The sequence below is a fragment of the Mauremys mutica genome, chromosome 13, assembly GCF_020497125.1.
Source record: "Mauremys mutica isolate MM-2020 ecotype Southern chromosome 13, ASM2049712v1, whole genome shotgun sequence".
Lineage (NCBI taxonomy): Eukaryota > Metazoa > Chordata > Testudines > Geoemydidae > Mauremys > Mauremys mutica.
Genome location: NC_059084.1, coordinates 35,629,078 through 35,701,166, shown reverse-complemented (window position 1 = coordinate 35,701,166; position 72,089 = coordinate 35,629,078). Strand labels below are relative to the sequence as shown.

Sequence of the window (72,089 nt, the reverse complement as noted above, 5' to 3'; positions counted from 1 at the left end):
AAAACTTTTTTTCTTTGGGGGAGGGGAGAGGTTTAAAAATGCAGATAAGACACAATAACACAGAAACATTTAGCAAATTCATGTCAGTTTCACTGAACTGTTAATCTTGAAAAGAAAAGAAACAAAAAGAAAAGAAAAAAGAAAAACTTGGAAAAAATCAAAATCTTTCATTCTGACATGTCCAAAATGAAAGATTTTGATTTTTTGGGTCAACATGAATTTTTGTTTTGGAAATTCCTTCAATTAAGAAAAAAATAAGAAATGTACAAAAATGCTTGAAATCAAAACAAAACATTTTATTTCAGGTCAAACAAAACATTTTGTTCAACACAACACATTTTCTTTTCATTTTGCAAATAATATTGTTATCAGGTTAGCTGGAATTTTTTTTCTTGATTTAGAGCCATCAGCAAATATAAAATCTATTATTTGCACCACTGTATTTCTAACCGTCAGAAGCAGTTCTGCAGATCAGATCATGGTGGGTTTTGTTTGTTTGTTTGTTTAGGTTTTTTATCATTATTATTATTATTTTATTTATTACAAATTCAGTGCTTCTTATTTTTTTACCCACAAGGTTTTCGAAACATTTTACTAAGACCAAGCAAATCATTTTACACCTGCGAACAACAAGACAACTGATGCTAATGATTTTCATTTGCTGGTCACTGGAGATAGATTTCAGCCAGCAACAATCAGTGGGACCAGATGAACAAGCATGTGAAGCCAGAAGAACTGAATCTTCTCTGTCCTTGTTCTGTGCCTTTGGATTGAACTTGCTGGGACTGAATGCTGGGGAAATTGTTGCACCATCCAGTGGCTGGACATTTGCTCCCTGTTTGGGTGGAAATGAGCAAGTGTTCAAAGATCAATGGCACATTCTCTAGCTACTGGCCGCAGTTTAGCAAAGCAGCAAACAGATCAGATGGAGAAAATCTTTAGCAACATTTAGTTCCTCACACTGCTATAATTTTAATTGAGAATAAGGAAATGGCCGGCAGAGAGGAGCACAAAGGACAAAAAAGATGTAGTTACACTGGAGAGCTTTCTTGTGCAAGCAGAGTCAGAATGAGTTCTCCCCTGACATCTGGTGGTGAGGTGTGGAAAAGGACTCCCAGGGCTGATCTTGTTTGCATGGGCACACCCACCATGCCTAGCATGATGGGACTGCTTTCCCAAATAGTCATTTTGTCTGCTGTGGGATCCCCAGTCTCTTTGTTATTGGGACAGGAGAAATAAAGTATTGTTATCCTGGTTTTGTGAATAAAGGACAATAGAACTGTTCTTGGCATTTTATGATGGAGGGACTCACACTCAACTAAGTAGCACTCACTAGGCAAGGACATGGGTTCCAAAGCCCAGGGAATTGAGTGGTTGGGGACAGGTATGTGTACACAGCAGGGTGGGTGACTTGTGGGGTTCCTAAATGCCACTTTGATCCTTTGCCTTTCAATAGTGTAATAACAGAACTAATTTTTTATTTTATTAGGAGTTCTGTTTTATGCTGCACAGCTGAAATCACTGGTTCCAAAGTCTAAGCCTTAGACCTACCTTGGGCTGTGATTCTGAGTATGACAGCAGTGAGGCTTCTCTACTAACAGTTGAAATCACTAAAGAGCTGAAGCTACTAAGAGCTGAAATCATTGAGAATTGTGTAAGTGGGGGTGGGGGTGCTGAAGACATGGTGAGTGGCTAGCAGGATGGCTGGCCGAGAGGTGGATCATGTAAGGTGCCCTCATACCTTCCCCCCCCCTTCGGCTCAGGCTGGGAGGTAAACTCTGCAGATGAACTTCTGAACTCTGAGGCTGCACTGGTCAAGGACAGAAACTGTGGGTGGAGGTGACCGTTGGGTTTCTGGACTTCAGACACTTGAGCAGAAAAGGACACTGCTAAACTTACTTGGGGGGTGGGTCTTTTGCTCATGATTTGTGTTATGAATCCTGTTTGTGGTGTTTCCCCAACATAATGCCACATTGTTTCCCTCCTTAATTAAGAGGCTTTTGCTACAGTCAGACTCTGTGCTGGCAAAAGGGGAAGTACTGCCTCCTAGAGGTGCCCGGGGTGGGGTATGTAATTGTCCTAGGTCACTGGGTGGGGGCTCGAGCCAGTTTTGCATTGTGTTATTGAAACGGAACCTCTAGATACTGAACACGGCCTTTGTTGCTGCCAACTATGATGGGCAGAAGGGTTACACTTTGCTTTCCTTCTATTTATGCATTGTTCCCATCAGCAGAGATCTGTCATCATATAAAATCCCAAATATGCAATTTTCACATTTGGGATTGTGAATCTGCATTGTTCCTTCAGGCAGGTGCAGCGCTTGGCTGTCTGTGTCTACCCGGGCAGCTCTTTGCCTGTCCCCGTTGATGTTAAGTCCCATAAAGTTTCCCCTCTCTGAGTCATGCTTGACAGCGGGATTCTTGGTGCCAGACGCTGGTGAATGTTCCTTCTGCTACCCACTGAGACACTGACCCAGGCAGACACTCTGGCTTTATTACAGAGATTCCCATCTGCTTTTCTGGCTAATTTGGAATAAAAAAGGAGTTGTTGATCTGGCTGATGATTCTTGGCATTTGTTACGAAGATGTTCTGTGTAACATCTCGGATTTTTCAAAGGCATTTAGATAGCTGCCTGTGTCTTGGTGAGTCCCAAATGATATTGCAAAGAACCCATCCCTCAAGATATTGCCACTGTACACCGAAGTAAGAATTCATCATTAACAAGTGATTATTAATAGCAAATTAATAAGCATTATATAGAAGATTAATATTATGGTGATGGGCACAATATATGAATCTATATAGAATAGAACAATGACATTATTATTATTATTAGTCATCCCATCACCCTGGCCTCTGTTCACCTGACTATGGTGTGAGACCTTCAAGTTCTCAGTGAAAGGAATCAAAACCTTCTCTTCTGTGCTTCACAGGCCAGAAAGCAAGGAAACATAGATACTCAGACCTCACAGTTATCTATGCAGGTTTGGGACACAGAACCGCTAGTGAGAAACACCTGCTCCAGCCCCCTGTGGTCTCCTCTCCTCCAGTCCAGTGCTCCAGATATTTTATTAATAGTAACACCACTGAGCTCTTCTATAGCACTTGGAAACAGTAGATCTCAAAGTGTTTTATAAAGGAGGTCTCTGTCATCACCCTCATTTTAAAGGTGGGGAAACTGAGGCACAGAGCGAGGTAGTACCTTGCCCATCATCACCCAGCAGGCCAGAGGCAGAGTTGGGAGCAGGACTCAGGTCTCCTGAATGCTAGTCTAGTGCTCTAGTTACTAGGCCACATTCGCTTCCGTAGCAACAGTGGCAAAATGAAGAAGTCTGGGATAATACATGGACCTTGTGGTGCCCTGAAGCTGATTAAACCTAGATATTAATGGACCAGGAGCACCAGGGAGTGATAGGTTGACTGGCTCTGTGTGTCACTGGTGCTCTTCCAAATCTTCTACTTCTACTTCTGGATTGACTCCAATCCCTAGTAATTGCTGGAGGATTCTCTGCACTTTGAAGTCTTTAAACCATGATTTGAGGACTTCAGTGGCTCAGACATAAGTTAGGGGTTTGTTACAGGAGTGAATGGGTGTGATTCTGTGGCCTGCATTGTGCAGGAGGTTGGACTAGATGATCATAATGGTCCCTTCTGATCTTAAAGTCTATGATTCTTAATTGTGGCAGATCAGCAGCTTCATACCCTCATGTACTTCTTCCTGGGGAACTTGTCTTTCCTGGAGACCTACTACACCTCAGTCAAGGCCCCCAGATTGCTGGCTGGGTTCCTGGCAGAGGACAGGACAGTTATTTTTCCTCAGTGCTTTGGCTTGCATAGAGTGCTTCCTCCTTGCAGTCATGGCTTATGCAACCCTTTCAGCTATACAGTTATGATGAGTCTCAGAGTCTGCCTTCAGCTGGCATCTGCCTCCTGGATAACTGGTTTCTCAGCCACTGCTTTAGTAGCGGGGATGGTTCTCCAGCTAAGCTTCTGTGGCCCCAATGAAATTAATAATTTCTTCTGGTAGAAATGATCATTCTGGTCTCCTGCTCCCTGGTATCCGTGGTCCCTTTCCTCCTCATTGTTGTGTCTTACATTCTTATCCTCTCAGCCGTCCTGCAAATTGCCTCCTCTGGCAGGAGTTGGACGGGGGGAGGGATAGCTCAGTGGTTTGAGCATTGGCCTACTAAGCCCAAGGTTGTGAGTTCAATCCTTAAGGAGGCCACTTAGGGATCTGGGGCAAAAATTGGTCATGCTAGTGAAGGTAGGGGGCTGGACTCAATGACTTTCCAAGGTCCCTTCCAGTTCTAGGCAATTGGTATGTCTCCAATTATTGCCTTTTCCACCTGCACCTCTCACCTGCTGGTGGTTTATAAAACCATGACTGGGTGGAGAAAGTGCATAAGGAAGTGTTATTTACCCATTCACATAACACAAGATCCAAGAGTCACCTAATTAAATTAATAGGCAGCAAGTTTAAAACAAACAAACAGAAGTATTTCTTCACACAACATACAGTCAACCTGTGGAACTCATTGCATGAGGATGTTGTGAAGGCCAAAAGTATAACTTGGTTCAAAAAAAGAATTAGATCAATTCATGGAGGATGCTGATGGAAAACAAGACTTACTGTGTTTTGAAACTCTTACTACCATTAACCAATAGCATGCAAATCATATAGATAACAAGTTGGGGCAGAAAAAATCATGCAAAAAATAGCCAGCTGTGGTAAAGCAGCAGATTATGACACTAATTGCACCAGCAAGTGCTTAACCGCAATGTTGGTGCATGTCCAAAATCTTAACTATAAAGGTAACAAGAGCAAGGAAACCATAGGGAGAGAGAAAATACTGCTTGAGAACTGCGAGCAAAACATTCTCCCCAGAAGACCCGCAGACTGGCCATTGGAAGTGAGACGCTGCCAATTCAGCATCACCTCTGATTGTATGTAATTGCGATTCGTGGTGCTTCTAGCTAACTGCAATAGGGATTTTTGTGTTAATAAAAGATGTTATGTGTTTGAACTGTGACCACCCTACTATAGTGAAACTCTTGGAAGGGTAACAAAGGATATGTCCATCAGTGGCTATTAACCAAGATGGTCAGGGATGCAACCCCAAGCTCTGAGTGTCCATAAACCTCTGTTTGCCAGAAGCTGGGAATGGATGACAGGGGATGGATCACTCAATGATTGCCTGTTCTGTTCCTTCCCTCTGAAGCATCGGGCATTGGCCTCTGTCGGCAGACAGGATACTGGACTGGATGAACCATTGGTCTGACCCAAATAATTTGAATATCTGTTCAAATCTTCTTTTGGCTCACTACACCTGCAACAGGTGTCAGGCTTGGAGGGAGGAGCTAACAGGGGAAAGCCCAGCTCAACTGGGAGCTCAAAGTGGGGTGCAGATCTCCAGCTCTCACTCTGTGAAAGATATCTAGCTGGGAGCAGGACCTGACTATAGATGGGTTCTGGCCAGACCCTCCCTGGGAGAGGTGGGAATGACATGGGCAGAACTGGCCTAAGGGAAAATAGCACCCTGAGTGAACTTGTACTTTGGTGTCCCTGGCCCCTACAGACACCACCTCATCGCCCTTGGCCCCCATGGACTCCCCTGGCTCCCTACCCCCCATCAACTATGGGCCCCACTTCCTCCCCCCAGTGCTTAATTTGTATTGGAAGGAGTGCTGGGGCTCAGCCCCCGCACAAATTAAGCACTAGCTGGGCAGTTGGAGAGCGGCAGCTGATGGCCAGATGCCCAGCTCTGAGGCAAAACTGCTGTCGGCAGCAGCAGCATCACAAAAGTAAGGGTGGCATGGTATATGGTGTATTGCCACCCTTACTTCTGTGCTGCAGCTCATGGTGCCTGGCGCTTGGCCTGCTGCTCAAGGCAGGCTCCGCACTGTCACACAGGGACTGCATCTTGCTGGCAGATGCCAGGGCCATCCCTCAGCCTTCTGGCCTCTTCTGGCTCACCAGAGGCACCATTTCAGATTTTAAGGGGAGAGGCAATTTTAACCATGAATCCAGGGGCTACTTAGGCACCTGAAAACTCTAGCTGTTTTTTTTTTTCAGAAAATAACTTAGAAATTAGCTGAAAGGAGCATTTATTTTAAGTTTATTTTTTGTAAATTTAGAACAATCAGGAGATAATATAGGAAGATATTCCCAATCCCAAACCTGGAGGTGTTAGTTCTGGAACTTTATCACAGAGCTCGTAAATACAAGTTTGATACTTTGTACACTATCTTTAGTAGACACATAAAATAAATGAAATCTGCTTACTTTTTCTAACAGATACATTCTTTGTTACTGCCATGATCTACTCTACATTAGTCAATTGTTTTTTACTCCACTAAAAATGTATTTACTTAATTTTAACATACACAATTTTCTCTTTTATTAAGATCAGAAATTTATTTTTCTAATTATTTTGGCATTTATATTTATCAATCACAATCATGTACATGACCCGCTAACATTTGACTCCATCATTACTATTACTATTAGACTTGGAACCACATTTATTTTCATATCAATGTTATGCTATTTTACAGATATAACTAAAAATACAATTTGAAAATAAGGGACGTTAATCTGCACAGTGTTGAAAGTATTGTGTTTAGCTATTCTTTTTTAAACTGACAGTGCTAAGGTGAGTACAAGCTAAAGTTATTTTCTAAAGGATATTGTTATTTGATTGTACCTCTTTAAATAATGAATGACAAAGTACAATATGGTGATAAAAGTAAAAATGATAATTACTCCAGCCAGGACAGAATTAAATTTAAGCATAAGAGAGAAACAAAATTATGAAATGCACAGATCAGTCAAAAAACTAAAATAATAGTACTGTAATCCTTAATGAACTTTGAAAGAATAAAATTACAGAGAATATATGTGCATTGCACATTTCATAGAATCACAGAATCATAGGGTTAGAAGGGACAACAAGGGTTATCTAATCTAAGTCCCTGCCAAGAAGCAGGATTTGTTGTGTCTAAACCATCCAAGAGAGATGGCTATCCTGCCTTTCTTTGAAAATGTCCAGCAAAGAAATTTCCATAACCTCCCTAGGTAGTCTGTTCTTACAGATAGGAAGCTTTTCCTGAGATTTAATCTAAACCTGCTGTGCTGTAGTTTGAACCTATTGCCTCTTCTCCTGCCCTCTGTGGCAAAAGAGAATAACTTTTCTCCATCTTTTTTTATGGCAGCCTTTCAATTATCTGAAGACCATTATAATACCTCCCTTAATTCCCTCTTTTCCTAACTAAACACACTCAGCTCCTTCAGCCTTTGCTTATAGGGCTTGTATTCCATCCCTTTGATCTTCCTCATTGCTCACCTCTGGATCCTTTCCAGTTTCTCTAAATCCTTTCTATACGTTTGTGACCAAAATGGGACACAGTATGCCAGCTGAGGTCTAGCCAGCGCCAACTAGAGTGTTACTATTGCCTCCTATGGCTTGCATGTTATGCCTCTGTTAATGCAATCTAAAATTGCATTTGCTATTTTTGTAATAGCATCACATTCCTGACTCATGTTGAGGTTGTGATCCACCACAACTCCCACATCCTTCTCAGCAGTGCTGCTGCCAACTCAGTGATCCCCCATTCTGTATTTGTGCATTTGGTTTTTATTCCCTAATTATAGCATCTTAAATCTGTCTTTGTTGAATTTCAATTTGTTCGTCTATAGTCCAGTTCTCCAATTTATCAAGATCCCTCTGAATTGCAGCTCTATCCTCCAAAGTGTTGGCAATCCCCTCCCCCAAGCTTTGTGTTATCTGCAAACTTGATCAGTGTGCTCTCTATATCAACATCCACTTTATTAATAAAGATGTTAAACAACACTGGACCCAGAACAGATCCCCGTGGAACCTCACTGAGTCCTCCCTCCAATCTGACATCATTCCATTAATAGTTACTCTTTGTTTGTGGTTGTTTAAGCAATTATGTATCCACTTAATGGTAGGTCCACCGAGCCCACATGTCTCCAGCTTACTTATCTGAATGTCATGTGGGACTTTGTCAAAAGCCTTGCTGAAGTCCAGATATGTTATATCCACTGCATTTCCCCATCGACCAAATCAGTTACCCTGTCAAGGAAGGAAATCAAGCTGGTTTGCCATGACTGGTTCTTGGTAAATTCATGCTGGCTGCTGGTGCTCACCCCTTCATCCTCCAGGTATTCACAAATTGAATGTTTTATACATTGCTCTAGGAACATCCCAGCTACAGAGGTCAGTGTGACCAGTCTATAGTTCCACAGCTCCTCCTTTTTCCCTTTTTTAAAGATGGGCACTACGTTAGCCCTTCTCCAGTCTTCTGGGACCTTTCTTGTCATCCATGAGTTTGTAAATATTTTTGCCAGTGGCTCTGAGATTTCTTCAGCTAATTCCTTTAGAATAGCATCCAGCCCCGCTGATTTAAATTCATTCAGATTGGTCACAAAATCTGTGATGTGATCTTTACTAACCTCAATCTGTATCACTTCCCCTTTATTGTCTATGGGAACTTGGCTAGTCATCTGGTCACATGTTATTTTTTGTGAGAAGACTGAAGCAAAGTAGGCATTGAGCAACTCTGCCTTCCTCTCATCTCCTATTACCAGCTCACCACCTCCATTGAGCAGAGGACGAACGGCGTCCTTGATCTTTCTTTTTTGTCTGACATATTTGAAGAACCCTTTCCTGTAATCTCCAACATTCCTTGCCAGCTGTAACTTGTTCTTGGCCTTGGCTTTCCTGATTTTGTCCTACACACTCGTGCTATTCCCATGTATACTTCCTTGGTGACATGCCTCTTCTTCCATTTCTGGTATGTATCCCTCTGGGGTTTTAGATAGCTGAAAAGCTCTTATTCAGCCACATTGACCTCCTGTGGCTCTTCTTATCTTTCCTCTCTGTCAGAATAGCTTGATGCTGAGCCTCTAGTATTACATTTTTTTAGGAACTGCCAGCCCCCCTTGATTCCTTTTCTTCACAGTTGGTCCTTCCATGGGACTTTGCCTACAGTTTCTCTGAGTTGGTTGAAATCTGCCTTTCTGAATTCCAGTGTAATTGTTTTGCTCTTCTCATGCCCCCCTTTTCATAGGATCTTGAATTCTATCAGATCATGATCCGTTCCTCCCAAGTTCCCAACCACCTTCACGTTCGCAACTGATTCATCCCTGTTGGTCAAAACCAGATTCAAAATGGATGACACCTTAGTTGTTTCCTCAACTCTCTGAATCAGAAAGCTGTTCCCTCCACACACTAAGAATTTGCAGGATGTATTATGTTTTGTTACAATAGTCTTCCAACACATCTCAGGGAAGTTAAAATCCCCCATTAATACTAGCTTGTGTTTTAGGTAATCTTATTACCTGCCTGTGGAATGACTCATCCACTTCCTCTTTCTGATTTGGTGGTCTGTAATAGACCCGCACCCTCACATTGGTACTGCTGTTTTCCCCTGTTATCCTCACCCAGAGACTCTCAGTAGGTCTGTTGCTCACTTTTCCTTGGACCTCAGAGCAAGTGTAGACATTCTTGATGTACAGTGAAACACCTCCTCCTTTTCCCCCATACCTGTCCTTTCAGAATAAGCTATATCCCTCAGTTTTGACAGGAAGTACCATGAATAACAACAGCAACAACAATAACAATATGTGTGTGTATGCGTGCATGTGTTTACATGTGAAAGAGAGAGAGAGAGAGTGTATTTGGGGAGTGTGTATTGGAGGAGTGTATGTGAGAGAGTGTGTGTGTTGGGGGAGTGTGTGAGGGAGACTGTGTGTTTGTGTTTGAAAGAGAAAGAGAGAGAGTGTATGTTGTGTGTGTGTGTGTGTGTGTGCAAGAGAGAGAGTGTGTGTTGGGGGAGTGTGTGAAAAAAAGAGTGTGTGTGTGAGAGTGAATTGGGGGAATGTGTGTGTGTGAGAGAGAGAGGGAGAGAGAGAGGGAGAGAGAGAGAGAAAGAATGTGTCTTGGGGTAGTGTGTGAGGGAGACTGTGTGTGTGTGTGTGTGTGTGTGTGTGTGTGTGTATGAGAGAGAGAGAGAGAGATAGAATATGTGTTGGGGGAATGTGTTTGTGTGTGAGAAAGAGAGTGTATGTGAAAGAGTGTGTGAGAGACAGTGTGTGTGTATGTGCAGCAGGCGATGCTAAATAAAACCCTTCTGTCTTTTGCACATGATCAGGGACCCAGCATTGGGTTGTCACAAGCCCAGGGGCAACCCGGACACAGGTGCCATTGAAATAACCCAGCCTTCATTTATGGAGATCATTTACTCATGTACATTGTTATGGTTCAGGGCTAAATGCCCCTTGGAGCCCTCAGTCTCCCTGAGGTCCTGTTGTTCACCTCTCTGGGGTAGAACCCCACGTGGTTTCCAGTCTTTCCTATCACAAACTTTTGAAGCTAATTTAAGCATGTTTTTACATTTTAAAAAAATGATGTTTACTTAATTTCCATCACTAAATAACTATCATCTGTGATATACAACGTACAGGAAGATTTTAGTAATGTTTTGTCTAAGTGTCTTGCAGAGTAAGAACCCCCCCCCTGTAAAAATAGCTTACAGGAATGTGAATTGTGAAGAAATAAGTTCCTGGGGAATAGCAATATTAGACAAAGAAGGGGTTTTACAATAATAAAATGTACAAAGGCCTGTTATAGCTTTCAAAGTGGCTAAAGGAGCTCTTTAAAAAATAGCGTTACTTTGTTTTTTTAAAGTTTTTCCTAATCAAATTGCCCAGAATACAGAAAAGATAACCCATGCACAACTGCTCTGCCTGAAATTAAGACAGTTTTAAAAAACAGGGTACAATTCAAAACTCCACAATTGAGAGATTTTACAATAAAAATATATTTTATTTAAAGAGATAAAAGCCCCAGCTGGAGTATAACTCAAGTCAGGCCTCGAGCTAGTGCTGCAGTGAAGGGTGTGTCTGCAGCTCATATAGGGTAGGTGTACACTACAGCCAGGATCGACTCTTTGAGATCAATCCACCGGTGGTCGATTTAGCGGGTTTAGTGAAAACACGCCAAATCGACAGCAGATTGCTTTCTGGTCGACTCCTGTACTCTACCCCTGAAGAGAAGACTAAGGTAAATCAACGGGAGAGTTTTTCCCGTCGACCCCTGGTGGTGTAGACCCACGGCAACTCCACCTAAGGTATATCGACTCCAGCTATGTTATTCACCATCATGGCTGACATTCCAACCATCTCCTGGGACCCCAAGATCTGCTATGACTCTCTTAGGCCTTCATTGTCCTGATCCTGACAGCTGTCCTGATTTGACAAGGTCAAAGAGAGGGAAATCAACAACATTGCCACCTCCACCGGCTTTAGTTAAGTTCTGAACAGCACTTGACATGTGTGACTTGGTTTCCTGCTCTCATTCCTTCTCTTTGTGCGTCCTTTTCCTTCCCCACCTTCTTTCTTCTCTTTCCTATCTCTCTCTTTTTGCCATTGATTGAATGTTAGTCTGGGTTAGCTGTCCAGGACTGGCTCTTTTACAACACTGCTGTAAACCCATGAGCAGAGAGGCAGATACAATGTTGATCTTAAACTTCCCAACACTGGTTCAAGTTTGCCAGGTCTCAGAGTTAGAGCTGGCTGAAAAATTTCATGTGATTTTTTTTTTTAACCAAAAAATACAGATTCAGGTCAACTAAAACAATTTGCAAGTTCAGGAAAAAAAAAAGAAAATTGAAAATATTGAAATGGTTCATTTTGGCAATTCCTAAGTGAAATATTTCGACTTTTTGTTTCAGAAAGACATTTTGTTTAGGAATTTCTCTCAATTTTGAAATTATTTTTTTCCATTATTTTTTGTTTCATTTAAAAATTTGAAAAAAGTTGAATTCAGATTAACTCAAGACAAATTTTGGTTTAGATTTATAAGTTCAGACACGTGAACAAAAACATTATTCACACAGTTTTGTTTACTGTGGCTTTTCAGACCATATGCTGTGTATGTATTTCTTCATTAGTGAAGCTGCAAATGAAAGTCAACACCATAGACAGAAGCTGCATTTTCTCTGGCTGATGTTCTTTTTTCTCCCCTTTTGTGTGTTTGGAGCGAGATCAAACTTTAACAACAGCAGATACAATGACAGCGCAGGCCATCAGAACTAAGTTTTTTCCTCCTTTCCCTAAGAAGGACAGTTATTACCATCTTTAATTACAATATTTAATATCTTCCTTCGAGGAGAGGCTGAGGGAACTGGGCTTGTTTAGTCTGCAGCAGAGAAGAGTGAGGGGGGATTGGATACCAGCCTTCAATTACCTGAAGGGGGGTTCCAAAGAGGTTGGAGTTTGATTATTCTTAGTGGTGGCAGATGACAGAATAAGGAATAATGGTCTCAAGTTGCAGTGGGGGAGGTCTAGGTTGGATATTAGGAAACACTATTTCACTAGGAGGGTGGTAAATCACTAGAATGGGTTACCTAGGGAGGTGGTGGAATCTCCATCCTCAGAGGTTTATAAGGCCTGTCTTGACAAAGCCCTTGCTGGGATGATTTAGTTGGTGTTGGTCCTGGTTTGAGCAAGGGATTGGACTAGATGACCTCCTGAGGTCTCTTCCAACCCTAATCTTCTATGATTCTTTAAATAACTGTCAGACAGAAAGGTTTCTATTTAAAATCTCCACAGCCAAAGAGAAAAGGAACAAAGAATGTTATTAAACTAAAGGTCTTAGTATTTTATATTTTAAATGCACATTGCTTTCTTTTTCTTCTTCTGTACCTTTTATAAATGGTTCTAATAATTCTTAATGGTGTGTTTGCCATGGGACTAACCAGGCTGAGATCTCTGTACTCAAAACCTCATACCATGTTTAGCTATTTAGTGTCATGCAGCAACAGGATCATGTGAACAACTATTACTCTCTTGTGCCATTTATTCCAAAGGACATTTGTTTCTGAACTGTCCTATTAAGTGTGTCTAACTTAGTTTGTTGCACCACACCTGCAGGGTGATCAGGGATTCCTGTACACAGGGTAGTGTACCTAGTCATGCACTAAGAGGGGAAGAATTGCACAAGATTCCACACCAAACAAGGGAAGGGCAAGGTACCCAAGATAGGAGGAGTGTGCTTTCAGAGGATGACAAATGTCACTACCTCGTTGCGGCCTATCTTCATCTTGAAAGAAGTTCCATGTGAGCCACCTCTCACTATCCATGCTAGTTATCTGCCCTCATCTTTGCAAACACATCCCATGCCATCCAGCTTGTGTGTAACTTTCTGCAGCACTGTAAGCTGGGCGGAGGGAGAAAATTCTGTATGGCAGAAGATTTACATACTTCACAATGAGGAACAAACCTAGAACATTTCAAAATATTCCAAGGGAGGGAATGGAGCCTCGCTCAGGAGCAGTCTGCCAGGAGGGCTGCTCCAAACCTGCGTACTCTCAGAATCTTGGATCCCCTGCTCCGGGGGGAATCTGCATGGTAGGGTGCCAAGAACCTGGGCCACTGAGGAGTGGTGATCCAGGACTTCCAGGCTCTCAGCTCCCTTTTTTCCAACCAGGCAGGATACCTGTGGAGCCAGGGCTCTGAAAGGCTGGCAGCACAGGTGCCAAGTATTAGGTCGTGACACCACTTTCTGAAATTAGGCCTGGCTGCCCCTTCCTCTGTACAGAAGGGTGGCCGAATCAAATTTCAATGGCATTATACCCATGCCACCAGAACAGCTGTACTGATTTACTACAGGACCATTGCTTAAAAGTAGCCGGGCCATGCCCCTTCCCCTGTGGATTATGCAACATTGAGAAAGTGCAAAAGCTTGGGTGGCGGGGTGGTGATGCTTCCTTGACAAATTATTAATCTGGAGTGGAAGCACTTCAGGCAGGGACCCCCTGCCTCAGAATGTCCCCTAGCTCAGTAGTTAAGGCACTCACCTGAGAGATGCAGATCCCTTCTTCTCCTCTGCAGACGGGGCACTCCTATATCTCAGGTGAGTACCCTAGCTATGGGGCCGACAAGTATGAGCGAGGCTCAACTCCTCCCCTTCCCTTAGGTCAGGGTGTCCAACCGGTGGCTCCAGAGCCACATGCGGCTTTTCAGAAGTTAATATGCAGCTCCTTGTATAGGCACCAACTTCGGGGCTGGAGCTACAGGCACCAACTTTCCAATGTGCCAGGGGGTGCTCACTTCTCAACCCCTGGCTCTGCCACAGGCTCTCCACCCCTTCCCACCATCTCCCCTGAGTCTGTCATGCCCTTGCTTCTCCTCCTCCCCCCAGAACCTTGCTGGAGGATTCTCTGCAGCTGTGGATGCCATTGCTTGCTCATTATGACTTGCAGTCCTGTATCGTTGGGTTAATAACAATGCAAGAGCTACCTGATAGATAATGGACTGGCCCAACGACTACTCAGCATGATATATACTGTGGCTCAGCATCTACTCGGGGCTAGGGGGGAACATTGCACAAGTGCATCCTGAATTCTGTTAACCACAACCCTGCAACCGCACTGTCTCCAACTGGCAGACACTGATGAATCTCAGTCTGCATTTCCAACGGCATCTCTTGAAATGCATCTTAACAACAGCAACTGTTTCCATCTTTGGTTATAACTAACTGTATCAGAAGGGCAGGTTGGGGAACCTGATCCATCATAACATTTGGTTGTAGCAGGAGAGAAATGTTATTACTAGGGTTTGCCTTTTTTTTTTAAATCAGAACCTGATACAGCACCAACCATACTCCCTCTCTTCTTATTTATATTTGGAATGAGGAACTTCTGAACCACCAAGCTCCAAGTTAGCTTATTTTCTTTTATATTTCCAGGCTGAGATTCTGTAGGATTTGGGCTCCTAACTCCCTTAGACTCTTTTACAATTCCCACTCGATATCCCAATGGGGCTATACTAAATGTTCCTTTTCTCTAAAACAGACACAGGAAGAAGAAAACAGCTGTTAGAGGTTGACTTGGTTCTCCCATCTAGGTGCTCCCTGAAGAGTCCATTTGCCATTGAAGGAAGAATTCCACATCAACAGGAGCTCTACGGGGAAATCTGGGAGAAGCTATGGAGAGTTCACAATTGATAAAGGTAATTTATTTGTCATACAGAATCTTGTTTTGTTCGACCCAAAGTAGATTTCTTTCAGTTTAACAAAGCTTGTCACATATTTTGGATTTGGTTCGACCCAAACTGATTGTTCCCCCCCACTCCCCAGTTTCTCAGAACTTCCAATGAGCCAAAAAAAAAATCAGTCATTTGCCCAGCTCTACCTCTGACTTTGGCTGAGGTTTCTAGGTACAGCCACCATACACATATAAAGAGTGAATCCTGGGTAACTTCTGAGGGACCAGTGTTATCTGCACTCAGACCCCACATCTCCACTCCCTGGCAGCCTTTGGAGAGATGAGATATTTTATTGTTGTTTTATTTTTGGCAGGATGATGGATGTGTCCGGTTTTCCCATGAGCTCTCGGAGGGTGAGAAAGAAGCCACTGGGAACAGAAAGGCGAAAGTCATGGATTGCCTCAAGAGCCTTGGCATTGCCTGTGCTGAGGTAGGGGCCTATGCTGCCCATAGTGCTAAGGAGAACAATCTAGCATGTTAGCCACGTGGATGGTGACTGAGATGCCTGGTACAGTGGGAGGAAACGCCTCCAAAATCCTCCCCCATGGAGATAGTCCCCTTGAAATACAACATTCCCAAAGCACCAGGGGGCAACCAATGGACACAGACATACAAACCTTATGACTTTTGGGAGGGCTCATACTTGGGTGCCGTCAGTGCTAAAAGCACAAGATCCTACCCCTTCAGCTAAAGGAGTAACATCCTTAGAATGCAGTAAGGGACTTGCTGGGGCTAACCTTTAGAGAGCTCCATGCTCACGTGAATTCAGTCAGTGTTTACTATAGCCCCTTTGCAGTGTATCTGTATATACCGCTGTGATTTTGATGCCAGCCAGAGCCTGCAGCAGAGAACAGAGCGGAAGAAGGCATTAGAGCCATCACTGTAATGCACAGATTGCATTAAAGCAGTGGTTCTCAACTCCCATAACACATAGAGAGCTGCGTATGTGGCCCACAATGGTAAATAGGTTGAGAAACAATGCCTTAGAGGGATAGAGAATTGAGTGAGCTATTGATACTTGTCTGACTTAGTATTAATATCAGTAATGAATAGTGACTGTGAAACATACTTTCTACATTTATCACAGCTCCCTCTGCTGGCTGAATTGCACAGAGGGTAAAAGCCAATTACTGCTGCCCACCCCCTGTGGTTACTCTGTTAACTGGCATGGTGGAGACACGGGAGGAATTTCCCATGATCATTACCCATCATTGAAAAATGATGGTCCGTGGAGGGATGCAAACTCCTGTAGACCTGACATATTTGGGAACATCTCCCCTCTGAGGGCTTTGCAAATGTCAACCTAAGAATCTTCCACTGCTTCCTCCTCTCAATATTCTTCCTTCAGCACTAGGGAGAGTGACCTGGGTTTTTTAGTGCTCAAGGTTCAGTCTCCACTGGTGACTCACTTGTCACTAATCTTGTTAGTGCCCTAATACTACAGTGGGCTGACTTTTTGCATTCAACACATTTTGAATGAAAAATTGCTATTTTGTGAAAACAGAAATGTCCATTTTTACCATAACAAAACAAAAGTTTTTGAAATAAATAGCACCTAAAAATTTACTGGAGAGTAGACAGGTGATGGGGTGATCATTTGGTGGGTTTTCGTATTTTGGACAGACCCTACCCATCATTTTTTGATGAACAATTTGGTCTCTCCAAAAAAAGAAAGCAAATTTGTATAGGAATAAAAATCATTTCTTGAGCAGCTGCATTTCATACGTTACGTTTCGGACACAAAAAATAGTCCTCCTACATTACACACATTTGTTCAGATAAACACACTCACTCCCGTGAATCATGGAGAGTAAGGGGCATGAACATGGAGCACAGTACAGAGCACTAGTAAGTTTGAGCCCTATTTCAAGTCCAATGGAAATCAAAAGGAGTTAGGCACCTAAATTGCTTAGGTGCTTTTGAAATGTCCCCTAGGCCCTTGCCGGCATCCCTTTGAAAATTCTGGTCCTGGTCTGTATGTTGGTGCATAGGATTTTAAGCTCAAAGGCCCAGAGGTTCAAAGAGCCCTAAGGGATTACTGTGCTGCCACGGTGTGATTATGGCTGAAAATGTAGATAAGATGCATTTGCTCTTGGCTCAGGATGGGACACAGGTCACTGGGCACCCGATAAGGAGGCTTCCTAACATCAGGCAAACAAGTCTTGAAACTTGAGGCTTTCTCTCTGAATTTCTTGAAAGGATCTGTACCAAGAGCTGCATAACAGAGATCACTCAGCATTCCTAGTTCATTTGTCATTCCCTCTTTTCCTCCCCCAGGATAACATGCCCAATATCGCTGTCCTAGGATCAGGCGGAGGTCTGCGGGCCATGATAGCCCTTCAGGGAACCTTGGTGGAGCTGAAGAATCAGGGCCTGTTGGACGCTGTCATGTACCTGTGTGGGGTATCGGGTTCCACCTGGTAGGTGCATGTCAGTAGAAGTGAGAATGTATCAGTTTTCCTGCACAGAGTTGGTGGTCATTGGGGCATTCTTATTATTAATTAGCTCTGTACATTTTCAAGGCATTATGAGTGAGATTTTCAGAAGCACCTAGGTGTATGCCTACCCTGCAATCAGGGGGCATGATGTAACGGGCATAGACATACCTGAGCTAGCTTTAACCTTGTTGGCTTGGAAACTAATAGTAGTGAACCTCTGGCACTACAATATGGGCTGTGCCAGCCTGTTCTGAACCGAGTCCGTACCCACACAGCTCACCCACAGTGACATTCATGCTGATGCAGCTTCACTGCAATTGGCACTCGAGCTCGCTTGATCAAAGCTAGCACAGGTCTGTCTACACATAATGCTGTCACACCTCTGAGTGCAACACAGACACTCCCTAAATGACTCACCCCTTGACTTGCAATGAGATTTGTGCTCCTAAGTCACTTTTGGAAATGCCACCTTTAAGTAGACGTGACAGGAAATGGATTCAAAATGAAACAGAGGTAAAGTGACACATACAAGGTCACACAGCAGGTCAGTGGCAGGGCTCGGACTGGAACGTAGGTGTCTTGAGCCTTAACCCAGTGCCTGCTCACTGGACATCTGCCTCCTGGCCAGGCATGGAGATCTGATGCTGGGGACCCAAGTGCTGGATGACATGGTTAGAAGATTTTGAGCTCCACACTCCAAGAAGGATGTAGAAAAATTGGAAAGTGGCCAGTGGAGGGCAACAAAAATGATCAGGGGGCTGGAGCACATGACTTATGAGGAGAGGCTGAGGGAATTGGGATTGTTTAGTCTGCAGAAGAGAAGAATGTGGGGGGATTTGATAGCTGCCTTCAACTACTTGAAAGGGGGTTCCAAAGAGGATGGACCTAGACTGTTCTCAGTGGTACCAGAATAAAGAACAAGGAGTAATGGTCTCAAGTTGCAGTGGAGGAGGTTTAGGTTGGATATTAGGAAAAAACGTTTTCACTAGGAGGGTGGTGAAGCACTGGAATGGGTTACCTAGGGAGGTGGTAGAATCTCCTTCCTTAGAGGTTTTTAAGATCAGGCTTGACAAAGCCCTGGCTGGGATGATTTAGTTGGGAATTGGTCCTGCTTTGAGCAGGGGGTTGGACTAGATGACCTCCTGAGGACCCTTCCAACCCTGATATTCTATGATTCTAAGATGCAGGGACATTCTGGGCAGACTCCAGATCTGGAGAAGTGAGGCTCAGTGGAGACTAGAGAAATTATGTTTACAGCAACCAAGGTGACAGAGGATAGCCTTCCAGCAGTGGGAACAGTGAGAAAAAGGCAATCTGTGGGGGTTCTTAAGGGCTTGTGGTTCATTGGGGTTTTCCAAGAGATGGAAAATACACAGAGGGAAGGAGAGGGAAGAGTTAAAGGAGTTTCCAGTATTGGGGCTTGGAAAGAACGAAGAAGAGTGGAGTTGTCCTTGGCGAAAGAGATGGGAAAGGAAAATCCTTGGACACTTCTAGCTGATCAACCAGGGCCAGAATCAGTCTCTGTGCCTGCTGCAAAGCACCTCACTCAGCCATTGTGGTGAGTGAGGGAAGTAGAAAATGAGATGGGTGAGCAAGGGTGGGTGGCCTAGTGAAACAGTGTGTGTGTTTGTTACCACTGACCTCTATTGGTTGAGATTTTAATTGCTTCTTCCCATGTCATAAACTCTGTATTGACAACGAAGCTTCCCCATTGGCTCAAGAAGTGCCTTGGGATCTGGTCATACTTATAATGGCTGGCTTAGTGTGCTCACCACTGCCTTCTGTTTGTAGAGTCAGAATTGTTTAGCATGCATCATAGATCCTAGAGAAGCAGCTAATGGAGTTTCTCCATAGCTCAGAGTGGCAGAGGTCTTGGCTTTCAGCAGAGGATCTTAGCTCTATCCCTGTTATTGCCATAAATTTCTCAGTGGCCATGGTGACAGACAGTTATGGACAGGGCCACCTGGGGGGTGGGCAAGTGAGGCAATTTGCCTCAGGCCCTGCAGGGGCCCCTAGGAAAATATCGTATTCTATAGTATTGCAACTTTTTTTTTATGGAAGGGGCCCCCAAAATTGCTTTGCCTCAGGCCCCCTGAATCCTCTGGGCGGCCCTGGCTATGGATGAAGTCCTTGTTAAGACACAGATTTGTTATAATGCCAGGATGATAATTAGAATCCCCTGCATGAAAACTAGGTATGAAGGTTTGAAGATTAAAAGGGGGAGGGGTAACTCCCCATCCTTTTCCCTTAGTCACAGCCATATCTGTTTTGGATCATTGAAAGGTGCATGTCTTTCCTCTACCAAGAGAAGGACTGGACAGAGAATGTTCAGGCCTTGGAAGAATGCCTGCGTGATACACTTTCCAACTCTCCATGTGATATTAAAGAGGAATTTGCTGTTGCGACACAGGCGGCTGAAGAAGAACTCTTCTCCCTGACAGATGACTGGGCCTCTTTCTTTGTCTATCCTGCATTGAAGCAGGTGGGTTGCTGTGTAATTCCAGAGTGGTTCCACTGAAAAGTCACTGGATTTACTTAATATATTCCTTTGTTGTTGTTTCTCTCTCTGTCTCTGCAATACTTGGGATTCAGGAGCAAAAGAGTGGAAGGATGTTAACTCCTGATAATATTTTAAAGCTATCTAAACCCTTTGTCAACTTTATAAATCTCAGCCTCTTCCCATGAGCTCTTATAGATCACTGCAGTATATGAATATTTATAAAGTTAAGACTTCAAGACTGTTTAAGGGATTTAGATACCCCTTTCCATTAAAATTAGTGGCAATTTTGCCTCTAAATCCCCTAGGTTGATTTGAAAATCTCAGCCGAGTATCTGATCCCAAAATCTTCCACTCTCCAGAATATGAATTGATAACAGGGAGCTTGAAGGTATGAAATTCTCAATCACGGTCTTGAATTTTTAATAATGGACTCTTCAATCTAGCAGAGAGAAGGTCTAACATGATCCATTGGCTGTAAGTTGAAGTTAGAGAAATTCAGACTGGAAAGAAGGTGTACATTTTTGACAGTGAGAGTAATTAATTATTGATACAACTTATCAAGGGTTGTGGTAGATTCTTCATTGCTGAAAATTTTTAAATAAGTATTGGATTTTTTTTTCTAAAGATTATTTGATCCAAAACTATTTTTTGGTAGATTTCAGGTCATTTTTTTGTTTGGTTTTGATTTTACTTTTTTTAATTTTAGCTAAATTGTCAACCGAAATACTAAAAAATTTGAAATGTTTTATTTCAAAGTAACTGAAATAAACAATTTAATCTTTTTCACAATTCTTTTCTCAGATGAAAGAATTCACCAAATTTGACCTGAATTCAAGAATAATTTCAATGCTCTGAAAATGAATTTTTCATTGAATTTACTATTCACTAAAAGTTTTTTTGCCTGGCTTTGCGGCTCCCTACTTGCTATTAATTTTGATGGAACTCAAGCTATGTGTCCACTGGAGCTGGAAGTGTAATTCCCAGCTGGAAGAGACACACACATGTGAGTTCTGATGGAGACCTTAGGTACGAACCCAGCGGGGTTAGCCCCTCCCTCTGCTCCTGCCGCTGCAGCTACATCAATATTCTTACCGTGCTAATGTGGCCATGTCTCCTTGAGCTGGTGATCTGAGCTTCCTTCTCCAGGATAGATAAATCCTAAGGCTCTTACCTTGCTTAGGTGCTTGTGAAAAGCCCTTTATGTGCCATTCTGTATCTTTAGGTGCCTAAATGTTGTTGAAAATCTGTGCTTAATTCCCTTAGGCCCATTTGAAAGTCTCCACTGTAAATACTCTGTTGTTTGTCCATACAGTGCACACTAGAATGAGAGAACAATGACAAAGATGATGATGCTTTCAGCAAAAAGCATCTTTCTAATTCCTAGCCTGAACTAATTTGTCAGGGAAGGAATTGCTGGGAACATCACCAAAACTTGTGTCTTTCTGCAGTAATCAATTCTTACCTTTTCAGTATGATATGACCAAGTTATCTGAACACAAGGATGCCACCACAAACGGGACAAATCCTTACCCCATCTATGCGGCAATAGAAGCAAACCCATGGCAGAAAGTTGAAGAGGGTCAGTTAAGAAAGAAACAGGATCAGGTTTTTTTGCATAAACCTGTCAACTCTCTCTCTCTCTCTCTCATTTTCAATCTTTTTTTTTATCAATGACTTTACCAAAATGATTATTTTCCAAATAAACCAAGTTTGTCAATAAATGAAAAATTCCCATAATTGTTTCAGTAGTGACTTTGAAAACATTTTCAATACAAATATCTATCAAGTAAGTTTGTGATAAATTGATCAATGCATTTTAAAAAGGATCAGTTTTGAAAATGAAAAGAACTTGGAAAATTTCAGAAAATGTTGTGAAATTGTTTGCCTTTTTGATTAGCTCTACAGTTACATTTATCACTTTTAGATTTGACTCATTATGACTTTTTTCCTTTATACCTTTGGGTCCGAGTTAGGGATGGGTGGTTGGAGGGTGGGTAGAGAGGGGATGTGGTGGCCACAAAAGGAATTATGGGATATCCAAGGACAGCAGATGCTGGCTTTGGAGGGTGTCACAGGGCAGCACAGGTTTCCTTCCCCTTGTCCCGCGCCCTGTGCTTCGGCTGGCCAAAGAAAGGGTCTCAGACGCCTCTTCCAGGTGCTTCACCCGTGTTATTTTATTTACAGTGGTTGTACAGTCCCAATTCCCACCACCCCTGGTCTCCGCCACGACCCCTCACTGGGTCCTCCGGCCTTTGAGGCTTGTGTCAGCCAGCAGAGACAAAGCCTCAATGCTCTTATCTTTCTGCCTTGCTCGTGCCCCCCTCAACTCTCCTGCAACTGAGCTCTTCCCTGGGTTTATATGCCTTTCCAGTCATCAACCCAGCTGGTTCCACTTGGCTCAGCAGATCACCCTGAGCCTGCCCTAGGGCCTGCAGGGTTCCCTGCTAAGGGTCCTGGTCCATATACCTGTCCACCTATGTGGAAGAAGGGAGAAGCTGCTTCATTAGCAGGGCAGCTCAAGGTTTTATACCTCTACCCAGCTACAGAGGGAAATACCAGATGGAGGAGGTCACCATAAAAAATGGCATGAAAATGACCATGGGGGAAGGAACAGACTGAAAAATTAGGTGGGATTCACTGGTGGCGCAAACAAATTAAGGGAATGGGAATTGAGAAATTATTGCCATCATCCAAGTAGGGAACAACAAGAAACTGGCACTATCTATATTTCGCAGGGACCTGGTTTGAATTCACCCCCCATGAATCTGGCTTTCCCGGCCTGGGGGCATTTGTGTGCACTGAAGACTTGGGAAGCAAATTCAAGAATGGGGATTTGAAAGAAAAGAGGGACGAGAAAAATATCTGCTACCTGCAAGGTAAGCATTGAAGCTCCTTATTCTTAGCTGATCGATAGATATGTATGTAAACCTTCTGCCAGGTGAAGTCAGCAGCAGCAAGGGCTGGGTTCAATATCCAGGAATCCATCTTAACAATATAACACAGAAACCAGTTCAAGCCCCACCCAACAATCTGGAAAAATTACACACCATGCCTGGGTGCTTCTAAGAGTCAATGCGTCCGCTCCTGACACAATGAGCCTATGTATAGCAGAGAAAACCTTTAGTAAAAGGAAAAAGGAGCCCAGCATTAATTTGGGAAAACACCACCACCATGATTCAAACTATCTGACCATGAGCAAAACTCCCACTCCAGAGTAAGCTGGACATTGTCCTGGGCCTCCGATTCAAACCTTGCCCTGTGAAAGTACAACAAACCGATTTCCTTTTAACACACCACTGCCCTCTCCCTCCACCGCACCCTGCTCACAGCTGTTGTCCTTGGTCCCTGGAGACCCAGAGTTCAGAGGTGCATTCACATGAGCTCACCTCCAATCCAGGGAGGGTCCAGGGTAGGGAATGTGGAGCAATGACTCAGCTGCTGCTGACACTGGCTCACTGTTCTTGCCCATTCATTCTGTGCCGCTGCTGTCATTCCTCATGTCACAGTTCACTGCACAGCGCCATCCTCTGCTCTGTCGCCGATGGCCCTGGGCCCTCATTGTCTGCCTCCCCACTGTGATCTCTGCGAGTCGGTCTCTTGGGGTTCCACCCGGCTCTCAGTGACTTCAGCAGCTAGTGGGGGAACCTCCCTGCTAGTGCAGACTGGGCCATCTCTTACCCCAAACACTGTCCCCTAGCAGCCCTAAGGCTGAGCACTTGACCTGATTCTCAGTGGTTTAGCTCTAGTGATCACTTACCAAAACAAAACACTCTCAACTGAGCCTAATCAGCTCTACATTTAACAGGGCAGAGGGGTGGGTCAAATGTTGCCTAGGACTCTTAGACAGAGCCCACCCCTCTAAGCAGAACCACCTGTCCCCCTCCCACACCCTCTCCCCACTGGGATCTGGCATCAGAACCCCTGCTTAGCAAGTGCAGTTCAGTTCATTTGGGCTTGACCCCTGCAATAATGGCAGGCTAAGCACAGTTCTGCTGCCCTTTACTCATACGATCACGACAACAGCATTTCATGACCCCTGCATTCAATACTGAAGTGATTTGTAACCCAGTACCAGACAAAATTGGTCACTTGGGCAGGATACCTCAGCAGATTAGGTGTGTTTATGTCCTGGAACCTTTTCCCTAAAGCTTATCTCTAGCTGCCAGAGGAGAGCTCATTCAGACCTTGCTGATAGATAGATAGATAGATAGATAGATAGATAGATAGATATTGCAGGTCCACCCTGTTATTCGAATGCAACATATTATAGACCCGCTTGGAATGTTTCCAGCCACTCAACTCTCTATGTCTCATCCCAGTCTCAGAGCTCTCTTCCCAGATGCTTGTATCTACCCAGCTTTTCTCCCCCCCACACCTTCCTTCTGTACCCTCACCCCTATTTCCACCTCACTCATGATATTCGCTCACATATAACCCCCTTTGCTCACTCTTAGTTACCATCTCATCCTTTCTTCAACACAATTAGCTCCTCCTAAAACATGCTTAGCTTTTGTATAGATAACGCATCCTATCCACAGATCTGAACACTCTTTTCAAAAGTTTAGTGAGCACCAACATACCCATTTTACAGAGAAGGAGACTGAGTCATCGAGAGGGGAAATGGCTTTTCTAAAGTCTTAAAGGTTGAGAATGGAAGGAAAAGGAATAGAAGTCAGGTCTCCTATGTCTAAGCTGCTGCCCTGTCATTAGAGCTGGGATTTTCTAAAATGCCTAGGAAAATTAGGAAGCCCAACTTGCATTGAATTCCAGTGGGATTTGGACACCTACTTCTGCAGTTTCCTTTGAAAATCACAGTGGGGAAAATTCAATTAGTTAATTCCTGCTGCAGAGGAGCGTGTGGATCGGACACAGACTTCTCTTAGGGGAGAGTCTGATGATAGAGAATCTCCAGGTTATAGTCAGGAGCAGAGGAATGAGAAGTATAATGTAAGGGCCGGATCAGATGATAAACAGTCACATAAAAAAGAAACTGGCACATCAGAAAAAGGCAGGCTAATGAACAGGGACAAGTTTTTAAAGTGCTTGTACACAAATGCCAGAAGTCTAAATAATAAGATGGGTGAACTAGAGTGCCTTGTGATAAAGGAGGATATAGATATAATAGGCATCACAGAAACCTGGTGGACTGAGACCAATCAATGGGACACAATCATTCCGGGGTACAAAATATATCGGAAGGACAGAACAGGCCGTGCAGGGGGAGGAGTGGCACTATATGTTAATGAAAGTGTAGATTCAAATGAAGTTAAAATCTTAAGCGAATCCACAGGTTCCATAGAGTCTCTATGGTTAGAAATTTCATGCTCTAGTAAAAATATAACAGTAGGGATCTAGTATCGACCACCTGACCAGGACAGTAATAGTGATGATGAAATGCTAAAGGAAATTAGAGAGGCTATCAAAATTAAGAACCCAATAATAGTGGGGGATTTCAATTATCCCCATATTGACTGGGAACATTTCACTTCAGGACGAAATGCAGAGATAAAATTTCTCGATACTTTAAATGACTGCTTCATGGAGCAGCTGGTACGGGAACCCACAAGGGGAGAGGCGACTCTAGATTTAATCCTGAGTGGAACGCAGGAGCTGGTCCAAGAGGTAACTATAGCAGGACCGCTTGGAAATAGTGACCATAATACAATAGCATTCAACATCCCTGTGGTGGGAAGAACATCTCAACTGCCCAACACTGTGGCCTTTAATTTCAAAAGGGGGAACTATACAAAAATGAGGGGGTTAGTTAGACAAAAGTTAAAAGGTACAGTGACTAAAGTGAAATCCCTGCAAGTTGCGTGGGCCCTTTTTAAAGACACCATAATAGAGGCCCAACTTCAATGTATACCCCAAATTAAGAAAAACAGTAAAAGAACTAAAAAAGAGCCACCGTGGCTTAACAACCATGTAAAAGAAGCAGTGAGAGATAAAAAGACTTCCTTTAAAAAGTGGAAGTCAAATCCTAGTGAGGCAAATAGAAAGGAGCACAAACACTGCCAACTTAAGTGCAAGAGTGTAATAAGAAAAGCCAAAGAGGAGTTTGAAGAACGGCTAGCCAAAAACTCCAAAGGTAATAACAAAATGTTTCTTAAGTACATCAGAAGCAGGAAGCCTGCTAAACAACCAGTGGGGCCCCTTGACGATGAAAATACAAAAGGAGCGCTTAAAGATGATAAAGTCATTGCGGAGAAACTAAATGGATTCTTTGCTTCAGTCTTCACGGCTGAGGATGTTAGGGAGATTCCCAAACCTGAGCTGGCTTTTGTAGGTGACAAATCTGAGGAACTGTCACAGATTGAAGTATCACTAGAGGAGGTTTTGGAATTAATTGATAAACTCAACATTAACAAGTCACCGGGACCAGATGGCATTCACCCAAGAGTTCTGAAAGAACTCAAATGTGAAGTTGCGGAACTATTAACTAAGGTTTGTAACCTGTCCTTTAAATCGGCTTCGGTACCCAATGACTGGAAGTTAGCTAATGTAACGCCAATATTTAAAAAGGGCTCTAGGGGTGATCCCGGCAATTACAGACCGGTAAGTCTAACGTCGGTACCGGGAAAATTAGTTGAAACAATAGTAAAGAATAAAATTGTCAGACACATAGAAAAACATAAACTCTTGAGCAATAGTCAACATGGTTTCTGTAAAGGGAAATCGTGTCTTACTAATCTATTAGAGTTCTTTGAAGGGGTCAACAAACATGTGGACAAGGGGGATCCGGTGGACATAGTGTACTTAGATTTCCAGAAAGCCTTTGACAAGGTCCCTCACCAAAGGCTCTTACGTAAATTAAGCTGTCATGGGATAAAAGGGAAGGTCCTTTCATGGATTGAGTACTGGTTAAAAGATAGGGAACAAAGGGTAGGAATTAATGGTAAATTCTCAGAATGGAGAGGGGTAACTAGTGGTGTTCCCCAAGGGTCAGTCCTAGGACCAATCCTATTCAATTTATTCATAAATGATCTGGAGAAAGGGGTAAACAATGAGGTGGCAAAGTTTGCAGATGATACTAAACTACTCAAGATAGTTAAGACCAAAGCAGATTGTGAAGAACTTCAAAAAGATCTCACAAAACTAAGTGATTGGGCAACAAAATGGCAAATGAAATTTAATGTGGATAAATGTAAAGTAATGCACATTGGAAAAAATAACCCCAACTATACATACAACATGATGGGGGCTAATTTAGCTACAACGAGTCAGGAAAAAGATCTTGGAGTTATCGTGGATAGTTCTCTGAAGATGTCCACGCAGTGTGCAGAGGTGGTCAAAAAAGCAAACAGGATGTTAGGAATCATTAAAAAGGGGATAGAGAATAAGACTGAGAATATATTATTGCCCTTATATAAATCCATGGTACGCCCACATCTCGAATACTGTGTACAGATGTGGTCTCCTCACCTCAAAAAAGATATTCTAGCACTAGAAAAGGTTCAGAAAAGAGCAACTAAAATGATTAGGGGTTTAGAGAGGGTCCCATATGAGGAAAGATTAAAGAGGCTAGGACTCTTCAGTTTGTTAAAGAGAAGACTAAGGGGGGACATGATAGAGGTATATAAAATCATGAGTGATGTTGAGAAAGTGGATAAGGAAAAGTTATTTACTTATTCCCATAATACAAGAACTAGGGGTCACCAAATGAAATTAATAGGCAGCAGGTTTAAAACAAATAAAAGGAAGTTCTTCTTCACGCAGCACACAGTCAACTTGTGGAACTCCTTACCTGAGGAGGTTGTGAAGGCTAGGACTATAACAATGTTTAAAAGTGGACTGGATAAATTCATGGTGGCTAAGTCCATAAATGGCTATTAGCCAGGATGGGTAAGAATGGTGTCCCTAGCCTCTGTTCGTCAGAGGATGGAGATGGATGGCAGGAGAGAGATCACTTGATCATTGCCTGTTAGGTTCACTCCCTCAGGGGCACCTGGCATTGGCCACTGTCGGTAGACAGATACTGGGCTAGATGGACCTTTGGTCTGACCCGGTACGGCCTTTCTTATGTTCTTATGTTCTTAATATCCAGTGTTTGCATGTCTTGGACTTCTATATTTATTTATTTGGATTGGAAATTTCCAACGGGTCTAAAAGGGTTAGGCAATTGTGTATGTGTGGGGAGATTTTCAAAGGGATAAAGGATAGTTATGTACCTAACTCCCAGGCAAATTCCATGGGCTTTGGAGTTGTGATTTGCTGAAAGGATGCAAGTGCTTTAGGAGCATAAGGATCATTTCAAATTAATGTGTGATGTGTGCTCCTAAGTTAGTTAGGTACTTTTGAAAATCTCATCCCTTATTCACATTGAAAATTCCACCTTCATTCATTAATTCATTCATTCAAATTTGTACTATACCAGTCAAACACAGCCCATCCTAGGCTCTGGGTATCTTTGACAGTACTTCAAAATGCATTTCCTAATGGAAGACAAATCCAGGAATTATCCTTTGAAAACAAACAAAGAGACAAACAAACAAACACAAACATTCTAACTCTAAGGGTAGTGAAGCTCTGGAACAGGTTTCCAAGGGAGTTTGTGGAGCCCTCGTTACTGGAGGTTTTAAAGAAATTGGACAAACATCCATCAGGGATAGTCTAGATTTACTTGATCATGCCTCAGTTAGGGAGGATGGACTAGATGACAGCTCAAGGTTCCTTCCAGCCCTACATTTCTATGATCCTTAAATAACAGTAAGCCTAGCAGAATTTTAAACATAAGAAATAAATTTAACAAACCCACTGTCAAGACCACCACTGCTTCCTGATGCTGCCCTGTCTCACCTAGCTCTCAACTAGCTCCTACTGGGCAGGAATGTAACAAAAGATATCAAACACTCTGGGCAGGGACTGTCTTTCTGCTTTGTGTCTGTCCAGCGCCTAGCACAATGGGGTCCTGCTTCATGGCTGGGTCACCTAGGCACTGTGATACTGCACATACCAATACTCACTATTAGGACTGGTCGAAATTTGGTATAACCTTTCCACAGGAAATTTGGACATTAGTTTCTATTCCGAATCAGGACTAAAACACAAAATTTCAACCTTTCCCACAAAATGATTTCCATTTCAGGTCAATTGAAATGTTCCATTCTATAAAATTGAAATATTGTCTTCCTATTTCTACTTTTGAAATGTTGTCTGTTATAGTTTCATTTACACTGTATTATGCAATCCAATCAATTTGGAAATGAAAGGTCATTTCAAAATGAAAAAATTATAGAATCATAGAATATCAGGGTTGGAAGGGACCTCAGGAGATCATCTAGTCCAACCCCCTGCTCAAAGCAGGACCAATTCCCAGCTAAATCATCTCAGCCAGGGCTTTGTCAAGCCTGACCTTAGAAACCTCTATGGAAGGAGATTCCACCACCTCCCTAGGTAACCCATTCCAGTGCTTCACCACCTTCCTAGTGAAAACGTTTTTCCTAATATCCAACCTAAACCTCTCCCACTGCAACTTGAGACCAATACTCCTTGTTCTGTCATCTGGAACCACTGAGAATAGTCTAGGTCCATCCCCTTTGAAACCCCTCTTTCAGGTAGTTGAAAGCAGGTATCAAATCCCCCCTCATTCTTCTCTTCTGCAGACTAAACAATTGATACGTTCTGTTCTGATAAGGTCAACTTGATTCATTTCACATTTATTTTTAAAATGAAATGTTGTTAAAAATCAACAAATTCACATGGAAAGTTCAAATTTTAACAAATTTGCTGATGCAAAGCATATTTCATCAGAATTTTTTTGACCATCTCAATTTACAATAAACTTTTTCAGTTATGGATCAATTTGTGAACTAAATTTCAAAAGCACATAACCCATCAGAGACTGGCCTGCTAGTGCTAGTGACTTTTCTGCTAATGTGGCTCCTGTCCAGGCAACTCCTTACATTGTATTAAAGGGAAAGGCCTTGATTCTTTCTTAGCTGCACTATGGTAAATAAGGTCTCTTCCTTCTTGTTTTCAGGTTTATGGGGAAGTGCCCTTGGAAGCATGGAGGAAATCATTAACTATTTAATAGGTACAGACATTTCTGTGTGTTGAAGGTAGGGTCGAGTCATCGATGGAATAGGAACAGGTCCCCAATGGAGGCATCACTGCACTATTCTGTAGCAATGATCCCAATGCCCGACTCTTTATCACAGTGATACTGTTGTGTGTCAAACAGTTACTGTATTAGCAGTAGCCTAAAGTAGCCCATGGGTGACTGCCAGTTGTGGATGGGTTGGATTGTCAAGGATGCCGAAGGGAGACTGAGCACCCAACTCTCATTTTTGCCTTTCAAAATCTCCAGCATTCCAGATAATTTCCAGATTATTATAGCTAGGGCTGAGATTTTCTTAACTGATGAGGGGATTTGGATCCTAATTTCAATTAATGTTAATAAGAGTTGGGCACCATCTAATCTCATGCTTCGGGGCTTCAGCCAGTCACTGCAGCAATCAGGAAGGAATTCCTTCCCTGATGCACAATTGTAATCTGTTTTATTTAGTTAGTTAGTTATTTTCCCACCACTAAAGATGGGATACAGCTGGGGTAGGTCAATGCTCTGATGTGGTACTGAGAGTCCTCTTTCTAGATGCCTGGTTGGTGAGTCATGTTCAGAGTCCAATTGATCACCAGATTTGGGGTCAGGAAAGAATTCCCCCCCAGGTTACACTGGCAGGACCCATGGGGTTTTCTTAACATTTCTCAGCAACATGGGGTGTGGGTCACCTGCTGAGGTTATATGAGCATGTCTCACCTAATCATTCCCTGCCATTGCCAGGACCTCTGCCTCAGGTGCACCTCAGTCTTTCCTGTTCTCTACCTGTGGCACACCACAGCTCAGTCTCCTGAGCAGTGCCTTACTTTAACTGAGGTCCCTGGTCTCAGCCAGGGGTTTCTGTGTGAAATTTCATGGCCTCTTGGTCTCAAACTATATGAATCCATGAAATTATGAAATTCAACTCCTTTAGGCATCTTTGAAACTCTCAGTTTAGATCAAATCCTGATTTCAAACTTCAATCTGATTTTGCAAAGGTTTAGCCTTTGGGGCAAATTCTGGCCTCACTTACACCTGCACATATCAGGAGCTGTCATAAGTAGTTAGTTAAGGGTTAAGTTCTACCTGTAAAGGGTTAACACAGACCTGGTGAAACACCTGACCAAAGGACCAATCAGGGAAGAGAATTTGAAAATCCCAGAGAGCGGGAACTTGGGTCTCTGTGTTCTTTGTTCTGTGTTCTTAGCCGTCTGGAACTACACCAGCCCAGACGCTTAATCAAGCCTGCTCATCTTTCTGAACTAATTTCTTCTATTCAAGCTAGTGAGTATTAGAAGTACTGGGTAATTTCATATAAGAATCCTGTGTCTGCAATTCTGTGTGTTTGTATTGATTATTCGTAATTTTGCCTGTATTGTTTGTACTGAGGAAAAGGGAGAAATTTCTCCAGGGATTAATAAGATTGGACCCTATGAATGTCTATCTTGGATTCATACAGATTGTGTATTTTTCTCCATGTCCTAGGGTCTCACCCCCACTTTGAGCTTGTGAGTTCAAAGATGGGGACCCACAGGTATTCTCCCCCCACCCTAACCCTTAGGGTAGGGTTCCTTCTCGCTGCCACCACACGATTATTCGGTGAATCGAGACACCCCTCTGTTCTCCCCTCCTCCTTCCAGAGACTTTCCTGGGGAAGCACAGATCAAATCACAGAGGGAGAAAGATTCCTTTCACTTCCCTCTCCCTTCCCTGCTTTCTCTGCTTGGAGACAACCCTTGTCTCCACAGAGTGGCGCCTAGCTTCCTTCCCCTGAATCCACAGGTAAGGAACTTAACCAAGTCCTGAACCTAAAAGAGTTTATTAAAAGAATAAAAAAAAGGAAAAAAATACACAATCTGTATGAATCCAAGATAGACATTCATAGGGTCCAATCTTATTAATCCCTGGAGAAATTTCTCCCTTTTCCTCAGTACAAACAATACAGGCAAAATTACGAATAATCAATACAAACACACAGAATTGCAGACACAGGATTCTTATATGAAATTACCCAGTACTTCTAATACTCACTAGCTTGAATAGAAGAAATTAGTTCAGAAAGATGAGCAGGCTTGATTAAGCGTCTGGGCTGGTGTAGTTCCAGACGGCTAAGAACACAGAACAAAGAACACAGAGACCCAAGTTCCCGCTCTCTGGGATTTTCAAATTCTCTTCCCTGATTGGTCCTTTGGTCAGGTGTTTCACCAGGTCTGTGTTAACCCTTTACAGGTAGAACTTAACCCTTAACTAACTACTTATGACAGGAGCAAATGATTAGCAAGTGGTGGAATTACCTCCACTTCATACCTGTGTAAGTGACATTGGACTCATTGTATGGAGGTGTCAGGGAAATACAAAAGTAGATGATCGGTTACTGAAGATTGTAAAGGGAAGCAAACACTCAAGGACTGCCCTCAAGATTGGTGGTGGTGATTTGAAAACAATAGTGATCAGATAATATCTAGGTTACAAAGCCCAGATAATGATAAATTCTAAGGCTTGATTCTTGTTTCAAGCTTGTTTTAACTGGTTTAACCCCACAGTGAGAAATTGTGTCATCATTTACACTACCATAAATCAAGAATAATGCCGGTGAAGTCAGTGGAGTTAATTTGGAATATAGCCACATAATAAATAATAAAATAATACACATTTTGACTAAACAATTTTCCACCAGAAAATCATAATAAAAAAGTTTTGTGGGAATGTGTTAATTTTGATGTAATTTTTGATGAAGAATTTTTAAAATGCTACAAAAAACCAAAGTGGAATATTTTGTTTTGACTTTATCATTTTATTCAATTTTATATTTTCATTTGGTTTCACCTTCTATTTATTTTTTAGCTAGGTAGCTAAAAATGTCACATATTACCTTATATTTTATATTATATATTTATATATTTTTCTATTACATTATAATGCTTCACTATCGTTGAAAGAAAACATTTTAGTAAGGTCATTTTGATAATTCTGAATTGAAATATTTCACAATTTCAGTTCTCCAAGATATTTTGATGTTTTGACTTTTTTGAACCAATTTGAGATGAAAACAAATCCCAGAGGTTGGAAATTCTGTTTTACACCATTGTAAATCATATGAAAGTCAGCTTTACATTTCATAACTTGTAATGTGATTTCCTAGATTATATGGTTAGCGTCCTTTGCTATGAGAAATGACTAATAACACGTGTTCCATTTTCCATTGCTGAGACCGTCTTATGGAAATATTCCCGAACATAAGAAAACACTGGTATGCAGTAAATGAAGCAGGTGGGTCATTGTATTTCTGGAACCATGGACCGTTTTTTTAAAAACTTACCCTGGGTTTATCTTGACATGACTCCATTGCACTACAGCCCCACCTAGTGTAGACGCAGCATACACTGACAGAAGGAGTTTTTCTGGTGTTATATGATGAGTAGTTCCCTCAACAACATTAGCTATGTCGACAGAATTCTTCCATCTTCATAGCTGCGTCTACACTGAGTTTTTGGGCAGGGGCAGGAGTGGATTTGGCATAGCAATGTGCATGTTTTTTTCACTCCTGTGACCAATGCAGGTATGCCTTATAAGCATAGGGTATGTCTACACTACCCGCCGGATCGGCGAGTAGCAATCGGTTTATCAGGGATCGATATATCGCGTCTCATCTAGATCCCCGAACGCGCTCCCATCGACTCCTTAACTCCACCAGGGTGAGCGGAGGTAGCGGAGTCGACAGGGGGAGCCGCGGCCGTTGATCCCACTCCGTGAGGACGGGAGGTAAGTCGAAATAAGATACTTCGATTTCAGCTACGCTATTCCCGTAGCTGAAGTTGCGTATCTTACATCGACCCCGCCCCCTAGTGTAGACCAGGCCATAGATCGAGCCAGAGAGGAATCAAGCCTTTTCAATTAATGACATATGTGATTTTCATGGGTCTCAATGAATGTTAACACTCATAGTCTCTGTTTGACAAATGCTTGCAAGGAAGAAAATTACCCTGAAACCTCATATGTGATCTTCTCTACATGGGGAATTGTACAAGTTACCCAGCTATAGGTATACCAGAATACCCCTCATGTGGACACTCTTGTTCTGGTGTAAGCATGGCTTTCTCACATTAGCTTAAACCATTTCCAGTGAGATATATGCTAAACCAAAAAAGGCAGAACTAACTCTCCACAAGAGAGTCATAGCCTACAAGATCAGAAGGGAACACTGAGAACATGTAGTCTGGCCTCCAGTATAACAAAGGCCAAAGAACTTCCCCAAAATAATTACTAGAGCAGTTCTTTTTAGAAAAAAAATCCAATCTTGATTTAAAAATTGCCAGAGATGGTGAATCCACCATGATCCTTGGTAAGATTTACCAGTGGTTAATTACTCTCGCGGTTAAAAAAAAAGTATTCTTTATTTCCAATGTGAATTTGTCTAGCTTTTATGTCCAGCCATTGGATCTTGTTATACTGTTATAAATATCTATAAGTAACTACATTGGGAGCAAATCCCAGATGAGTCCAGAAGTTCTCTTATGGCCTGTATTATACAGGAGATCAGACTAGATGATCACAATGATCCTTCTGGCCTGAGAAGCTATGAATAGTAATGAAAGAGACCTGCTCTCCTTCAGATACTACCTCACCCACCTAGTTTCTCTCATATCCTGGGGCCAACGCGGATATAACAATACTGCCAACAACAATGAATTTTAATGCAAATGGATATATTTTAAAATCACACTGATCTGAAATTTAGGTGTATCAATATTAAAAATCCTGGTCAAGTGTCCAGTTCCCATTGGTGCCTTTGAAAGTCTTCACTCTTAAGTCATTTGTCTGTGATTTTCAAAGAAGATCAAGAATTAGGTGCCCAAATGCCACTGACCTCCAGGGGTACCTAACTCCCTTAGTATTTGTTCTAAATCTCAGCCTATGGTCCAGATTTTTAAAGATATTTAGGCACGAAATGAGATTTTCAGAAACACCCAGGTGATTAACTTTAATTGAAATCAATGATTTTGAGGCAGTTAGGTACTTCTGAAAATATCACTAGGTGCCTAAATATCACTAAAAATCTGGGTCAGACTGATTACCCCAAGGCCAGACAGGGAATCAGTGAGGAGCCAGGAAAAGAGCCCAAATGTTTTTCTGAACTCCCTGTGGTGGGAGGTTTGCAAGCAGAAGGCATTTCAAAGGTGTCCCTGTGAAATCCATGGTTGAATGTTCTGAAGAAGGAAAATTCTGACTTTTCAAAATTTAATGAGCATGAAATCAAACAATTTCAAAATGTTTGAAAAAAATTCTTTACAGGTCAATCAAAGCTTTCCCTCTGTTCTGATTTAGACTTTTTAAAATGTGACTTAATATTCTATATAAAATACATGTTGGGGGCTAAAATTGAAACATTTCATTCTGATAAGTTACATTTCAACCTATCAAAACACTTTGTTTCAATTCTCTTTTCACCAAAAAGAAATGTCATCAAAAGCAGTATGTTCCAAATTTCAACCAAAATTGATATGTTCCAGTTTGTCAAAAATGAACATGTTCCCATGAAAAGTTGAAATTTGAATAAATGGCCATTTCTGATGCAGAATGTGCTGTTAGGAAATTTGAAACCAGGTCTACTGTGAAGTCATGAAGTACAGGCTTCCTTCCCAGCCCTCATGACCAGACCTAATCCCAAAGTTCAATTTATTAACTTCTACCCTGCAAACCGCTTGCTGTATCCAATGGAAGACATTTCCTTAGATGCACCAAGTATCCAGAACAGAATAAGCATTCACTAGCGATATCCAGCAACTGCAGGATTGGCAGTGTAGTCTGAGCTGTGACTTCTTATGGACTATATCCACCATTGCAACCCAACTCCACGTGGAGTTTCTGAAACTGGGATCCTGAACCTCTTCTAGGAGTTGGCCAGGGTGGCGTTATGAGTGAGGAAGAGAAATGCAAACTTGATGCAAGGGAAAGCTAAAGGGAGGGGCCAAACAGGGGTGCTGAACTATTCAGGTGGACAGGTGAGGATGCCTGAATTTTTGATGGGTCGGAAGGTGTGTGAGGTGGTAGACAGGGAGATGGGAATTCAACAATACTAATGGGCTGTTTGTTTGCTTTTTATAGGTCTACAAGGACCACCAGGTTCCGTGCCTTTCAGCGGTAGGTGGAATTATCCCAGTAGGCACAAATTGCCTCCTCAGAGCTTAGTCAGCATGAAACTCCAAACCAGCTGACGCTTGAGCATGGGGAAAATTCCCCCTACCCTTCTCTGCTTGTACCTCTGGAGAATCCAATGACTGCAGGTTTGGCAGCGTGGCTGTAGTTACTTCCCCACCTCCACTGCCTGACAGATGGAGCTGAACTTTCCATTAGAGCTGTAGGTCCAGGACCAGACGGGATGATGCTTAGTAGTGGTGGGTGCATTTATCCCAGGAGGCCCAAATGACCTCCTCAGAGCTTAGTCAGCACCAAGCAGCTGAAACCCCAAACCAGTTGCCAATTTGGTTGAACAACCATTTTTCATTCAATAAATAAATAAAATTGTGAGAAGCCCACATCAGCCCCAGATAGCTCACACCGTAAGCCAGGTGTCATTGGGAGGTGAGTTCTAACCATTGACATTCTAGGACACCAGGTACAGACAGATTCAGCAGCCAGGTGTCTGACCCTACACTAGCTGTTGCATCCCTGCTCTCGAGAGTCTTTGGGCACTGGGGACATGAGTCTCACCTCTCTTACCTCCAGGGGCTCACAGGACAAACAACTGCCTGCTGGCCACATTACGTTCTCTTTCCTCCCCAGGTACTGATTGCACTTGTGCACATTGTCAGGGTGTCCACCACCTCTTGGAACTTCATGTTCATGCCTCAGCAGGGAAAGACTGTGAGGGAGTCTTCAGGCAGCTGAAGGAAGTGCTGAAAGGCAAGTGGACCAGCAGGACTAAATTTACCACCTCTCCTTAATTCTTTAGAATGGGATTTTCAAATGGAGTCCAAAGTCCAATTCCTTTGGTGTCTTAGGTAATGCCAGGTATCATGAATTACTGTGACTGACTGACTGACTGACTGACTGAATGAATTGTGGCATGCTCATTTCTATGACAACATCCGTGTATTTGCCAATATTTTCCCAAATCCCCAGAGCTGTTCCAACAGACACAGGCTGAGGTTTTCAAAAGGGCCTGAGTTAATTAGGACCCCAAATCCTACTGCTTTTCAAGAGGACCTGGACACCAAAATTGCCTTAGCCCCCATTGAACATCCCTGTATTCCATAACATATCTAATGAGTCTTCCATTCCTTGTCCCAAATCTAACATCATTTCACCCATTATTTATGCAGAGGAGAATAGCAAGAATTCCTACCTGAAGTGCTGTGAAGTGAGTGAGACCTGGCATTTGAAGACCTTGGAAGAAAGGATTACAGAGTTTGCTCACCTCATCAGGATTTTTGAAAATGAACTTGGAGGCAAGTCTTATAGAAACTTTTCTCAGTTAGATGGGGCTTTTCAAAGCCATCCAGCCCATCAATTTTCCAAATTATTGCTCCAGATGTGGGAGGAAAGAAACAGCTTTGTTCTAAAAGGAAGAAAACTATTTCCCTGCATAATTCATCATTTCATGTGTTTCAGTTCTATCTTCTACTATTTTCCCCCTCACCTTAAAAGGGAAAACAAAAATTTATGATCATTCTTATGTTAAAATGACTGCATTTGAATATAGTGCCAATCCATGCTGAAAACGAATGCTAGGAAAGTAAATAAGTTTGCATCTTCTCTTAATAAGTTTTTAAAATGTATTTATTTTTTATTTTGGTTTATGTTAGAACAAAGAAAGGTCTGAGAACCATTGACAATCATTCCAAATATATAATAATATGTAGTGACTTATGCAACATGCCATTGCTAACTGCTTTGCAATAATGAGCTTTGAAGAAGGTCCCACTTTAGTCTAGCTATGGGCACAGTTGGGTGCTAAACCTCAGAGACACCCCAAAAGGATGCTGAAAAATTCAAAAGAGTTCAGAAAAGAGCTACAAGAATTACCCAAGGCCTTGAAAAAAATTAGCCTCTTAAAGAGAGACTAAGGATGTTCAGTCAATTTAGCTTAAGAAAGGGTATGTCTACACTACGGGATTATTCCGATTTTACAGAAACTGGTTTTTGGAAACAGCTTGTATAAAGTCGAGTGCACGAGGCCACACGAAGCACATTAATTTGGCAGTGTGCGTCCATGTACCGAGGCTAGCGTCGATTTCCGGAGCATTGCACCGTGGGTTCCCGCAGTCCCATAGTTCCCGCAGTCTCCCCCGCCCATTGGAATTCTGGGTTGAGATCCCAATGCATGATGGGGCAAAAACAGTGTTGCGGGTGATTCTGGGTAAATGTTGTCAGTCAACTCCATGAAAGCAACAGCAGACAATCATTTTGCGCCCTTTTCCCTGGATTGCCCAGGCAGATGCCATAGCGCGGCAACCATGGAGCCCGTTCAGCCTTTTTTCACTGTCACCATATGTCTACTGGATGTTGTTAACAGACGTGGCACTGCAACGCTACACAGCAGCATCCCCTTGCCTTTTGCAAGTTAGCAAAGATCGTTACCAGCCCTACTGTACAGTCTGCTGCTTTGCAAGTTGACAATGATAGTTACCAGTCACATTGTATGATCTGCTGCTGTCATGGTTGCTCCTGGCCAGCCTCAGTGAGTCAGTCGGGGGCTCATGGACAAAAATGGGAATGTCTCCCCAGGTCATTCTCTTCTTTAAGTTTTGTCTAATGGAGAGTCAGTCCTGCCTAGAATATCAGGCAAGCCTACTAAAGAACCAGAGAGGCAAACAGCCGCTCTGGGTCAGAGCCCCAGACATCCTGCAGAAATGATTAGCTGCATGCCATTTTAGGGGGTGCCTCTGCAACAATGCCACCTGTTGCTTCCCTCCTCCTCAACCCCTCCTGGGCTCGTGGCAGTTATCCCTCCATTTGTGTGATGAAGTAATAAAGAATGCATGAATAAGAAACAACACTGACTTTATTGCCTCTGCAAGCAGAGATCAAAGGGGGGAGGGGAGGGCAGCCTCCAGCTGCTATGATATTCCAGGCAGGAGTGAATCTCCATTAGACAAAGCTTAACGAAGAGAATGACCTGGAGTCATTCCCATTTTTGCCCAGGCGCACCTGGCCGACCTCACCTCACCTCATTGGGGTGGAGTACGGATATCCATTTAAGAGCCCTTTATATTGAAATAATGGGCTTCATTGTGTGGATGGGTGCAAGGTTAATTTGGTTTAACGCTGCTAAATTTGAGATAAACTTGCAGTGTAGACCAGGCTAAAGAGAAGGCAAAAGGCTTCTTGACTACAGTATATAAGCATCTGCCTGGAGAGATTTCTCAGAGCAGATAGGTCTTTTATTTAGCAGATAATGGCAGAGCCAGCTCCAGTGGCTAGAAGCTGAAGGTAGACAAATGCAGGTTAGAGGTATGGTATGAAATTTAAACAGAGGGGGGATTCAATGCTTGCGAATGTACCTAGGTGTGTGGTGGATTCTCCATCAGCTAAAGTTTTTAAATATAGATTAGAGGTCACTTTTGCAAAGATCTTTTCTACTTCAACCCAGATTTATGTGACAGATGCAGGCGTTACTCTGTGAAATTCACTGGCCTGTGTTGTGCAGAAAGTCAGACCAGACATGGCCCTTTGTGGACTTTCTATCTATCTATCTATCTATCTATCTATCTATCTATCTATCTGATAACTCTTTCTAAACATCTCCTTCTTCATTGAGAAGTTACATCATAAGTTCCTCCAACAAGCACAACTGTGTCAGTATGTCATAGAGCAGTACTTTCTCAGCTACATCTTATTGCATTTTCCTCCTTAGCTGTCAAAACCAATGCCTCAAATTCTGCCCTAGAACTCCCTAGGCAGTCAGTGGACATCCCAGAATCCTCATGCAATGTGCTGAAATTGGATTTTCCAGCATAACAAAGAGGTTGCTGAATTCTACAACACTTTCAATTTCTGGGTGGATTTAATATGTAACCCCGTGGAGAGTGCATTCCACTAACCCAAAAGCAAGGTCTAGATTTGCAATGGGGACATCCAATGGAATGGATCATAACAACCTATCCTGGTGTAGTTGGAAAAGAGATGGAGATAGTTGCTATGAGAAGACCAGGTAGCAGCAAGGCTATTTATAGGCTTGATAGGATTAGATATTTATTGGTAAACATTGATTTCACAATACACACACAAACCAATGAAAAATATTTCCATCGATGATAATCAAAATTTTCAGATAGGAAGCATAAGAAAAATGCTTCTTGAAAACTTATTTGAGTCAAGATCTAATGATTTAGACTTTTGAATTAGGCTTGGTACAATAAATGGAGTCACAACTGAGTAGTAAAAACAGGTGTGATTTGTGGATTTAAGGATATTTACTTTGTATATTTTGACAGTTTGCATTTTAATGGTTTATAAAGCTTTAACTTGCTGACTCTCCACAACTGCTGCCATTAAATAGTTGTCTCTCTCTCCACATTTTTTTAGAGCTGTGAAAATTTAAATAGATATAAATCTAAAAGAAAACCTATCAAATTCTGCCAAGCCTAAATATTATTATTAATAATAACGATAGCTTCCTCTGATGTAGCAGTTTTCATCAGAAATCAAAGCACTTTATATGAAGTATTTCATTATTTCCGTAGCACATCAGGAGAAGCAGACATATAGGACAGTGAAGTAACATGCCAAGTGTGAGATTGAGGGGTATATAACCCAGGGCATTTGAGTCCTACTTTAGTGCTCTATTAGGCCACTCTGCCTCCTTAGGTCATTCTATTAAGGGGAAAATGTTGAAGGCATTTAGGGGCATAAGGCTGCAGGTAGGCACCTAATGGTATTTTTAAAAATGTTTAAGCCGCTTAAGTACCCAACTCCCATTATATTCTGTAAAAGGTAGGCCTATGTACGTTTGAAAATCCCACTAGGCACCTATATCCATCTTTAGGTGCCTAAATACTATTTAAACCCTTCACCTAGGTCCTTAGATTTCAAATAAGAACATAAGAACTGCTATCCTAGATCAGATCGATGGTTCATCTAGCCCATTCTCCTGTCTATGACAGTGACCAGTACCAGACCTTCAGGAGATTGTACAGATTAGGGCAATTTTGGAGACATCAACCCCTGACTTCCCCTCCTGGTTTCTGGCAGTTAGAGGTTTAGTGTTGCCCCAAGAATGGCGTGTCATATATTTCACCCCTACTCTGAACTTTAGGGTACAGATGTGGGGACCTGCATGAGAACCCCTAAACTTAATTACTAGCTTCGCTCAGTATGCTGCCACCACCAAATGATTTAAACAAATTTATGGGAGAGTCATTTGGAAACTCTGTCTTCCCCCCAAATATTTCCCTAGTCTTTATCCCCCCTTTCCAGGCAGGATTGAGACTGATTCACCTCCCACCAATTCCTGGTGAGCCCAGATCCAAAAAACCCTTGGATCTTAAAACAAGGAAAAATCAATCAGGTTCTTTAGAAGAAGACTTTTAATTAAAGGAAAAGGGTGAAAGGAATACCTCTGTGAGATTAGCATGCAAGATACTCCCACAGACCACAGATTAAAAAACACAGAGGATGTCCCTCTGGGTAAAAACCTTAATTACACAAAGACACCCAATTTGATTCTCCTTCTTATGCAAAATGAAGTCACAAAAGAAAATAAACATAATCTAATACATTCCTTCTCTAAACACTTACTTCTTTTAAGAAATATTAGATGGCTGATTCCTGGATCCTTCCCTCCAACACAAACTTTTCTGAATAGAACAAAGGAAAAACTTTCCTCCTTCCTGTTGAAAAATCTTGTCCCCCCATTGGTTCCTCTGGTCAGGTGTCAGCTAGACTAGGTGAAATTCTTAACCCTTTACTGTCTGTTTATGACATGCCCCCCAAATCATAAACAGTGCTGGACCACACTGGCTGTGATTTTCTTCCTAGAACTTTAGAATAAACAGATTAATAAAACACATGCACCTTTACATATACTACTGATTATGTAAAAAACAGGGGCAGCTCTAGGTATTTTGCCATCCCAAGCATGGCAGGCAGGCTGCCTTCGGCGGCATGCCTGTGGGAGGTCCCCGGTCCCGCGGATTCAGCGGCACACCTACGGGAGGTCCGTCGAAGCCATGGGACCAGCGGACCCTCCACAGGTATGCTGTCGAAGGCAACCTGCCTGCCGCCCTCGCGGCAACTGGCAGAGCGCCCCCCACGGCTTGCTACCCCATGCACGTGCTTGGTGTGCTGGTGCCTGGAGCCGCCCCTGGTAAAAACTAACAAGATTCTTCACATTTCAAGGACGTTCTGGGAAACTTTCATGGGAGAGTGCATCAGCCTCTTTGTTAGAAGCTCCTGAAATGTGTTGTATTTCAAAATCAAAATCTTGGAGAGCTAAACTCCACCAAAGAAGCTTTTTGTTATTTCCCTTGGCGTTATGAAGCCACTTTAGTGCAGCATGGTCAGTTTGTAGCTGGAAACGTCGTCTTCAAACATATGGGCATAGCTTTTCCAGCACATACACAATGGTGTAGCATTCTCTTTCGCTGATTGACCAGTGGATTTCTCTCTCAGACAGTTTCTTGCTGAGAAACATGACAGAATGGAGTTCTTGATCTGGTCCTTCCTGTATTAAATGCTCCCACACCATGCTCAGATGCATCTGTGGTTACTAGGAATGGTTTGTCAAAGTCTGGGGCCCTTAGCACAGGGTCAGACATGAGTGTTGCCTTAAGCTGGTTCAAGGCCTTCTGACACTCATCAGTCCACTGAACTGCATTTGGCTGTGTCTTTCTGGTCAGCTCTGTCAGTGAGGCAGCGATTTGACTGTAGTGTGGCGGTATAATATCTCGTCAAGCCTAAGAAAAATTGGACCTGTTTCTTTGACTCTGGGACTGGCCACTTTTGGATAGCATCCACTTTGGCCTGTAGGCGGTTTGTAGTTCCTTGACCCACCTGGTGTCCAAGGTAAGTCGCTCTGTTTAGACCTATTTGACACTTTTTAGCCTTTACAGTTAGTCCTGCCTGCCTGATGCGCTTGAAGACTTTTTCCAGGTGCTCCAGGTGTTCTGCCCATGAATCAGAAAAAAATGGCCACATCATCAAGGTAGGCAACTTCAGACTTTCCCAATCCCTCTAGGAGACCATCTACAAGTCTCTGGAAGGTGGCGGGTGCATTTCACAGCCCGAAAGGAAGCACATTAAATTCATACACCCCGTCATGGGTGATGAAGGCTAACCTTTCCTTGTCGAGTTCATCTAGAGGTACTTGCCAGTACCCTTTGGTTAAGTCTAAGGTAGAGATGAATTGGGCATGTCCCACTTTCTCCAATAGCTCAACAGTGCATGGCATTGTATAGTTGTCGGGACGAGTTACAGCATTTAGCTTACAGTAGTCCATGCAAAAGCATATTTCCCCATCTGGTTTAGGAACTAGAACCACTGGAGATGCCCATGAACTGTCACAGGGGCAGATTATACCCATCTGTAGCATGTCCTGGATCTCCTGTTCTATAGCAATTTTGGCATGAGGAGACACCCGGTAGGTGGGATTCTAATTGGGTGAGCATTACCTGTGTCAATAGAGTGGTATGCCCATTCGGTCTGTCCTGGGGTAGCTGAGAACACTGGCACAAAGCTAGTGCACAGCTCCTTGATCTGCTATCGCTGCAGATGTCCAAAGGTCATGGAGAGGTTCACCTCTTCCACACCACCGTCACTTTTTCCTTCGTAGTAGACACCGTCAGGCCACTCTGCGTCATCTGTTCCCTGGGCTGTAAACTGGGATAAAAGGGCTTTAGAGAATTAACATGGTATACCTTAGGCTTTATTTTGGAGGTGGGGGATGCTATGAGATAGTTAACAGCTCCTAGGTGCTCCTGGACTGTGAACAGTTCTTCCCACAATGCTTCCATTTTATGGGCCTGAAGTGCCTTTAAGACCATGACTTGGTCTCCTACTTTGAAGGACCGTTCTCTGGAATGTTTATCATACCAGGCCTTTTGCTCTTCCTGAGCATCCTTTAGGTCAGGGGTCCCCAAAGCAGTGCCTGCGGGTGCCATGGTGCCCGCCGGGTCGTCTAAGTGCACCCACGGACTGGCCAGTGGATGAGCATCCACCAAAATGCTGCCGAAATTCGGCGACATATTGGCAGCAATGCCTCTGGATGACGCTGCTTGCTGTCGACAAACAGCATCATCCAGAGGCGTTGCTGGTGACATCTCGGTGGTGACGCCCCTGGATGATGCCGCTCGTCAGCATCATTTCGGCAGATGCTCGTCCACCGCCACAATCCTCCATGGCTCGTCTGGCACCTGCCAGACATAAAAGGTTGGGGACCACTGCTTAAGGTTTTCTTTAGCAAGAGCTAAAGAGTGTCAGAGGGTGCTTTGTAGGTTGCTTACAAAGTCTAGAATGTTAGTTCCTGGAGAAGGCGTAAACCCCTCCCTTCGTTGCTTCACCAACTGTAATGGCCTCTTAACCTCGTGACCATACACAAGTTCAAATGATGAAAACCCAAAACTGGGATGTGGTACAGCCCTGTAGGCAAAAAGGAACTGCTGCAACACTAGGTCCCAATCATTGGTGTGTTCATTGACAAATTTACATATCATGGCCCCCAAAGTTCCGTTAAAGCTCTCCACCAGTCCATTGGTTTGACGGTGGTAAGGGGTGGCAACCAAGTGATTCACCCCATGAGTTTCCCACAGGTTTTTCATGGTCCCTGCCAGGAAATTAGTTCACAAATATGTAAGGATGTCGGAGGGCCAACCTTCCCTGGCAAAAATGTCTGCTAATGCCTGTCACACACTTTTAGCTCTGGTGTTGCTTAAAGGTATTGCTTCCGGCCATCGGATGGCAAAATCCATGAAAGTTAGTATGTATTGTTTTCCTTTGGGTGTCTTTTTTGGGAAAGGACCCAGAATATTCACAGCTACTTGGTGAAAGGGAACCTCAATTATGGGGAGTAGCTGGAGAGGGGCTTTGACCTGGTCTTGGGGTTTTCCCACTCATTGGCACACCTCACAAGACCAGACATAATTAGTAACATCCTTGCCCATTCTCTCCTAGTGGAAGAACTTCCCCAAATGATCGTTCATTCTGTTTACCCCAGAATGGCCACTGGGATGATCATGAGCTAAGCCCAAGAGCTTTACCTGGTACTTATTTGGAACTACTAACTGTTTTTGAGGATGCCAGTCTTCCTGGTGTCCACCAGAAAGAGTCTCCCTGTATAAAAGTCCTTGTTTTACAACAAACTGGGATCAGTTAGAAGAGCTGAGAGGTGGTGGGATGCTCCGTGCCGCCACCCAAGGTTTCTGAAGGCTGTTATCTGCTTCCTGCTCAGCCTGGAACTGTTCCCTTGATGCTGGAGACATCAGTTCCTCCTTGGACTGTGGACTTGGTCTTGTTGCCTCTGGAAGCGATGGGCTTGTTCCTATTGACTGTGAACCACTTCCACTGGTGCCCTATGTGGTATTTCAGGCTCTGGCTGAGTCTCTTGGGTAGGGTTATCTGCTGCTTCTGCCAGTCCAGGCTTGTTGGTGCCCTCTGGCGTTGGAGTTGTAGACAGAGGTTGCAAGTGCTGGACTCTGAGGGTATTTGAGAGGCATCTGGGCCTGGGGACCTTTGGCATGATTGTAGTGTAATGAACTGTAGACAATTGGGTTTCTTGGGCCAGTGGGTCTTGATATGCCCCAGCTCATTACATTTAAAACATCGCCTGCTAAGGTATTACCGGGGCGAGGTGGGTTGCTGGAGACTGGTGTGGTGGGACAATAACGGATTTGGGGTTTACCGTGGGATGTAGGTGGGGCCTTGGGCTGCCCCCAGTGGTAGGGTGTGGTTTGAGGGCTTCCCTTCTGATCTTCGCTTAAACTGAGACCTGGGTTGTTTCTCTCTGCTCCCTTCATCCGTTTTGTGTCAATTTTCCTCGCCTCTCTGGTGGCCTGGGACTGCTCGTATTGATTAGTGTAAGAAGCAAGACTTTTGGCTGAGTCTATTTTCTTATCCCATAACCACTGTCTTATATTACTATTGGTCATATTCAGGAATTGTCCCTGAGTCATTACATCAACCATCCCTTCAAAGGTAGTTACACCCCTGCCATAGGCCCATTTCTCCATCAGATCCTTTATTCGGTGTACATAAGCCATATTACTTAGTCCAGGCCCTCTCTGAAGGGTTCTAAATTTGACTCTGTAAGTGTCAGGTGTAACTTGAAATTGTTTCAAAACCAAATCCTTACATTTACCATAGTCAGAAGCCTCCCCAATAGGCATCTCATTGAATACATCCAGAGCTCTTCCAGACAATTTTGCTACCAATGTGGTCATCTTTTGTTCTTCAGGACACCCTCCATACCAAAGGTGAGGAAATATTCAGCAATATCACTGAATTCATCATACTATATACATAATCACTCCCATCTGTGGAGTTTTGGCAGAGGATTGTTAGCATTGTTTGGTGTATTTTGCTGAATCCTTGCTAACTCCAGTGCATGCTTCTGGGACTCCCTCTGGATCTCCATAGCCCTCTGGTGGTCAGCCTCTTCCTTGGCCCTTTCTGCTTCAACTGTTGCCTTTTCAATTTCCAAAGCTCTTTCATGGGCAGTTGCCTCTGCCTCCCTTTTTGCTTTTTCTTCAGCCTCAAATCTGGCCAATTCTAGCTTCTTTTGTGTGTCCCTTTCTGTCATTCCCCCCCCCCCCTGAGTAAGAAACAAGAAAAAACGGTTTTGTGACTTCTTTTGCAAAATGTTAATTATCTGCTAACTATCTGTTACTGCCCAAAAGGGTCCGAGGTACTCTGCAAGAACGAGACCGACTCCACACTGAGAGTAATTGGCTTTAATGAAGGTAAAGTGACACATCTGCAACGGGGACCCCAAGCGTTGCTGTCACTGAGACGGGGACCCAGCGCCCTGTAGCTCGGCCTGGGGTGAAGTCCTAAAACAAACACAAAGCATGCTCATTTTATACAAACAGCAGCATATCAGCTCATACATAATGCAATAGAAACTCTCCACCCTCTGGGGCTGCCCCCCTGGCCAACAGCCAGGGGCTTGCCACGCAGCAGTCCCAGCCGGCTGAGGCAGGTCAAAGCTAGCATGCTGTGTCCTACAATAACCGGAGGCTGAGAAAGCGAAATTGCCTGAGCTAAGCCATAACAAAATCTTCCAAGGTTCCCTAGACTGCTACATTATCAAAGCTTGAAACCTTTTTTAACAAAAGCCTTTGTTAAAAAATGTAACACCTCTGCATTCAGGCAAAGAGAGATAAGATCTATATCTCTCTTTGCTGCTTCCCAAGCAGCCCAAAAGGAGAGAAAAAAAATCTTACAGGCTTTTGGTTCAATTGAATCCCACTTTGCTGCCTATCATGTCATAGGTTTCACCCCCACTCTGAACTTTAGAGTACAGATGTGGGGACCTGCATGAGAAACCCTAAGCTTAATTACCAGCTTTGCTCAGTATGCTGCCACCACCAAATGGTTTAAACAAATGTTTATAGGAAAGTCATTGGAAACTCTGTCTTCCCCACAAATATTTCTCCAGTCTTTATCCCTCCTTTCCAGGCAGGATTGAGACTGATTCACCTCCCACCAGTTCCTGGTGAGTCCAGATCCAAAAAACCCTTGGATCTTAAAACAAGGAAAAATCAATCAGGTTCTTTAGAAGAAGACTTTTAATTAAAGGAAAAGGGTGAAAGGAATACCTCTGGGTAAAAACCTTAGTTACACAAAGACACCCAATTTGATTCTCCCTCTTATGCAAAATGAAGTCACAAAAGAAAATAAACATAACCTAATACATTCCATCACTTACTACTTTTAAGAGATGGCTGATTCCTGAATCCTTCACTCCAGCACAAACTTTTCTGAATAGAACAAAGGAAAGAAAAACTTCCCTCCTTCCTCTTGAAATATCTGGTCAGGTGTCAGCTAGGCTAGGTGAATTTCTTAACCCTTTACTGTCTGTTTATGCCATGAGGTTACATCCCTGACAATCTTGACCTATCCTTCATGAACTTATCTAGTTCTTTTTTGAACCAGTTGTCCTTTTGGCCATCACAACATCCCATGGCAATGAGTTCCACAACTTAACTGTGCAGTGTATGCAAAAAATATTTCCTTTTGTTTGCATTAAACCTTCTGCTTACTAATTTAATTGGGTGGCCCCTGTGCTGTTTGTTTTCCATTGTGGGAAAGGGAACCAATGCCAGAAGGGACTATTGTGATCATCTCATTTGACCTCCTGTATAACACAATCCAGAGAACTTCCCCCAAAATAATTCCTAGAGCAGATCTTTAAGAACATAAGAACGACCATCCTGGGTCAGACCAATGATCCATCTAGCCCAGTATCCTGTCTTCCAACAGTGGCCAATGCCAGGTGCCCCAGAGGGAATGAACAGAACAGGTAATCATCAAGTAATCCATCCCCTGTCATCCATTCCCAGCTTCTGGCAAACAGAGTCTAGGGACACCATCCCTGCCCATCTTGGCTAATAGCCATTGATGGACATATGCTCCATGAACTTATCAAGTTCTTTTTTGAACCCTGTTATAGTCTTGGCCTTCACAACATCCTCTGGCAAAGAGTTCCACAGGTTAACTGTGCCACTGTGTGAATAAATATTTCCTTTTTTTTGTTTTATACGTGCTGCCTATTATCTTTGAGAGAAACATCCAATCCTGATTTTAAAATTGCCAGTGATGGAAAATCCAGCACTACCCTTTGTAAATTATTTGAATGGTTAATTACTCTCATCGTTCAAAATAGACGCCTTATTTCCAGTCTGAATTTTGCTTGCTTCAACTTCCAGCTATTAGATCATATTACATCTTTCTCTCCTGGCTTGAAAAATGCATTATTAAATATTTGGTCCTCGTGTAGGTACTTACAGACTGAAATCAAGTCACCAATTAACTTTCTCTTTCTTAAGGTAAATAGATTGAGCTGGTTGAGTCTGTCACTGTGAGGCATGTTTTCTAATCTGGACCACTAGGCCTGACTGCCCACATCCCTGTCTGAGGCAAAAGGGGTATAAAAAGCTCACATTTTTAGAGGTATTTATGCCTTGCTCTGATCAGTGTTCCAAGGCCTAAAGGCCAGATTTAGATGGCTAATGATGCTGATAAGAATTTAGTGGCATTTTCAAAAGTACCTAAGCAGATAAGGTGCCTGGCTCCCATTGGAAGGTAGGTGCTAACTAACTTAGGCACTTTTGAAAATGCCACTAGGTGTCTATCTGCACTTTTAGGCATCTGAGTAGATTTGACCATCTACCATGTGATTTAGATGGCTAAGTCCCATTTTAAAGAGTGAGAGTGACTTAGACCCAGATTTTTATTTAGTGGCCTAACTCACATTGATTTCAATGGAAGTAAATGCTTCATACCTTCATGAATCACATCCTTAGAAGCCTACGTCTCATGACCTTGCAACACTGAGCATAGTAGTGCCCAACCCACTTTAGACACTTGAGCCTAAGTATTTTACAGTGGGATTTTCCAAAGTGATTTAGGAACACAAAACCCATTTATTTTAGAAAGCCATTGACAAGATGCCTTACCAGAGGCTCTGAAGCAAAGTAAGGAGTCATGGAATAAAAGGGAAGGTTCTTTCATAGATCAGTATCTGTAGCCCAAACCAGCTAACACTTGAGCATGTTTGAGGAATCTCCCTCTAGCCTTCTCTGCTTCTACCCCTGGAAAGTCCAGTGACTGCAGGTTTGGCAGCGTGGCTATAATTACTTCTCCACCTCCATGGCCTGACAGATGGAGCTGAACTTTTCTTGAGAGCTGTAGGTTCAGGACAAGATGGGATGATGCTTATTAGTGGTGGGTGCATTTGTCCCAGGAGGCCCAAATGACCTCCTCATAGCTTAGTCGGCCCAAGTAGCTCAAACCCCAAACCAGTTGCCAATTTGGTTGAACAACCATTTTTCATTTAATAAATAAATAAAATTGTGAGAAGCCCACATCAGCCCCAGGTAGCTCACACCGTAAGCCAAGTGTCATTGGGAGGTGAGTTCTAACCACTGCCCTCCTCCTTCCACTGACATGGGGCCTGACATTCTAGGACACCAGGTACAGACAGATTCTGCAGCCAGGTGTCTGACCCTACACTGGCTGTTGCATCCCTGCTCTCGAGAGTCTTTGGGCACTGAGGCCATGAGTCTTTCCTCTCTTCATTCCCAGGGGCTCACAGGACAAACAGCTGCCTGCTGGCCACATTATGTTCTCTTTCCTCCCCAGGTAATGATTGCACTAGTGCACACTGTCAGGGTCTTCTCCTCCTCCTTCTGGAGCTCCACATTCATGCCTCAGCTGGGAAAAACTGTGAGGGAATCTTCACGCAGCTGAAGGAAGTGCTGAAAGGCAAGTAGACCAGCAGGACTAAATTTACCACCTCTCCCTAATTATTTAGAATGGGATTTTCAAATGGAGTCCAAAGTCTACTTCCTTTGGTGCCTTAGGTAATGCCAGATATCATGAATTGCTGTGAATGAATGAATGAATTTCTGCATGCTGGCTTGCATGACAACATCCATGTATTTGCGAATATTTTCACAAATTCCCAGGGCTGTTCCAACACACACAGGCTGACGTTTTCAAAAGAGCCTGAGGGAATTAGGACCCCAAATCCTATTGATTTTCAATGGGACCTGGGCACTGAAACTGCCTTAGTCCCCCTTGAATGTCCCTGTGCCCCTGAACATATTTAATGAGCTTGTCCCAAATCTCATTTTATCCTTTATTAATGCAGAGGCGTATTCCAATCTGAAGTGCTGGGAAGTGAATGTGTCCCAATATTTGAAGAGCTGGGAAGATTGGATTGTGGAGATCGCTAAACACATCTGGACTTTTGTAAAGGAACTTGGAGGCAAGTCCTATAGAAACTTTTGTCACTTAGACGGGGATTTTCAAAGTCATCCAGCCCACTGACTTTCCAAATTATCCCTCCAGATGTGGGAGCAAAGAACCAGATGTGCCCTAAAAGGAAGAAAAAATTCATTTACATATTTCCCTTCATAATTCATCATTTCAAGTGTGTCAGCTCTTTCTTCTACTATTTCCCCCCTCACATTAAGAGGGAAAAATAAAAAGTTAACCAGTATCTGGTTCAAGGTTAGAGAAACAAAGACTAGGAATAAATAGTCACTTTTCACAATGGAGAGAGGTAAATCATGCAGTCCCCCAAGGATCTGTGCTGGGACCAGGGCTGTGGAACATATTCATAAATGATCTGGAGAAATGGGAAGAATGTGCAATGGCAAAACTGGCAGATGATACAATACTCAAGATAGTTAAGTCCAAATAAGACTAGGAAGAGTTAGGAAGGGACCTCACAAAACCGAGTGACAAGACAAGAAAATTACAGATGAAATCCAATGTTGATAAATGCAAAGTAATGCACATTGGAAAACAGTATCCCAATTCTATAGATAATAAATGATGGGGTCTAAATTAGCTGTTACCACTGAAGAAAGAGATCTTGGAGTCATTGTGGGTAATTGTCTGAAAACTAACCATCCACTCAGTGTGCAGTGGCAGTCCAAAAAGTGAACAAAACATTGGGAATTATTAGGAAAGGGATAGATAATAAGACAGAAAATGTCATATTGCCTCTATATAAATCCATGGTATGCCCACATCTTGAATACTGTGTGCAGATGTGGACACCTCATCTCAAAAAATGCATATTAGAACTGAAAAGGGTTCAGAAAAGGGCAGCAGAAATTATTAGGGGTATGGAACAGCTTCCGTATGAAGAGAGATTAAAAAGATGGGGACTGTTCCACTTGAAAAAGAGACGACTGAGGGGAGATATGACAGACATTATAAAATTGTAAATTGTGTGGGAGAAAATGAATAGGGGAGTGTTATTTACCATTTCACATAGCACATGGACTTTGGGCATCCAATGAAATTAATATGCAATACGTTTAAAACCAACACAAGAAAATATTTCTTTACACAATGCACATTCAACCTGTGGAACTCATTGCCAGGGGATGTTTTGAAGGCCAAAAGTGTAATCAGGTTCAAAAAAGAATTAGAACAGTTCATGGAGGCTAGGTCCATCAATGGCTATTAGACAAGATGGTCAGGAATACAACCCAATGATCTGGGTGTCCCTAAAGCTCTGACTACTAGAAGTTGGGACTGCATGAGAGGAGTAAGATCAGTCAATAAATTGCCCTGTTCTGTTCATTCCCTCTGGCCATTCATATGTTCTTATGTAAGGCTCTCAAAAAACAAAACAAAACAAAAACAAAACAAAAAAAAAGGTCCTTTGCCACCAAAATCCTATTGAAAGTTTATGAGGATGTGTCTCCTAATACTGACATTCAAAAAGTTCAAACTTTATAACCATTAAAACACAAATTAACAACATCACATGTCAAAATATATAAAGTAAATATGCTTAAATCAAGCCCAAATGAGTTCTCAAGCAGCATTTTTCATGTTTTGCCTCTGTAAATTTCTGTTATCATAGATAGGATTTTTTTTTATCCATTTGAATGTCCTATGAACAGGGCCGGCTCTAGGCACCAGCCAACCAAGCACGTGCTTGGGGCGGCACATTTTCAGGGGCAGCATTCTGGCCATCTCTTTTTTTTTTTGCTTCGGGCCACAAAAGCTTAGAGCCAGCCCTGGCAGCAGCAGCACGTCCTGTGCCGGGGGTGCCCTGGGGCTGCTGCGGTTCGCGCCGAGGGGAAGCAGCGCCCACACCTTGTGGCTGGGCCAGGCAGGCTCCGAGCGGGGGACATTCGAGCTGGGGGCCACCCCACGGGGCACATGGAGCCACCTGCAGGTGCCACAGGGTGGCCACCCCCAGCGCAGCATCCGGGGCTGGGTGAAGCAGCTCTTGACGCCCAGGGACTGTGGCAGGGCAGCCAGAAGCAGCAGCAGCAGCGGGGCCATAGAGGGCAGGGCACTGCTGTGTGGGGCCCCTATCCCGCTCTCCAGGACTCCGCTTCCTCTGGGGCTGCCCTGCCCCAGCTCCTCAGCCCCCTGCCGGGACTTTCCCCTGGCTCTGCCCTTCCGGGTCCCGGACAGTCCTGGAGACAGGAGCCCTGGCTGGAAGGACCCTGGGCTGAGGGTTTACCAAGACTCTGCCAGCGCCGGACCAGCTGGAGGAGAGGGGATTGCAGGCAGAGCCAGCACTGGTAGGGGGGAGCCCAGTGTTGGGGTGGCAGGGGGTGCAGGTGGGGGGAGGGAAGAGAGAGCCCAGGGCTGGGGCAGCAGGGAGTGCGGGTGGGGGATGGCAATAGTGGTGATGGAGGGTAAGAGTCCAGGGCTGGGGTTGGGGGCAGACAAAAATATTTTTGCTTGGGGCGGCAAAAAAACAAGAGCCGTCTCTGCATATGAAATTGACTTTTACTGATAAAAATCTCAGCCTTCCAAGCATAATAATAGTTAAGAAATAAGGAATCCAACAAAAGAAATAGAGATGCTGAATAAGAGTGTTTGTCAGTTTCAGGGCCATATTTTTAAAGGATTTAAGCTGGTAGTGTGATTTTTGAAAGCATCTAGGCACCTAACTCCTACTGATTTAAAAATCCCACTAGGTGCTTAAAAATATGGAACTATTATTTTTGGCCCTGAGGGACTTTGCTGTAATTTAAGAGAACACAAGGTTATTTATAACTTATCCTGATGTAATACAATATTGAAGGAGAGTAGCAGTTAAGTATTTAGCAGCCTTAGGTGTCTTTGAGTAAACCAAGGCTAATTCTACCTTTGGAGAACGTTAATTTAGTTACAGTATTAACTTTGTATTAACAATCAACAGAATTGTTGACAGTACTATTTATTTATTTATTTATTATAAGCATAATAAGAAGCACAATGTCAGGTGTTCTAGGTCTGGTAATTCAACCCAGGGAAAGAGTTATTTCTAAAAGAGAATATTTTCCATCAGTTAATCCATTTTGTTCTTGATTCAGAACAAGCCCCAACATTTTAAGTTTCTCTGTGAAAAGACCCTGGAGTTGTGGGTTCCCCCTGATCCCAGGCAGTCTTCTGGCCAGCCCATTCACTCCCGACCCACTGCTCTCTCCTCAAACCCCAGCCCCATTCCAAGTCCTGTCATAGCAAAACTGGTCCTCAGTTATGCCTGTGAAAATGCAAAGAAATATCTATTGTCAGTGGGGACTGCACCCACTCCTAACAGCCCAGCAAGTGGGAGTCCCTGCACCTGGCAGCACAGTGTCTGTCAGTTGGTCTGGGAGCTAGAAAATCAGACAGACTGAGTCCAGCAGTCCCGAAGCAGAATAACCTCTGTGTTTATTGCAATTGCTCTTCAAGGGACACTAGGCTACCTGAGTGCCTTTTGATCAACAAATACCTGTCTCTGCCCCTACTCACACCTAGCAACTGAAAGGAAGAAAGGAATTCAGTCTGCAGATTTCCCCTAGCTATTTGTTTGTACTTATTTTCAGCTTTGATTTTTATTCAAATTTTTTTTGCCTAATAGGATGTGTATGGCATGTATGGAAATTATTATGGAAAACCGTGACCTGTATCTGCTCCTGGACATGGGGGTGGACCAACAACTTTCTGTACACAGATAGTAAGCAAAATCCATTTGAATTGCATTTTCCACATTTGTTTCTTCATCCGTGGCATGAATTTCCTTGTTTTTCCAGGTTCTGTTTTGACAGAGAATAGATTAAATAGAAAATAATGAGAAAAAGGCAGCCGTGTTGTATAATGGGCAAAAAACTCAGCAAAGGTGAGAAACTGTGTAATGGGTCGCTGGGGACAGCAGAGTATGAGAACAAAAGAACGGCCATACTGGCTTAGACCAATGGTCCATCTAGGCCAGTATCTTGTCTTCTGAAAATGGCCAATGCTGGGTGCTTTAGAGGTGATGAACAGAACAGGTAATCACCCATTCCCAGTTTAAAAGGGTGGGAAGGGGCAGCTATATTGTACAATGGGCACTAGGGGGCAGCAGAGGGTGGAGATGGGAAGGGGAGACTATATAATGGGCACTGGGACAGCAGAGTGTAGGGGCTGCTATAATGTATAATGGGTGCTAGGGACAGCAGGTGGTGAGGGGCAGGGAAGGGGCGGCTGTACTGTATAATGGGCACTAGGGGCAGCAGAGGGTGGGGGTGGGAAAGGGGTAGCAGTGGGGAAGGGATTGGGGAGGAGCAGCTATCTTATAGCCCACAAAGAGCTTTAAAGATAGTGTCATGAAAATTATCACAAATTCTGTATCTAGTAACCTGTTTATCAGCCTCCATGTTACTATATTACCTGAGTGTCTGGTGATAGCTGAGAATTTCCTGCAAGGCAGAGAACTGTTGTTATTCCCATGTAACCGATGGAGACCTGAGGTGCAAAAATGAGAAATGACTTTCTCAAGGCCCCAGAGGGAGGATGTTGAGGACTATTAGAATTATCACAAACCTATGAAAATTCTTGTGCACAGGAGAGACTAAAAGCAGCAGTAAAAATAGAATTTCTGCTTTTTGCACCAACAAACTTTTCTGAATATTTGTTTTGGTTTGTTTTGCATTATCCACTGACCACTGTTTGAGAGCCAGTGTGGCAATGTATTTTACAAGGTTTTATGACAATCAGATTGCAAGGCATCCCCAATCATCATTAAGACAAGAGGTTTTCTTTACAGTCAACATTTATCAAGTGATATTTTTATTCTGAGTGGAAAATAGCCATTTTCTAAAATCAACTTTTTCACAGAAAAAAAACCACAGGGAAATTATTGGATTAAAATCTCTGTTGTTGTTCATGAAAAACAGAAAATGAGTCAGCTTCCATCCCTGTGGAATGAAATAATTTTGAAATTTCAACTCTCTTTTTGTGGAGGGGAGGCAGATATTTTTCATTTTTTGCCTTTTTGAAGTAAATAAAAGGGATTTCACACGAAACCTGAAGGGAATGTGGGGCTTTTGTTTGGACAGGTGATTGTCAGTGTCAGGAGCGGCTCTCGAAATTACGCCGCCCCAAGCAGGGCGGCGCGGTGTGCCGCCCTTCCCTGGTCCCGCGGCCGGGGCAGAAGTGTCTGTGGCGGGTGCGGTGGTCCCGCGGCTCCGGTGGAGCATCCGCAGGCATGCCTGCGGGAGCTCCGTCCGAGCCGCGGGACCAGCACACCCGCCGCAGTCATGCCTGCGGGAGCTCAAGCGGAGCCGCGGGAAGAGGGGACCCTCCGCAGTCCGCCGGAGCCAAATGCCGCCCTGCCCCGACAATGCCGCCCCACGCACCTGCTTAGCACGCTGGGGTCTGGAGCCGGCCCTGGTCAGTGTGTTGTTGCTGTGTTTGCCCCCACTCTGTTGTGAGCTACTGTCAAAGTAAACAGTAGAAGTGCTGGGTATTAATATGATTCAGAATTTGCCCTGAATCAGAACTTCTTTATAAGGCATCCGGGATTCTCCTAAAATGGAGACTTACCAAACGCTGGCTCAAATATGTGTTTGTTGATGATGCCCATGTGTCACTGAGCTGGTTTAGATACAAATTTCACAAAAGTAGAGCTGAGGTTTTTCAAGGAGGCTCAGGGCAAGGTTTTGGTGCCTAAAGATATTGATAGACATCTGAGGTTAATGGGATTCAGACACCGAGGCCCAGAGTGTTAAAGGTATTTAGGCATCAATGTGGTAAGCATTGCAACACCAAACTGATTTAGGACTATAGACAGCCAATGAGATATTGGTTCCTAAGTGCCTAAATCCCTTTGAAAAAAAGATATTATGCTCCTAAATCTGTTAGCTGCTATGGGCAGAAGTGTCTAAACACCTTTATCAATGTGGGCACTGGGCACTTCTGAATACCCACTGGGCCTTTCTTTGTATCTTTAGACACCAAATCACCTTTGCAAGTCTGGCCCCTTGTGGTAATTACAGAAGCATACAAGCAGGGTGACTAGGATGGGGGTCGTCATGCCTACTGGTTAGAGCAGGAGTCATGCCCAATGGTGACAGCAGGCATCAGTAGCCAGGAATTGGAGCTGATGGTCAGTGCCAGAGTCAAAGGCAGGGGACCAGTGCCAGAGTCAAATGCAGAGTCAGAGGCCAGGAATCGGAGACAGTTACTGGGAGCAAGACAAGGTGGGAGCAAGGCTGGGCACAGGGCAGGAGCAGGAGCTCTCCCAGCCAGGAGTGAATGCTTTGAGCTGCCAGCACCCTGCCACTGGTCACAAGAGCAAGTTTGCAGATCCTCACAGCCAGTCAGGTATTTGGGCTGATCAGGTGGCTCAGCAGGGCCCCAGTTGTGCTGGTTAGACTGCTGAGGGGGAGGGGGGCGTTAAGCTAGCATGTAAGCAGGCGAGCTCTGGGTCCTTACTCCTGACAGGGTCTAACCTGCTTTGGTGCCGTAGGAAATCCCAGTAGGAGTTTATCTGCCAGTTGAGGCAACTTTGAAAATGCACATGGAATTCAGGGGGATTTGGGCATCTCACTTATTGTGACCCCTTGGAAAAATCACAGCCTAAAACAATATGTGGATGCACTTTTGCAGGTGAAGACCAATCCACTGGATTGACCAACAAAGAATTCATCCACTTGATCGATGCCGGCCTTGCCATAAATTCCGCCTACCCCCTCGTTCTGCGCCCAGAGAGGAAAGTGAAACTGATCCTCTCCTTCGACTTCAGCTCCGGGGATCCTTTCGAAGTAACTTTTATTATTTATTGTGATATCTCTGAACGCCCCAATCATTGATGAAGCACTGCACAAATACCCAGGACTTGGCCCGTGACCAGTGAGGTTACACTGCTGTTGGCAGCAGTCATTTGGATTCCCAGAAGTTGCTGTGGGGATCACAATTTGAGATGTGTGGGCACATAGGATCCACTGGGAATATTTACCTTTTTCCCTGCAAGGTTACTTGGGTTTGGGGTAAGGGCGTGTGACCAGTCATGACCTTTCTTTCCCTTTGGATACCATGGAGGAAGAGGAAATTCCTTGAAGTTCAGTTTTACTCTGTAAAAATGGCAACTGCTTACTCCACAGATACGCCCCTGTGTGTATCACAGTCCTAGCTGATGTGCTAAATGACAGTCATTAGGTTTGACCAATTTTTATATCTGTTAGCACTAAAGAGCCAAGAGAGCTCTAGCAGAAGGAGACTGGGTCAGTAGAAATGTGAACTAAATTCCAATAACTCAGTTAGAACTCTGCAAATTTGCTAACCTCAGCCTCACATATCACCAGTGCTCCATAGGTGATATTGTCTCCCTCTAGTGGCTGTAGCTACTATAACACTTAGCTACTTTGTTTACATGGAACAAGAGTTTTCCTATAGGTGAATTTGTAAAAAAAAACAAAAATCAAACTTGTGGTTTTGGAGCTGAAGCTCTGGGTTTTGATTTCTGTTCATTACCATGGGCTGAGGTTTTCAAAGCCATCTAAGGGATTAATTTTAATGGGAACTGGGTATCCACATCCCTTAGGAATTTTGAAAACATCAGCCACAGTATATGCATTGTTATACGAAGATTCTGGCTAAACAGGTATGCAAACAGGGTCATGTCTGGTTTCCATGGAGGCCCTCGATTAGTTAGTTCCTTAGAGGCTCCTTGAAATGTTTGTACACTGTAGATTAGGGGTATTTTGAACTCTCTAGCCTGGCCATATTAGTGGCATCATGTTTTATTAGTGGAGATGTTCATTTATTCATTCATTTATTTATTTATTTTAAAATCCCTTTTCCCTTCTTCCCAGACCATCAAGAAAACTGCTGAGTACTGTAAGGTAAATAACATCCCATTTCCCAAGATAAACCCAGAAGAGATTAAGGACATTGATAACCTCTCTGACTGCTACATCTTCAGAGGAATAGATGTTCCTACTGTCATGCACTTCCCTCTCTTCAACAACAACAATTGTTGTCCAGGTAACTTAATTGTACACCTCTCTTCTAAAATTCTATGAGCTAGATTCACAAAGAGACTTTGGTGCCTCATTGCTGGTTTAGCCAGCTACATGTTAGTGTTAGAATCAGGCCTCACTGGGAATCACAAAACTCCTGCTCAGCTGCCACCAGACTCTAGGAACCTACCCTTGGTCAGGGCCTAAGATTTGCGGAAAAGTTCTCTCAGTGTCTGTGTTTCTGTCTCTGAGCATGACCACTGCTGCCCCATCCCAGGCCTCCAGATGCACAAAGAGAGGCGTTTCTCTGCCTCACTTGGCTGTGGCAGATGTGCTGAGGTGTGGCCTGCAGGATCAAGCACCCCCAAGTGCCCTCCCTCATCATTTTTAGCCCAGAGGTTATGGCACCAGGACCAGCTCCAGGGGTTTTGCCGCTCCAAGCAGCCAAAAAAAAAAACCAAACAAAAAAACCCTGCGATCGTGACCTGCGGCAATTCAGTGGGAAGTCCTTCGCTCTGAGCGGGAGTGAGGGACCCTCTGCCGAATTGCTGCCAAATAGTTGCCACCACTCTCTTGCTAAGCTGGTTCCTGGAGCCGGCCCTGTATGGCACTCATCTGGGATGGGGCAGCCGGTCAAGGTCTCCCTCTGCCTGAGCGGGAGAAGGGATTTGAAGAGGGATGTGCCGTCTCTCAGGCAAATGCCAAAGCCACTGGGCAAGGGGATGTTCTGATGTGGGTCTCCCTCAGTATCCCCTGTTGTAGCTGTTCCACTTTGGATAAATAATTGGAGAGTCAGCGGAGCAGGAGTCTGGATGCTGGGCCCCCCACAACCCGTGTAAGTGCTGTAACCACCAGGCCATAGAGTGTCTGTCGTCACAGCTGAGAACCCCAAGCAGAGACAAGCGCCTTCCTCCAGCTTGGTCTTGGGTGCTGAACTCCCTCAGTGCTTAGCACAGACCCCTCTCCTGGGCATCTCCCATGGTGGTTCCCAGCCTAGTGTGCTGGCGTTTGTGAATCACTTTCCCAGGAGTCTGTTTCTCTTCATTCATTGCACAGGAGCATGAGTGCCTAACTCAGCCTGTGTGAATCCCAGTGATTTTCTAGGGGTCCAAAATTAGGCGCCGTGACTCTCAGTAACCCAACACCTAAGTTCTGCTGTGAACCTCACCCTATGTGTCTGAATCGGAGCTCACTGATTGAATGGAACTACTCCTGACTGACACTGGTGAAAATGAGCAGAGGATCTCAAATATTGTGCCTGTCTACCAGAGCAGGGTCCATCTAGCCCTCTGTCCTGACTCTGACAGTGGCCATCATCACGTGATTCACAAGAAGGAGCACAAAATCCCATAATAAACAATTACAAATAAACCTTTCCTGGGGAAGTAGTTTTCATATGGGCTAATGCAGGCAGGTTTATATCTTTTTGTTGTCTTTTAATCCACTCTGATATAACCATGGATGTTTGCATAATATCCAAACCTTCCTACAGTCCTACTGTGATCAGCCCATGGTAATACCTGCAACAATGAGTTCCACAGGTCACTCATGTGCTATGCAAAATAATCTCCCCATCATATGTTTTAAAAGTGCTGCTTTTCAATTCATTGAGAGTCACTCTGCAGTCAGAAAGTAGGCCCTTTGGTTCATGCTAATCAAGACAAAGGTGCAAGTTCTTACTGATCAATGTTTTAAATTGTTTTATTTATATTTTACTCAAATCAAGTGGATTTCTCTGGATTTGCACCTGTGTAACTGAGAGGAGATGTGGCAGAACAGGCCACCTTCAGCAGGGAGTGGAAAGGGGACCTAACTGGTGTCACTTACACTTCCTCTTGGCCTGTTACATGTGAATTACATGAGATACAGACTCCCTTGGACTCATTGGACAGATTCAGCTTTGACCTGCTGCACTTTAAATGCAAATGCAGATCTTGAAAAGGATTTGGGTACCTAACTCTCATCAATCTTCCTGCTGCCCAGCAAAGAAAGGAGTCTGGAAGATCTGTGTTTTTCCTAGTTTGCAAAGGAAGGGAAATAAAATAGATAAACTGAGGTGGGTAGGGAAGACGGGGGCTGAGGGCCAGGTGTGAGCATAATGTCTCTCTCCCCATCTGGAGCTCCCAGCTGATGGTGACTCTGGTGGACCTTTTCCTAGGATTCAGCCCTTGGACCAGGTCACAATGTAAATAGACCCCTTCCGGTGTACCAGAGTCCCACAAAGTGTCCTTATATCAGGTCTCTGGCACCAACTCTGGTTCCTAGGGAGCTTGCACAACCTTGCCCCATGGCTTCCAGTTGTCCTTGTCCCCTTCTCAAGCACTTCATGCCACTTTCTCCTGTGGCTGGTAGGGGAACCCTAGCCCTCACACTCTCTGGGTTCCATCCAGGGGTTCTATAACCAGCAGTCCAGGTCCGTTCCTTTCACAGGCCTTCTCCCTCCAAACCTCTCTAGGTTCAGCCTTCTTTCAGGGCCAGGGCTCTCCCCTGGAACCCCATAACAAAAATCCCAAGATAAAAGGATAAACTCAAGCCAATTTCTACCCTCCTCAGGCTTGGCCTCTCATCTGTCCCTGCTGCTTTGTTCATCTTCTGGGCAACTCCCTGGGCTCTTTCCCTGGTTCTCCAAATCTTGCCCTTTGATCATGTCTTAGCACTGGAGCCTGCTCTGTTCCAGTGGCTGCTTTCTCTCACTTCTTCTTGCCAGATTTCCATATTCAGGAGACCATCCCCAGGGCCAACTCTCTTCTACATGTCTCCACTCTCTAACAAAGAGAGAGGTCCTCCTTGCAGCCCCCTTCTTCTCTGAAACTCCTACCTTCATGAAGTCCACCCAGCTCCTCCCCAAATGTGATTCTATGAAAACCTCAGGAGTTGGTCATGTTGTTCCCCTGTCTCTTTAGGTACCTGGATTCTATGGTTCTGGGAGCAGTCAAAGTGTAAAAGCAGAACCATTTTTTCCCTCTATTTGGCACTTACCCACCTGTTTCATTCCTAGATGAAATAAAGGACTTCAGAGTCACCTTTACCACCTTTACTTCATCCTACTCAGAGGACAATGTCAAAGTACTCCTCAAAAAAGCGAAGATGAATGTATCCAACAACAAGGAGAGGATTCTGAAGGAGATCCAGCAGATTCTGTCCTCCTCCACCAAGGAGTTTTAAAACCACATCACTGTTTGGCTCATACTCATGAAGGGCAGAAAACCTTGCCTGGCTTTGACTTGCACATTTCCAGCAAGGCTGTTCACTGTGACCAATTAGAACCTAAGTGCAGCAGGAAGGGGTTAGTTTCCCTGTGTTAGATTCACAAAGGGATTTAGGCACCTAACTTCCCTGTAGATGCCTGAGTCCCAGATTTGGACACCACGGGGATTCACAAAACTCACCTGATGCAGAACCCTGTAGCACCTAAACTCCCTCAGAACCAAAGTTGTTTCAGTAAAATGTCTCTGGTTGTCTATGTTTCAGTCCTGGGGCATGTGCACTTGGTGCCCAGGTGCCTAAGCCCCAGAGTGATTCCCAACCTGGGAAAGACAGCTATTCCTCTGCCTACCTCACCTGTGGAGCCTGAGCCTTGGTGCAATAAGCAGGAAGAGGGCTTCCCTCAGAACTGTTAGCCCAGTTGTCAGCATACTCAGCTGGTATGGAGGAGACACGAGGTCAAGTCCCCTCACTGCCTCAGAGGGAGAAGGGATTTGAAGAAGCATCTGCTACCTCTGAGGCGAGGGCTCTCATCACTGGACAGTGGGATAGTGTCATGGTGCAGGGTTGGCAGTTTCAATCCCCCTGTTGAAGCTTTTCCACTGCTGATTAAAGAATTAAAGGGAAATTTGGCCAGAAAGAGATACAGAACAAGGGTGAGAAGCCTGATGGCTGCAGCAGTCCCCTCTGAGTTCACAGACCCGAGCTCTAGTCCCTCGGCTTACAGCCCGCAGTGCTGGGCCCCAGAGGCGAGCTATGCAGAGGAACACCTGTCTTCCCTCAGTTTATGCATTGCTGTGGGGTGTAGGCATCTGTATGACTAGAGGAGGGCAGCAGTGTGCATGCTGAGAGGCACCTAGGGAACTCTTACTGCCAAAACATGCGTGTAGACTGAGATTAGGCATCTACAGGATTCAGCAACAGTTAAGTGGGGATTTGGTGACTCCTAGTGGGGCCTGATGCTGGACTTCTGGTGTGTAATATGGCAGCTAGGAGCCAAGTCCTTTTGTGAATGTAGCCCTGGCTACGGGATGATGAATTTGGTTAAATGTTCCTAGATAGATAGATAGATATAGATATGATTATTAGACTCAATAGCAGATATACAGTAGATGATGACATAGCTAGATAGATTTATATACAATAGTTTGTGATGATAGATTCATATACAATAGGTTATGATACATATATAGATAGTGATGATTATTAGACACATAAGTAGATATACAGTAGATAATGATGACGTAGCTAGATAGATTCAGATACAATAGTTTGTGATGATATATAGCTTCATATACAATAGGTTATGATAGATAGATAGATAGATAGATAGATAGATAGATAGATAGATAGATAGATAGATAGATAGATTTATTTGTAAGACACATACATATATGTTGGTTTGTCAGTGCTCACATGTCACCAGTCTAGGTTGACCAGAGATTCCGATATTATTGGGACCATTCCGATATTAGGGGCTTTGTCTTATATACACAACTATAGCCCCACCCCACCAAAAAATTGTTTCAATTTTTCACACTTGCTATCTGGTCACTCTACACCAGTGTCACACAGAAATTTACACTGTGCTGAATAATAATATTACAGCTATCTGGCAAACAAATGTGTCTGCAAGATTTCTCTGTCAGTTCTCCTAGCTTAAAAAAGGAATGGAAGTAAGAAAGGAATTTTGTGCCGAGCTGTGATCCATGATACAATCTCATTTACACCCCTAGTAAGAGTGGAGTAACTTTACTGAAGCTGATGATATTATGCCACATTTACATAGAGGCTAGAATCTGGCCTGCTATTTATAATGATACATTTTTTATTGCTTCTTAATTTCCAAATAATTGTTTCTTGTGCTGTGTGTGACAATACATTTTACAACTCTCTTTCGTTCTGTGTAATGAATATTACAAAAATAAACAATAATGTCCCATCATTTTTCACCCCGTGTGCCTCAGTGCTAGAAATAGCCTGGCTTTGTTTCACCACCGGCTGATTGTTCCACAGTAAGTGAGAGCACTAAGGACTAAATTCACAAAGGGACGTAGGATATGTCAGCACTTACAATGCTACGGCAGCACATTTGTAGGGCTTCAGTGTGGGGACACATTGCAGTGATGGGAGGGGTTCTGTAGGCAATTTAGTCCCCGCCCCCCCCCGAGGCGCTGGAGGAATTCTTCTGTCGACCTAGTGCTGTCTGCACCAGGGGTTAGCTGGGCATGGCTACACCTGAGAGTCGTAGTGCTGCCGATGTAAGTTTTCAGTGTAGACCAGCCCTTAGGAGCTGAGCGTCCCCACTCCTAACTCTTAGGTGCCTAGAAAATCACTGGGATCCACAAAGCCTGAGTGAGGTGCCCAGGCCTCTATGCAATGAGTGAGGAGGGATGGATGCCTAAGAATGGGATCCATAAAAGCCTGCCCTGCTGGGAGGTGACCAAGCTAGCCCATGGGAGATGCCAAGGAGGGGGCTGTGTGCTAAGCCCTGCCCCTCTTGCCTCTTTGTGAGAAAAAATTACTTGCCTGAGTAAGGGCCGGCTTTGGATTCTCTTGCTCACACTGAGTTGCACTTTACACCGGAAGTCATTTCAATGACACTCTGTGTGGAGCAGCATGCTGCTCAATGACAGCAAGGGGATCAGATGTCTGTTGGAAATATAACAAACAAACAAGTGTCCAGCCCTCAGGCAGCTGTGGAAAGAGGTGGACACATGAAAGAAAATAGTGCTCATCTGTGCTTAAGATTTATATCCTAGGTTATTCTCCTGCTATGCTGGGTTTAACCCCGCCACAAAGACTTTGGTTCTTGTGAGCTGCAGTGATCACCACGCAGAGGATTTTGCAAGAATGCAAGAGTAGGCTAGTGCCCAGAATAGAGCAGTGATATTCACTGCTCTCTGAGTTAATAGCCACAGAAAGAATGACCTATTGCCACAGAAAGCAATAACATGCATTTGAAGAAATTTGGACCTCCAGATATATTTGTTTAAAAACGTTGAGATGGCTCAAGGAATGCCTGATCTCCCTTCCACCTGCCCCCTCCTCTTTTTCCCTTCCTCATCCCCGGTCATCTCCTTCCCGCCTTTCTCTATTCACGTGTGTCTTTTCCTCTTTCATTACTGTCCCCCACCCACAGATGTCTATGTAGCATTGTCTGCCTTTGTATTGCCTCACCTGGCTGCTTCGAGAAGTTGTAAAATTGTGTAATCCCATAGTTCTACTGCAGTAGAGCCCTGTGCCTGACTCAAACCTGATGGGGAGAGGGGTGCCTGGAGGTGGGGTCTGGAGCTGGGTTGGGTGGCGAAAGGGTGGCCGGGCAGGGCCATGTCATTTTGGGTAGGGTTAAGAGGGCTGTTTCTCCTCCAGGGAAAGAGGTACTACTGGTTGTGTAAAAGCAGCTGCACATGCAGGCACCAGGGAGCCAGGCAGGCAGCTGGTTTGGGTGGGCAGGGTGGGGGAGCAGTTTCCCTGACCATGCTGCTCCCTCAGCCTATCATGTGTCTCCGAGGCTAAGGTGGGCGGTCTTCTCCATCACCTCCTCCACATCCACTGCCTGAGCTCCCTCTGCACCTCAGATTCCTCAGCGCACACCCACAGTCCCAAACCTCAGTGCACCATTCAAGGCAACCTGAACCCAGCAGTGTCCAACAACAAATGCTGAGCTAGGGTCAGATCAGGTCAGAAAACAGCTTGACACTCATGGGCTGGGCTCTGGTTTGGATTGACTGTGCTTTGACCAAGTTCGGGCAGGGCTTTAGAATTAGGTTTGAGCAGGCTTCTATACTGGAGACCCCATGCAGCATGTGGTATTTGGAAATATATTCAATTTGTAAATCACATTTACCTTTTTGTACTTTCATTGACTGTTTCTTTATAGAAAGAAAGAAAGAAAGAAAGAAAGAAAGAAAGAAAGAAAGAAAGAAAGAAAGAAAGAAAGAAAGAAAGAAAGAAAGACTGGAATCTCTCTAGAGCCTTTTCATCATTAAAGCTTTACCAGATTAATAACCCACTTGAGATTCACATGTTAATTTTGCTTATGCAACAGATATTTCAAAATGGTAGCAGAGGGGGTTGGTCTTCCTTTTCACTGAGGGAGTCAAAGCAATGCACAAAAGGATCAGGAAGAAAACAATAGCAATGAATGGAGAAAAGGCATATAACTAGATAGCAACACCAGCTAAAAGGTGTTGTAAGTCGACAACCAAGTCCCAGCTCCTCGACATTTGATTGACTGTGAGGGCCATGGGAGAAGCCTGTACTATCTTATGAATACTCTATGTTCTATTTGTTCATCGTGTGGCTTGCTACAGGGTTACTAGGAAGTTAATTTCAGCAGGCATGGAAGCCACGTAGGCTGGAAAGCAGACAGTAATATCTTGTACTATAAGGACAGTCCTGGTGTCAGTGCCTTTTAAGTTTTACCACCACCACCAGGCTGGTGACTGCGGACAGGAGGGCCAACAGGTGGGAAACTGAAACAAAGAGCTCTGGGAGTGATTGAAAATCCAATCCATTGGAGCTCAGAGGCTGCAGGGATATTGACTGTTTGCTTTGGGAACAAAACCCCATTGTTGTGTTGTGCTTTGATTTCTGCTGTTGAGATTAAACGATACTTGGTTTCAAAAAGGCTGGTTCGGGACACTATGTTCACCCCTGGTCACAGCTCCTCATGGGAAATTTTGCAAGAGCAGTTGAACCTGGTTGAGCCTGCTGGTAAAGGAGGATGCCACCTGGGTACTGGGTACTGGGAGAATGTACCTAAATAATGGGAGTTGCAGTGCCTCCTGGGAGTTGTAGTTTGTTCCAAGTGTCCCCATTCTCCTCTACAGGCTGGGCTTCCTCATCCATCCCTCATAATGCATCATGGTCTCCCATCTTAGTAAGGGGTAGCTGTGCAATATGGAGTCTCTCTTCCTGCTGCGTTATGGAAGACGTAATCCAGATGGGGAATCCCAGCTTCTTGAGAATGGAGACATGAGGTACAAACTACATATCCCAGGAGGCACTGCAACTCCAAATTTTGGGCAAAATCTCTCTTTTCATAGAATATCAAGGTTGGAAGGGACCTCAGGAGGTCATCTAGTCCAGCCACCTGCTCAAACCAGGACCAACCCTGAAACAGATTTTCATCCAGATGGCCCTTTCCAAGATTGAATTCAGAACGCTGGGTTTAGTAGACCAATGTTCAAATCTCTGAGCTATCCCTCCCCCCAGATATCACAGGGGGAAAGTGTCCATCTGCCTGACCAGGAACTTGAACCCTGGACTCAGATTAAAAGTCTGATACTCTACCAACTGAGCTAGCCAGGCTCATGCAATATAATATATGGAGATATACCTACCTCATAGAACTGGAAGGGACCTTGAAAGGTTATTGAATCTGATACCCTGCCTTTGCTAGCAGGACCAAGTCCTGTCCCAGACAGATTGTGGGTTTGTTTTTTTTCCCAGATTCCTAAATGGCCCCCTCAAGGATTAAACTCACCACCCTGGGTTTAGCACGCTAATGCTCAAAACACTGAGCTATCCCACCCCATTGTTGGCTAAAAGCTTAAAAATTTCCATGGAAAAAATGTTTTGGACCAGTTCCACTAAGACCCCATTATGCCAATACAATGGGAGTGGAGTGAGAATCTCATCCATATGTGCTACGTATGTGGCTGAAGAAATTATAGGTAAGTCACTCTGGGGTTTGCTGACATACACCTCTGTTATTTTTTTCTCTTTACAGAGGTAACAAAAAATGCCCTTCTGTGAAGTTCTGCAGTCTTGTTAGCAGATATACTGTAGTGTTGTAACAACTGTCATATGTCATCAGGTCAGGTAAAAAAGTATTATACATTAAGGGTCAGATTTTCAAAGGTATTTAGGTCCCTAAAGATGCAGAGAAGTTCCTAGCTGGATTTACTAATGCTCTTAAACAGATTATGGGCCAGATTTTTTTAGGCATTTCGAGCCAACGGGACTTTCAAAAGCATCTTGTCACGTAATATCTGTTGAAATCAATGAATTTTAGGTACTGAGGTGTTGTGAAATCCCACTAGATTCCTAACTAAGGCTATGGCTACACTACACACCTTACAGCCACACCATTGTAAGGCCTTGTCTACACTACAGGACTATTTCGAATCTACTTAATTCGAATTTGTGGATTCGACCTTATGAAGTCGAATTTGTGTATCCATACTAAATACACTAATTCGAACTTCTGAGTCCACATTCACGGGGCCGGCGTCGACTTTCGAAGCGGTGCACTGTGGGAAGCTATCCCACAGTTCCCGCAGTCCCCGCTGCCCATTTGAATTCTGGGATTTCCCCCCAATGCATGCTGGGGGAAAAAATGTGTCGAGGGTGGTTTTGGGTAACTGTCGTCATTGAACCGTCAATCACGCCCTCACTCCCTCCCTCCCTGAAAGCGCCTGCGGGCAATCTGTTCGTGCACTTTTCTGGTCAGTGACAGCGTGGACGCCACAGCACTGCAAGCATGGAGCCCGCTGCGATCCTCGCCGTTTTCTCTTCCTCGCACTTTATCGTCCACCTCTTCCACATTCAGCTGCTGAGAAATTGGGCTACTTTTCAATGGTTCTGCAAGCACTGGGGGACCATAGGGGCCTTTTTACCAACATGAACGTCGTATGGCCGGGCAAGGTTCCTGATGCGTGTGTTCTCAGGAACTGTGGGCTGCTCAGACGCCTGCTGGAAGGTAGTTTCTTCCCGTACCACAAAATAACTGTTGTGGATGTGCATTTGCCTATAATGATCCTCGGTGACCCAGCCTGCCCGCTAATGCACTTGCTCATGAAGCCCTATACAGGCGCCTGGGACAGCGACAAGGAACTCTTTAAATACCAGCGAGCAGCGAGCAGCGTGACCTGTGACTGTTCAGTTTCTTTACAGAGAAGCTGAACCTGCCCCTGTTTCTTTACCCAGTTACTGTTGACTCTCCTCTTCGGTTAAATACCCCGTTCTCCCCGTTTCCTCCACTTCCAAGACACGTGTAAAAATAAAATACATGTCACACTGTTACTGAGGAGAGGTTTCTTTATTCATGACTTTTCGTTAAAGGGTCGAAACTGGAACGCAGACTGCGGTGGGTAGGGTGTGCGCTGATGTAAAGACCGCCTCTAAACTCAAGGAATGACAGGCTCCTGCTCCTACAGCGGTCCGCATTGCCGGACTGCTTGTTTCAACGGAGCCTGCCATCCCTCCTTTTTGGGATTCTGTGTGCGGGGGGCTATGTGGCCTTGTGGCGGAGGAGGACGGATACAGATTCCTCTGCTGCATGACTCAGCGGTCCACGACAAGGACCGCTGTATAAGATCTGTACCCGCCCTCCCCCGCTAAAAAGTCACATCCCCACCGCCCACACAGAACCTGGAAACCACCTCCTATACCGACCACGGTGCCTGCTGACTGCACTGTGTGTGTTACCCGCTGCTGATCCGGCCCCCGTGTCTGTACCCTGCGAAAGGTGCCTGTCCTATGCAATTAGCAACGCACTTCCCCACGCACCCCATTCAAACACAGTCTTCAGTGAGGAAACATGACGGAAACAGTACTTAACAGCAAAGTATTTTTATTACTTAAGTACACAGTTATGGGATGGGACTGGGATTGGGACTTGTTTGAGTCCGGAAGGGAAGGACTTATGCAAACGTAGGGTATGAGAGCTTTTGGTTACTTGAGCACTCTGCTGGGGTGCAGTGACAGTATTCACGGCCCAGGGCGGGCATCCTCCTGGTTATTTAGGGTGAGGGGGGTATGTGACTTTGTGGCGGGGGAGGGCGGTTGCAGAGATACTGCCGGGGGCTCTGTCCTGCAGCGGTCCTGCAGAACATACACAAGTCGCCGGAGCGTGTCCGTTTGCTCCCTCAGTAGTACAAGCATTGCTTGACTCGCCTGCTTGTGTTCCTCACGCCACCTCTCCTCCCATTCGCTGTGTGAGCGCTGGTACAGAGAGACTTTCTCCCTCCACTGCCTCTGCTGGTCCGCCTCGGCTAGGTAGCAGCCCACACATTCATCGAAAATCGTGTCCCTTGTCTTTTTCTTTCGCCACCTAATCTTCGCCAGCCTCTGCGAGGGGGATGCTGTGGAAGGTCTGGAGACAGTGGAAGCTGTGAGATGGGAAACAGTTAGTTAATTCCTTGCAATGATACTTTTTTGCGAACAATTAACTGAGTCTAGGCTGTCTCTGTGAATTTTTTGTTGAGACCCCTGTGCCTGCTGTTGCACAAATCATTTGCGCGGTGGATTCTGGGTAAATGTCGCCAGTCATTCCTTCCTCCGGGAAAGCAATGGCAGACAATCATTTCGATCACGTTTTCCATGAAATGCCCTGGCACACGCCATAGCGTGGCAACAATGGACCCTATTTTGCCTTTTGTGTATGTCACCGTATGTGTACTGTATGCCGCTGACAGAGGCGGACCAGCAGCGCTACACAGCAGCATGCTTATGCTTTTGCATGACAGCAGCGATGGTTACCAGGCATACTGCACCGTCTACCCTACCATGAACTGGTAAGAAGACGGTAATAAGATGGTCATGGTTACCTGTCCTTTTGCACTGCGCCATTTGGTGCTGTCATAAGTGCCCCTGGTCGATCAGCCAGGGGCGCAAAAGCAAAATTTGGGAATGACTCCCCGAGTCAATCCCTCCTTTTTGGGTATCTAAAAATAGAATCAGTCCTGCCTAGATTATGTGCAAGTGTACTAGAGAACCACTGTATCATACAACCAGAGACCACAGCTGCTCTCTGTCCAATCCTGCATAAATTTTGAGCTGAACGCTATTCACAGGGTGTGCTCCTGAAAAAACCCCAGCTGTTCATTCCGTTCTTCCCCCAGCCTTCCTGGGTTCCAATACCATTGTCCCCCCACTTGTGTGATGAAGTAATATAGAATGCATGAATAAGACACAGGTAGTCGTTTGTGAGAAATGAGTGGAAGGAAGCCTCCAGCTGCAATGATAGTCCAGAGATGACATTAAGGGGTGTGGAGGAGGGAGCCACTCATCCCTCTGCTAGTCCAGGGGCAATTGAATCTTTTCTTTACAATGAAGGGTGGGGGCTGATGGATCTCAGCCCCCTGTTGCAATGATGAGGACGGTTACCAGCCATACTGCACCATCTACCATGAAAAATTAGCAACAGGCGGCCTTGACCGACCGGTCCCAAGCAAGTTGGTACGGTTGTCATGGTTACCAGCCCTTTTGCACTGCCCCATGTGCCAATAGGCTGATGATGAGGATGGATTTCCATCGTTTTGTACCATCCGCCATCCATAGCGTGGGGGGAGCAAGGATGTTGGTGTTGAGTGCTGCACCATCGCGTCTATCTGCAGCATTCAGTACAGATACGGTGACATGTAAAAGAGTCAACAGAGGATTGTTTTCCCTTTAACTTCTGGGGGTCGGGGGGGTGCGTAAATTGCCGAGCTATGCCCCGACCCACCGCGGACACTGTGTTTGACCCTAGAAGCATTTGGAGATCAGCCAAGAATGCAAATGCTTTTCGGAGACAGCAGGAACTGTGGGATACCTTGCGTCCTCGTTCCCCCCTCCCTCCATGAGCGTCCATTTGATTCTTTGGCTTTCCGTTACGCTCGTCACGCAGCTGCGTGCTGAGTCTGTGCTATGCCGTCTGTCCGTTTATTTATTAAAAATACTTTGGACCAGGCGTAACGTAACATTTCTTCCCCTACTTAGATGCAGGAGTCTCCGAGCGAGATCACCGTGAGGACAGGCACTGAAGGAGATAGAGAGCGCATGCTGCGTGAAATCTAGCATGAACCACGGACCTATGCAGCCGTGCTCTGGGAGGTAGTGCTCCCTGAATACCGCATGAAAGCCTCGCGCGGAAAAGTGTGCTATCACGGAGCACCCAATAAGGCAGCTCTCCCCAGGAACCTCCTGCTGATGCTTATCGATTAACGGCAGGAGAGCTTCGTGG

At 44.2% G+C, this 72,089-nt stretch overlaps 1 protein-coding gene across 1 annotated transcript; it reads left to right on the top strand.

Annotated features, from left to right (window-relative positions):
- The first annotated feature begins 13,891 nt into the window (after positions 1 to 13,891).
- On the top strand, positions 13,892 to 62,095 carry LOC123348334 (cytosolic phospholipase A2 gamma-like). The gene is made up of 13 exons (XM_044985848.1): positions 13,892 to 13,940; positions 15,358 to 15,503; positions 17,351 to 17,493; positions 19,795 to 19,993; positions 21,482 to 21,590; positions 22,747 to 22,887; positions 29,991 to 30,044; positions 50,343 to 50,465; positions 54,571 to 54,666; positions 57,579 to 57,733; positions 58,784 to 58,949; positions 59,512 to 59,514; positions 61,929 to 62,095. The coding sequence occupies exons 1-13, from the start codon at positions 13,892 to 13,894 to the stop codon at positions 62,093 to 62,095; spliced, it is 1,551 nt and encodes a 516-aa protein (XP_044841783.1).
- The last annotated feature ends 9,994 nt before the right edge of the window (positions 62,096 to 72,089 follow it).

What these genes read in the sequence shown, in the direction of transcription:
- LOC123348334 (XM_044985848.1), top strand. Translation starts at nt 13,892, where the DNA reads ATGCAGATCCCTTCTTCTCCTCTGCAGACGGGGCACTCCTATATCTCA. An exon ending in TTGGCATTGCCTGTGCTGAG is followed by an intron (nt 15,504 to 17,350) that starts GTAGGGGCCTAT and finishes TTCCTCCCCCAG; the next exon opens with GATAACATGCCCAATATCGC. An exon ending in AAATATCTGCTACCTGCAAG is followed by an intron (nt 22,888 to 29,990) that starts GTAAGCATTGAA and finishes TCTTGTTTTCAG; the next exon opens with GTTTATGGGGAAGTGCCCTT.